The sequence below is a fragment of the Trichosurus vulpecula genome, chromosome 2 (assembly GCF_011100635.1).
Source record: "Trichosurus vulpecula isolate mTriVul1 chromosome 2, mTriVul1.pri, whole genome shotgun sequence".
Classification (NCBI taxonomy): domain Eukaryota; kingdom Metazoa; phylum Chordata; class Mammalia; order Diprotodontia; family Phalangeridae; genus Trichosurus; species Trichosurus vulpecula.
In genome coordinates this window covers 157984611-158056699 of record NC_050574.1, presented here as the reverse complement: position 1 = coordinate 158056699, position 72089 = coordinate 157984611, and the positions used below count along the sequence as shown (strand labels likewise).

The 72089-nt window shown below is 38.2% G+C and overlaps 1 protein-coding gene across 1 annotated transcript; it reads left to right on the top strand.

The window, feature by feature from the left end:
* Positions 1–39203: 39203 nt before the first annotated feature.
* On the top strand, positions 39204–67331 carry MTNR1B (melatonin receptor 1B). The gene is made up of 2 exons (XM_036742635.1): positions 39204–39432; positions 66466–67331. Exons 1-2 carry the CDS (start codon positions 39204–39206, stop codon positions 67329–67331), a joined length of 1095 nt encoding a protein of 364 aa, XP_036598530.1.
* The last annotated feature ends 4758 nt before the right edge of the window (positions 67332–72089 follow it).

Genomic DNA, 72089 nt, shown 5'->3' with positions numbered 1-72089 from the left:
CCCTAATTGTTAGAACGGAGGAGGTGTTTCATAGGAGACAGGGTGCTGGCCCTGGAATCAGGAAGAGAAAAGTTCAGTTTTTCTGCCTCTGTGAGACCCTGGAGAAGTCACTTACAGTCTTAGAGATTTGGCTAGGGCCACTGAGAAATTACATTGATGAACAACTAGGTTATCTGCATTAGTAGCAAAATTTTCATCACTAAGAAGTCTCTACACTAGCGAAATCACAGGTTTGATCACCTAAAAGCACATGTATGTATACATAAGTATATGTAGAGATACAGATGTAAATACATAGCTATTTATAGACACACACATACATGCGTAGATAGATATGAATATATGTATATAGCATATGAATATAGATGTGAATATATGTATATAGCATATGAATATAGATGTGAATATATGTATATAGATATGAATATATGTATATGTATATATAGATATGAATATATGTGTATAGCTGTCTATAGATGTAGTATTTATAGACATATATGTATATATAGATATGAATATACGTTTATATCTATCTATAGACAGCTATTTATAGACATATTTGTTTTATCTATCTATAGACACAGCTATTTATAGACATGTATGTGTATGTAGACATGAATATATGTATATATCTATAGACATAGCTATTCATAGACATATGTGTATATATAGATATGAATATGTGTATGTATCTATCTATAGACATAGCTATTTACAGACAAGTATATATAGATATGCACATGTGTATATCTATATACACACATCTACGTGAGTTAGCTTTGAATCTATACATCAGGAAGTTTTTCCTCACATCAAACTTAACAGTCCTCTCGTTGCTTCTGCTTCTGCCCTTTGGGGCCAAGCAAAACAAGTCTAATCTCTTCTCTGTGGAACGGCAAAGAAGGTAGTTACCATGTCCTTCCTGAGACTTCCCTTTTCCAGGCTGAACATCCTCAGTTCATCTGTCCAATCTTCCTATGGCTTAGTCCCAAGTGCCTTTAAGATGCTGGTTGTTCTCTGGATAGTCTCCATATTGTGAAGGCCCTTTTCAAAACGTGGTACCTAGAATTGAATTAAATACTGATATCTGTGATCTGACCAGGGCAGAATCTAGCAGAACTTTGATCTCCCTCACCCTGAAATTGGATCTCTCTCAAGTCAGCGTAAGCTTGCATTCGCTTTTCTTTTTTGGCCGTTATATGCCCACAATGAGTTTCAAGTCTCTTAAAACCTTTACCTTTCAGATAAATTGTTGCTGTCTAGCCATTTCATGCCATCTAATACTTGTCAAGTTAATTTTTTGAAACAAAGCATGACTCTTAAATCATCCCTATTAAATTTTATCTTATTAGGTTGAGCCAAATGTTCTAGTCTCTTAAGATTTTAGGGATTCCGACAGCTATCCAATATGTTAGCTATTGTGTGCCAGCTTTGTGTCACCTGCAAATCTGATAAGTATGTCATCTATGTGAAATAAGACTGAGCCAAGCACGGCTACCTGGGGCACTTGACTAGGGTCCTTCTTCCAAGATGTTATCAAGCACTTAATGATTTACTTTGGGATCTAGCTTTCCAACTCGTTCCAAATCCACCTAACTGTATGGTTGTCTAGCTCAAATCTCTCCCATCTTTTCCACAAGAGTATCATGAAAGATTCTTGTCAAATGATTTGTTAAAATCTAATTAAATTTTATGTATAGCATTCCTATACTCTACCTGTCTACTAACCCAGTTAAAAAGGTGGAAATAAAATGTGAAGTTGGGAATTGATTGTGTATATTATTCAAGTTTTAAGCTTCAGTCAAAGTGAGAACTTAAAAGACCTTAGCTCAAAAATGTCAAGGTCTCTGACTGTACCTGCAGCCATCTCCAGTCATCCTGATCTATATCTGGCCACTGGACCCAGATGGCTCCGGAGGAGAAAGTGAGACTGGTGACCTTGCATAGCCCTTCCTCACTTAAATCCCATTCACTTGCAAGTCATGGCATCATCTTCCTGATGTCATAGTCCTCTTCAAGAATGAAGGTCAAACAACAACAATAATCAAGTTACCCCACCTAAAGTAAGAGATGAAGTGTGATTGCTGGTCCTGCTTCTTTAGTCAGAGGGGAACATGTCTTAATCAACCAAGTAAAATATGTCTCAACCATGGACTTTAGACAACCAAGTGCATAGGAAACTTCAGATTTGCTGAGGAAGCTTATGATTTATGGGGCTTGTATAAAAACAGTTTGCAAACAAGAACCAGTTTGGAATGTAAGACATCTGAGCAATGAAGAGTTCCAGCTAAGCCCCAGAGAAGGATTTAATTGGCACAGGGACCCACAGCCCCAGGCCTCCTGCTTAAGTCTAAGTCCCCATCTCCCTCTCTTCCTCCCACTTTGATCAGAGGACATGGTGAACTAAGAAAATCTGAATGACTTCCCATCTTCCCACTGGTGTCCTGACTACGTTTTTGGATCAGCTGAAGGCAGGAAACCAAGAGCAGACTGGTCAAAGATTCATAGCTCTACAGGAGTCCAGCAGAAAAGTTATGCTATACCTAAGGAGGACTTCAAGATACCCCATAAAAGGGAGAAATGGACTTGAAGCAAACAGCAGTTGCAAGTCACTCCTTTGCTATATGTACTCTCTAAGCATGAGTTCAATTTCCCTTGGCCTCTATAAGTACTTGTGAGAGGGTGTGTCCACTGATTGGTGGAGGTGAGAAAACACACCTTAGGGCAGCTAGGTGGGACGGTGGATAGAGCACTGGGCCTGAAGTCAGGAAGACCTCAGACACTTAGTAGATGTGTGATCCTGGGCAAGTCACTGAATCCTATTTGCTTCAGTTTCCTCATCTGTAAAATGAGCTAGAGAAGGAAATAGCAAATCACTCCAGTATCTCCGCAAAGAAAACCCCAAATGGGGTCATCAAGTCAGACATGACTGAAACAACCGAGCAACAACAAAACACACTTTTCTAAAAGCTACTTAAGTCTGCCTAATTCATAAATAATTGACCCGTAATCATGGCAGGAAGCACACCAATGGAGGTTTGTGAACTATAATATTAAAAATAACTTAGTACTAACCCCAACCTCTCAGTACTAGCCCTAGATTTGGAGGGGAAATATAGTAACCTTGCTCTAGGGGACCAAATCATCAGTGTGAAGGGGAGTGGTGATAAGACCCTTAGAATTTATATGTGATACAAAGATTGGCCTGATATGATCATGTCTTGTTGAAGCCTTGTAGCTCTGCATGGTTACAGTTCCTTTTCTAGATGCTCATTAACCATATATTTAATTCTAGCATTTTACTGGAAGTTGAAGTCAAGCCCATTGGCCTGAAGTTCACCAAATCAATTTCATTCTCTTCACTTTTTGATCATTGGGAGTTAAACAAAACAAAACACGTAGAAACTGGTTTCATTAATGACCCCAAAGAAACAATAAGCATCACTTCATAAAACACTTGGCAATTTATATTGCAATGCCCATGACGATTATGAGAAAAAGGAACACTGTGAAAATACTCATAGCTCATGGGCCAGCATTGTTACAAAGGACGAAGTTGAATAGTTCTATGAAGAACAAGATTATATTTGCATCTAAGTAATGGGGGACTGGCCAGCCGAGGGCTCAGTCCTTTGAATATATACAATCTGTATAGCCTTGCGTCAGTACATGGGGAAGTTTAGGGAGCCTACTTCCTTAAATACCCAATGATTTGTAATGGAGGAGATCTGTCCCCAATTCCGAGCATTTGTAAATGTGCAGACTGTATCCTAATGGTTTGTTTTATAGTGATCAAAAAGCTTTTTAAGGAAAAAGAAACGGCTATTTCATAGAAGACTGCCCCCGACAACTGAATCTCCTTAGCCAACACCAATATATCTCCTTATATCCATATCTAACTGCTTTCAAGGACTCTTAAGTCCTAACTAAAATCCCACCTTCTACAGGAAGCCTTCCCTAACCCCTCTTAATTCCAGTGCTTTTCTTTTCTTTTTTAAATTTCCTGTTTATCATGTATATAGCTTACTTTGTATATATTTATTTGCATATTGTCTCCCCCATTAGATTGCAAGTTCCTTAAGGGTACAGACTCTTTTGCTTCTTTTTGTATCCCCAGCATTTAGCACAGTGCCTGACACATAGTAGGCACTAAATAATTTTTTTTTATTGAAATCAATTGACTTCTCCACTCAATGCCCTTGATTCAGTGGAGATTTATAGACTCTATTCACACCTAGTCCATACTCTTGATGATTGCTTTAATCAAAATGTCTGGGAGTTATTGCCACACATACAGATAGATAGATGGATGGATTAAGCACTTAGTAAGCATATACTATGGGTTAGAAGCTCATGGACAAACTGGGCTAAGTGATAGTATACAAATACAACCAAGCAAGACCGTCTCTGTCCTTGAGGAGCTTACATGCTAATATAGGAAGATAGCGCCTAGAGAGGGATCCTGGAAAGTAGAAGATGAAGGAAGGGAGAGATACAACCACAATGGTGTGGAGGCCCAGATCCTGGCAAGATAAGACAAAACCTCACCTAGCCCAGTAGGACCAGGGACTCCAGAGCTGGAGTCCAAAGTTTTGAAGATTAATGACAAAAAGCAGACAATGAGGAAAAGGCTGAGAAGATCCTCTAAAGCAAGTCAAGAAATAAATTAATACTTAATATTTTTAGCCTGAAAGTTGTCAAAGGGAAAAATGTTAAAAAAAATAGGGTTCAAAATGAAGAAATAAAAGAGGTTAAAGACTCACACTGATATCATTAACATTTTCTTCAAGAAAAGAATCAGAAAGATATAAGAAACCCCAAACAATATTATAAAATATGCAACAAACTATATTTTAACAAGTAGCTCCTGAGGAGGATATAAGTTCAGAATCCATTGTCTGTGTGTAGTCAGATCACTGACTAATTAGAACAAAGGTTAAAACCAGCACCAAATCAGAAGAAAGAATAATGATTTTTAAAACGTACAATTCCAATTCCAATAAAGTGTTAACCCTGAAAATTGGAATGCATAAAAATAAAGCTATTGTCTCTGATTACCTTTATTTTTTAAAGAAATACTTTGCCCTCACACAGGAAGTTTAGTTCCCCTGTAGACAATGTTGGTAAAAGCAACTGTGTATGTGTTGGGGGAGTGGATCTTCTCAAGCCACTAGGTATCTCAAAACTCAATATTAGTCAACTTCAACCCTACTTCTGCTGAAAGTACTCAACGGTTCCAACCTTGAAGTACCAGCTCTTTACCAATGGAACTTGTGCAAATAACCTTCTAGTATCTCTTCAGCCTTCCTCAAATATCCTGGATGTCATGTTTAAAGTCTAAGAGACTGGGTTAATTCCCCCCCAAAAAACAAAAAAAAAACCCTCAACTCTCTTGGCTCATACCTTCACCCAATTAAATACTTGATCTTCTCACTTCTCATTATAATCTCCAAATAATTCACCTACTTGGCTTGTAGGTTAAATGTATTTACTACAGGGAAAACAAAAGTAAAGGGTAGCAGGAGACTCCTGAAGGAAGCAAAAAACATTCCTTATCCACAAAGAAGAAAAAGGCAATACATCAATGCCCAGATCAGGAGAAGGGTGTCTTTAGGCCCTATTATCCTCTGGACAGCTAGGTTTAAGCCCTCATGTCCCCTCCTGCTAGGACCTAGGCTTGTTCACTTCCTACCTCTCGAAGACCATAGAACTAAAAGGGACCTCAGAGTTCATCTACTATAGCAACCCCCATTCTTCCATGTTACATTGAAGACACTGAAGAGGAGAGGTTAGGTGAGTTGCCCAAAGTCATTCTACTAGTAATTAGTAGAGTCAGAATTTGAATCATGACCCTTTAACTCTAGATTTAGTCTTCTTTCCACTGCACTACCCTGCCTCATCAATTGGGTAATTTCATACTTTTCTGTATTCTATGCTCTAGGACAGCGGAAGTGATATATTGTTGTAGTCTCCTAGCTAGTATTTTATTTGGGATTTTTGCATCTATGTTCATTAGTGAAATTGGCTTATAATTTTCTTTCTCTGTTTATTTCTTATATGGGAAAATATTATCTGTAACTTTTAAGAAAGTTATCATTTACTAGGGTAGTTTGAAAGAGCATATACAGATAGAAGGCTTCGGGTTGAGTTGAATATGATGAGATGATCCTAAGAAATAAAATTGGATAGAAAGAGGTAAAATGGAACATTGTCTCATACAGACAAGGCATGAATGGAAGAACTGTTACAGTGGAAGGCAGGAGGGGGGTGGAAGGCTGGTAGTACTAGAACCTTATTCTTATCAGAACTGAGTTAAAATGTATCTGAAAAGGTATAAAAGTCTTCTTAACTTACAGAAAAATAGGAGGTGAGGGATAGGATAAGGAAGAAACTCTTCGAAGGATGTGCAGATCAAGAAATAGGAGGGTAACATATGTACAAAAATGTTTATAGCAGTTCTTTTTTTGTGATGATGAAGACCTGGAAAGCAAGGGGATGCCCATCAATTGTGGAATGGCTAAACAAGTTGTGGTATATGAATGTAATGGAATACTATTGTGCTATAAGAAATGATGAGCAGGTAGATTTCAGAAGAACCTGGAAAGACTTGTATGAACTGATGCTGAGTGAGGGGAGCAGAACCAGGAGAACATTGTACACAATTACAGACATATTGTATCTGTGATGACTAACTTTGATAGACTTGCCTTCTCTCAGCAATGCAAGGTTCTAAGACAATTCCAAAAGACTCACAATGGAAAAAGCTATCCACATCCAGAGAAAGAATTAGAGTCTGAATGCAGATTGAAGCAAACTATTTGCTCTCTCTTTTATATCTATCTATCTATCTATCTATCTATCTATCTATCTATCTATCTATCTATTGTCTCTTCTTTCTTGTGGTTCATTCCATTGGTTATAATTCTTCTTTACAACTTGGCTATTGTGAAAATATGTTTAATGTGAAGGTATATGTAGAACCTACATCTGATTACTTGCCATCTTGGATGGGGAGTAGGGAGGAGAGGGAAGGGGAGAAAATCTGGAACTCAAAAACTTGTGGAACTGAATGTTGTAAACTAAAAAAAATAAATTTAAAAGGAAAAAAAGAAATAGGAGGGTAAGGGAAGGGGATTAGAGAGGGAGTCTTAGAAGGGGTACAGATTAGGGAGGCAATGGTCAGAAGTAAATTAGATGTCTGAAGAGAGATAGGGGAAAAAGAGAGGAGAGAAGAATAAACCGTGAAGAAAATTGGAATGGAGGGAAACACACAACTAATAATTATATAACTTTAAATGTGAATTAAATGAGCTCACCCATAAAATGGAAATGGATATCAGAATAGATTAAAAACAAGAATCTGACAATTTATTTACAAGAAACACATTTAAAAATGAGAGAAACACACAGAGTAAAATAAAAGGCTGGAATAGAATTTATTATGCTTCAGGTGGTACAAAAAAAAGCAGGGGTAGCAATCATAATCTCAGAAAAAGTTAAAGCTCAAATAGATTTAATTAAAAGAGATAAACATAGAAATTACATTATTATAAAAGGTACCATAGATAATGAAATAATATCAATACTAAATCTATAGGCACCAAATGCTGCAGCATCCATATTTTTAAAGGAAAAGCTAAATGAATTACAAGTGGAAACAGAGAGCAAAACTATAATAGTGGAGGACTTCAACCTTCCCCTCTCAGAACTAGATAAATATAACCACAAAATAAATAAGAAAAAATCAAGGAGATGAACAGAATCTTAGATAAGTTAGATATGATAGCTATCTAGAGAGTGGTTCATGGTAGCTTTACAAAAATTGACTATATATTAGGGCATAAAAATTTTATAGTTAAATGCAGAAAAGCAGAAATATTCAATGTGTCCTTTTCAGATCATAATGTAATAAAATTATATTCAATAAAGGACCATGGAACACAAACTAAAAATTTATTAGAGACTAAACTTAAAGAATGAGTGGGTTAAAGAACAATTCATAGAAATGATAAATAATTTTATTAAAGAAAATGATAATAATGAGACAACATGCCAAAACCTATGGGATGTAGCAAAAGGAGGAAATTTTGTATCTCTAAATTAGAGAGAAGAAAATAGAGAAAGGGCAGAATAACGAATTGGGTACTCAATTAAAAAAAACTGGATAAAGAACAAATTAAAAATCTCCAATTAAACACCAAATTGGAAATCCTTAAAATTAAAGGTGAAATTAATAAATTGAATGTAAGAACATGTTTGAAATAATAAATAAAACTAGGAGTTGGTTTTATGAAAAAAATCTATAAAATAGAGATTTTTCCTTAAAATGATAAGAACCATCTACCTAAAACCATCAGTCAACATTATTTATATTGGAGATAAGCTAGAAATTTTCCTAATAAGTTCAGGAGTGAAACAATGATACCCATTATCACCAATATTATTCGATGTTACATTAGAAATGCTAGCAATAGCAATAAGAAAAGAAAAATAAATTGAAGAAATTGGAATAGGCAATGAGACAACAAAAGCATCTCTTTTGCAAATGATATCATGACATACTTGGAAAATCCTGGAGATTCAACTAAAAAACTAGTTGAAACAATAATCTTAGCAAAGTAACAGGATATAAAACAACCCCCCATAAATCATCAACATTTCTATATGAGATGATGAAAGATACCTCATTTAAAATAATTGTAGACAGCATAAAGTGCAGCACCTGGGAAAATACCTGCCAAGAAAACCCAGGTACTACATGAACATAATTATAAAAAGTTCTTTATACAAATAAAGTTGGATTTTTAAAAATTGCAGAAATATTAATTGTTGATGGGTGGGCAGAGCCAATATAATAAAAATGACAATTTTATCTAATCTACTTGTTCAATGCCATTTCAATTAAATTACCAAAATCATTTTATTGAGCTAGAAAAATAATGACAAAATTCATTTGGAACAATGAAAGGTCAAGAATATCAAAGGAATTAATTTAAGAAATGTAAAGGAAAGAGGTTTAGTAGTATTACATCTTAAACTGTATAATAGGGTGGTAATTATTATAACTATCTGTTACTTGTTAAGAAATAGAAAGGTGGATCACTGGAACAGAGTAGACATTCAATCCACAGTAATAAATGATTGTAGTAACCTTGTGTTTGACAAATGTAAAGACTTAAGCTTGTGGAACAAGAATTCACTATTTGGTAATTGGGAAAACTGGAACGCAGTCTAGCAGAAATTAGGTATAGACCAATGTCTTACATCATTTACCAAGATAAGGTCAAAATGGATACATAACCTAGATACAAATGGAAATAGCATATGTATATGAGAAGAATGGAACATATTACATACAAGACTTATGGATAGGAGAAAAATTATGTGTAAATGAGATGGAGAGCACTGTGGATAAAATAAAATGGATAATTTTGATTACATTAAATTTAGAAGTTTTGTACAAATAATACCAGCATAGCCTCTGATTAGAGGGATAGCAGAAAGTATTTTTGGTGGGGAAATCATAGACAGTTTCTTGGATAAGGATCTCATCTCAAATATATGGAGAATGCTGTCAAATTTATAAGAATATAAGTCATTCTCCAACTGATAAATGGTCAAAGAATATGAACAGGCAGTTTTTCAATGAAGAAATCAAAGCTATATATAGTCATATGAAAAATGCTCTGAATTATTATTGATTAGAGAAATGCAAATTTAAACAACTTTGAAATATCATCTCATATCTAGCAGATTGGCTAAAATGATGGAAGGGGATGTAGAAAAATTGGGACACTTACAAAATGTTTGTAAAACTGTGAACTGATCCAGCCATTTTGGAGAGCAATTTGGAATTATGCCCAAAGAGTTATAAAACTGTGTATATACCACTTGACCTAGCTATATCACTACTAGGTCTGTTTCCCAGGCTGATCAGGGAAAAAGGAAAAGAATGTATATATTCTAAAATATTTATAGCAGCTCTTTGTGGTGGCAAGGAAATGGAAGTTAAAGAGATGCTCATCAATTGGGGAATGGCTAAACAAGTTGTGGTATGTGATTTATAGAATACTGTGGTGAGAAATGGTGAACAGGTTAATTTTTGAAGAAACGTGGAAAGACTTGCAAGAAATAATGAAGAATGAAATGAGCAGAACCAAGAGAACATTCTACATGGTAACAATACTGTTCGAAGAATAATTGTAAATGACTAAGTTATTCTGAATATTATAAATACTCGAATCAACTACAAAGGATCTATGAAGGAAGATGTTATCCACTTCCAGAGAAAGAACTGGTATGAATAGTATGATTTTACATACATACATATACATATGTCTGTATATATAGATATAGATATATCTACATATCTATAGATATAGATATATCTACAATATCTATATCTATCTATCCATGTATCTATCTATATATCTATGTCAAATGGTGGCCTTCTCTAGTGTGGGTTGGGGAGGGATGGAGGGAGACAGTTCAGAGCTTAAAATGTAACAAAAATAAATTAAATTAAAATTTAAAAATAGCCAGATAGATATGAGATTCTTAATAATACCCTCCCACCTGGCTCTCCATCACTCTGACATTGCTGCCTAAAGCTTTCAGAATTGTGGGAAGAAGTACTTACACTGCAAACTGCCATAAATTTAACTTTTGTATCAGTACTTTCCCTGGGCTCTAGGAGCTAGGATATAGTGTCTTCTCTTTGAGAGAAGCCAGCTCTTCACACTTTTAATAGATTGTAAATCAGTCTCTAGAGTAATCTGGCTGCTCTGCAGATGCATGGACTGCTCACTCCTAATTTGCACTTGGCATGGAGCACCTCAATGATTGATAGCTCTCTCCCATTGTCTGCCAGTTTACGACTCATAAGACAAATGGTGTATGGCCTTTCTGAATTATTTCCTCTGAATTTCTTAGTGACTTGAATTCAACCACTGTTTTTAAGAAGTGGGGCTAAACAAACTTGGATTATCCCAGAGGACACAGAGGGCTTTTTTTTCCCATTAGCTTGAGGGATCATGGGTATTTGGGCTTGGAGGAAAGAAGGGAAGGGAGGAATGCAGTAGTTTCAGCTATGACAGAGCTATGCTTCTGTTTGGCATTCATCCAGTTAAATGCATTTTTGTGTGCATTGAGGGAGATAAAATATACAGAAGTACTATGTAAGTTATGGTTCCTGTCACACCATCACAAAATCTCAGAGTTGAAAGGGACCCCAGTTTGTATAAAATGATGCAGAGTGTACCAAGACAAATCAAAGAAACTCACACAGTGACCCCAATAATGCAGAGGGAAGTAACACCAATAGAAATCAGACTGCTGATCTATTCAGTGACCACTTGTAATTCTATTCTAATTTTTCTGTTTCTTTTGCTCATAGTGTTCCCTTTTGTGTGTGGGAACAAATGACCTATTCCATAATCAAATTCATGTTTGTACATTGGATATCTTTTAATTTTTATTCTTTTTGAGAAATCTCTTAGACTTTTGAATCTATAACTATTTCCATAATAGCAACTTTCTTTGGGCTGCTGAGAGGGTGATGAACCAACGAATTAAACAGTGGAGTTGAATCTGAGCAAACAACAATTAGATAAAGGCAAGGGACTGATGCAGGGGATTTTAGCCTCTATGCATATAAGAATCTTGAAAATGCCAAGCACAGGGTAAGATGGCAAGTCTTTGGGGATCTTCATGCATTAGAGCTTTAAAGAATTATTTTTTTTCAATCACTGAAAATCTACCATCCCCCCCCCCGTCTGTCTCTGTCTCTCTCTCTCTCTCTCTCTCTCTCTCTCTCTCTCTCTCTCTCTCTCTGTCTGTCTCTCTCTGTCTCTCTCTCTCTCTCTCACTCCATTCCCTGCTCCACAACTGAGAAAGAAAGAAAACCAAAATCCCTGTTATAAACATGTAGAGTCAAGCAAAAACAAACTCCCTCATCCAAAAGAATGTGCCTCAATTTGCATTCTGAGTCTACTGACTCTTTTATCAAGAGATAGGTAGCATATTCTTCTGGAAACATGATTGGTCATTATGCTGATCAGAATACCTAAGGCTTCCAAAGTTGTTTGTCTTTATGATATTATTGTTATTGCACAAATTGATCTCCTTGTTCTGCTCACTTCACTCTGCATCAGTTCATACAAATCATTCCAGGTTTCTCTAAAATCATTCCCTTCATTTCTTGCAGCACAATAGTATTCTAATACATTCAAATACTGTAACTTGTTCAGTCATTCCCCAATTGATGCATACACCCTCATTTCCAATTTTTGCTCACTACAAATGAGTTGCTATAATTTTGTACATTCCTAGTTAGAGTTTGTTTTGCTTAGAAATAATCCCTCCCTTAGTGTACCCTCTTTTTAATCTCCCCCTCTTTGTTCTCCCCTTTCCTTCCTGTTTCCCTGTTAACTGAAAAATGATTTCCTATCCAAATCTCTGTGTGTTCTTTCCTCCTTTCACCAGTTTGATGAGATTAAGGTTTAAAGATTGCTCACTCTCCCCATACTTCCTCTTTGTATAAGCTTCTACGTGCACACTTCAATTATAAAAAATAGCTCTATTCTTCCTTTTCCTATTTCCCCTCTAGTGTATCCCTCTTCCACTCCTCTTTCATTCTTTTACAATCATCAAAACACAACAAAACCATTCCCACACTTTTGTCTAATTAGATTCCCTCTATGACTCCTGATGATGATGGGGCTCTGAGGAGACAAATGTATCATCCATCCATATTAGAATGTGAACTGTTTATCATAATTTAATTATTTATGATTGTTCATTTACTTTTTTATGTTTCTCTCCATTCCTGTGTATGCACTTCAAAATTTCTTTGTAGTTGTGTTCTTTTCGTGGGAAATGTTTATATTTCATTAGAGATCTATATTACCCTGGAAGTATTACACTCAGTTTTGCTGGTTAAGTTATTCTTGTTGTCTATAAATCTATGTCCTTTGCCTTTCTGGAAATTAATATTATAAGTTCTCTCTTTTTATAGTGGTGATTGCTAAACTGTAGCCCCTCAGTTCTTGAATTCTTTCTTTTCGGATGGTTGTAGCATTTTTTTTTCTTTTACCTGGAAAGTCTGGATTTTGGTTATCATGTTCCCGAGGGGTTTTATTTGTATGTTTATTTCAGGAGGTCTCTGGTGGATTCCTTCTGTTTCTACTTTGCCATCTGGTTAAGACATATGGGCAGTTTTCTCTTATGATTTCTTGAAATATTTTGTCTAGGTCCTTTTTATGGTCATGGATTTCAGGTAGTCCAAATGAGTCTTAAATTATCTGTCCTCAATCTCTTTTCTGGGTCAATTATTTTGCTAGGAGATACCTTAAATTTTCTTTTGTCACTTTTTTAGTCTTTTGACTTGTTTTAATATTTCTTTTGTCCCATAATCATTAGCTTCTATTTGGCCCGTTCTAATTTTCAGTGAGTTTGTTGTTTGGACAAGGTTTTGTACCTTTTTGTCCCAAGCTGCTAATTCTCTTTCCAATTCTTTTTCCCCATAGGTCTCATTTCTTTTCCAATTACTCTCCCCTCCACCCCCAACCCACCATGGGCTTTCATTTTGTTTATAAAACATCGTAATCTCCAATCTCTTCTAGAAAACCTAGTTGAACTTGAGACTTTGCTTGAGGATATTTTGGAATCATTCTTTTCTTGTGGGTTTACATCTTCAGTGTCCCTGTTACTGTAATAGTTTTTAGATTATAGATTTTTTTGTTAGATCATTTTTCTAGGCTACTTCCTAACTATGGAATTTATGTTAGGTGACCCTGTGCACTACTGGTAGGAATTTCTGGGCCTGTCTCGTGTCCTTTTGGGTCCTGCTGTTTCTTGGTTTATTGAGTATTGTGTTATTCCAGGATCTTAGGGACAATTCAGCCCAGGTACTGGGAAGCTTTCAATGTACTCAAAAGAATTTGATATAGGGTGAAGTCTGTGCACTATCTCCTGATCTGAACTCTACAAGTATAATATATGGTACATGCACAAAACTGACTCACAATTAATTATGCAAACTAGTGCAATGGAAACACTAATTAGGTTTACACATCTTAATGCTAAGAATAAAAAATTTTTATCAAACAAATGCAAATGTTAGTTTATATTATCTATTAGATGATACAAACACTAGCCCCACTAGGAACTAATCATCTACCTGATTTTCTAGGGTTTTACAGTAAGTATGTCTCATATTGGTACTAAATGATAAGGTTCCCTCTCTGCCTAGCTGAAGGTCATGTGTCTCCCTCCATAGTGGTTGCCTGGCAAGTCAGGAAATCTCTGTCAGTCAATCAGCACTGTATAAAAGCCAACACATGCAAGGGAACACAAAAACTAGCCTAAGTCATGACCCAAGGTTGAAGACTAGGGGTTCCTGGTGGGTTTCTTATATGCTTTGGCCATGGATGTTACCCATTTTCTGATTGGTGATGTATTAAGTTTATGATGAAGAGAAACTATCAAAGAGAGCTAATATTATTAACAGCTATTTGTCAGTTGTCCAACTGATTTGGGGGATACATGTCATTAGTAGCTATTTATCAAATTTGGGGAACAAACACATCATTGTCTTTTAAGTCCTTATCTTAATACAGAAAAAAACAACTTATGTAACAGCTATTCTATCACAAAATGGAAGCTTAAAAGCAAATGGTTTCACTTATATCAAAATGATAAACTTATTCTCGCTACAGTAAAAGTTCTTGACCTAGATTTAGATCTGAGTAACACACCTGTGGGCTTGTTCCAGTTGGAGTTGTAGAAGACTGTTGCTGAACTTAGCTGCTATCAGCTAGATGGAAAGCCCTGACGATTATCCATAATGGAATTTCTGGCTCCCCTTTGGTCTGGGATTCCTACTCTGATTATTTTGCTACAGGCTTTAGATTGGACTAGGGGCTGGAACTGAGACATGCACAGTTTCTGCTAGCTTCTGAACTTGTCTCCTGCTAGGTACACAGACTAGGCCTCATCTTAGAATGCCACCTTAATGGGCCAGTCCCTTTCTCACTCTACTCTGGATCTGTGACCTAGAACTAAGAGTAGGAGTGGGCTGTTAAATGTTTAACAATTGGCTCCCGAGGAAAAAAGTACATACACACAAAATGCTTTAAGCTTAATCTGCATTATTAACCTTTTCTCCATCACATTCTTAGGTCTAGACAATAAATAAAACAATAAACAAGGCTTGATTCATAGCATTTACTGATTTCCAAGGCGTAAACATTTATACTGAAAATTTAATGATTGGCTCTTGTTAGCCAGTACAAGCTGGCTTTAGCACATTCCTGGAAGTGAGCAACAGAGCTGCCAAGTTGGCATCTAGTTCTGCACACTGCCCAAGCTCAGGCCCATCTATGTGTGTTTTGGACCTTTTCTTCCTCTGATGCACAGCCTCTCCCTGCTGTGGAATGTTCCTCAAAGCTGTTCCAAGCAAAACTCTCTGCGCAGTGACTGCAAACCTCTCTTTCTATCTCCCTTTGCCAATCAGGGTTGGAGAAATGACTCAGTCATTTTTTTCTTGGATTCCTCAACCAGGACTTCTCCTCATGTGTTTTCTAGATCTTTGCTGAGGAGTTATGGGGTGAAATTCAGCTATATTTCTTCCTGCTTTTCCACCATCTTCCACACAATAAAAATTGGACCTATTATGAAGAAATTCATTAGGCCCCAAATAAAAGCTCCCTAAAGCTGAATAACCATCAATAAGTAGTTTAACCTCTTTGTATGAATGATGCCAATATTTATAAAGTGTGGGAGCTTGAAGGACTAATGATAAAACATACTATCTGCCTCCGGAGAAAGGACTGATATTGTTGGAATACAGACTTGAGGAAGCATGCTATTTTTTCACTTTCTTTCTTGCGTTCTTTTTCTTTTATTTAAGCCTTCCTACAAAAAATGACTAATATGGAAATGTTTTATATGAGTGCACTATATCTGATTACTTACTGTCTCTGGGAGGAGGAAAAGGAGGGATAGAATTCAGAACTCAAAACTTAGGAAAAAAACATTTAAAAATGTTTAACAGCTAACTGGGGGATAAATAAAATATATTTTAAAAATTAAAAAAATAGAGTGTGGGAGCTAATCTACAGGGTGTTCCTAAAGTCTGGACACAGGCAAAAATGCAAATTTTCAAGAAATGAAATGAATGAAATTTTCAACAATATTTTGTTTAATTTGAATATTAACAAATAACATCTTCAAGATGATTTCCATCATTTGTAATGCAAAGGTTGGTGTGCTTTGCAAGATCCACATGAACTCAATTCCATAACTCCACATTGCCATCAGTTGCCTATGTGTCCAGACTTTAGGAACACCCTGTAAATGACATTCAAATAATAGGTCTAGAGTTAGAAGGAAGCTTAGATCAGCTACTCCAAGACCCAGAGAGGTGCAGCGACTATCCCCAAATCAGCCAAGTATGATGTGGCAGAATAGAAATTTGAATCTATGTCATCTGACTCCAAATATGGAACTCTTCGTTTACATCATTCTGTCTCTCTGAAGTGCTTGGTCTTAGATCTTGTTCTAATAATATATGATTCTATATAAAATAAATGTTCAGGGTAATGTGATATGTTTCTAATTCACTCATGCTCATGGATTCATCTCATTTACTTTGAACTGCACTTTGTTTATGATAGGGAGTGGTAAAAAATGTAGTGAATAGAGTGCTGCACCCAGAGTCAGGAATATCAGATTTCAAATTCAGCCTTAAACTCCTACTAGCTATATGACCTTGGGTGAGTCACTAAACTTCTATCTGCCTATGTTTCTTCAACTGTAAAATGAGTATGATAATAGCACCTGCCTCCAAAGACCTGTTGTGAGGATCAGATGAAATAACGTTTATAAAGGACTTAACATAATGCCTGGCACATAATAGGAACTTAAAAAATGTTTGTTTCCTTTCATAAAATATAGCTGCCCCTAAAGAACTGAAAATCAATATCCCACAGGAAGATGATGGAGAAGCACATGATGGGTGTGAGCAGGCTGTAAGGAAATTTGAAGAGCAAGGCTAAAGATTTTATCAATGAAAGGTATGTGAGGAGGAGAAGATGGGCTGGCCATAGGGTGAATGTGAGGTTTACTAGGTGCACAGCCATCGTATTCCACTGATACCCTTGCAACATTGAGAAAATGTGAGGAAGGTCCCTGGAAAACTGTGAACAAGAGTTGCATGAGACAGATGAGCAGGCATGGATGGGTTCTAATCGGAGTCATTGGAAGGAGTATCCAATCTGACCATTTGGGGTGAGTATTTTCACACGTGTGTGATCTCTCTTTTGAGTGTTACACTATTCTTGTGCAATCCCAGTATTTGATGGCTTGTGTATGTGTGTTGTTGTTATTTTTACTGGAGGAGAAAGTGAGGCTGGTGACTTTGCACAGCCCTCCCTTACTTAAATCCAAGTCACTTGCATGTCATGACATCAACTCTCTGATGTCATGGTCCTCTAAGAACGAAGGACAAACGATAACAAGTGGACAATGATTTCATTAATACAGGGAGGGGAGAATCTTCCTTTGCCAATACAGATTAGTACCTTCTCTGCAGCTAGGGCAACTAGCTGAGCAGCTAGGTGATGCAGTGGTTAGAATGTTGGGCCTAGAGTCAGGAGGACCTGAGTTCAAATCTAGCCTCAGACACTTACTACCTGTGTGACCCTGGTCAAGTCACTTAACCACAAATGCCTAAAAAAAAAGAAAAAGGAAAGAAAGCTAATAGAGCTAGAAAGTACAAGTGGGTAAATCTTTTCTCAAATGTGCTCCTCAGTAACTCTGTGACTGGCAGATTGTTTTGAAAGAGACACTGTGCTAAGATCTCCCCCACCATCTCCTCCAACTGTACTGGTTCCCAAATAGAGAAGGCTGTTGATGCCAGCCTGGATCCAAATTTAAAGCTAAGCTACATTTTTATGACAAGCTCAAATCTTTCCCAGGGCTCCAATAAAGCAGATGCACAGACAGATTTTCAGGATGTCCTGCTCCAAATTCCATAGATCAAGACAGAGCCTACCAAGTGATCTGGGAGAAACACTGATGAGGAGTATGGCCATCCTGATGAAATCAGAATTTCATTGCCAGCCTGTATCTTCATGATGGTCAAAGCAGATCATGAAGTCTCACCACTTATGCCTGGAGCCGTTGGATGGTAGAGGCCTGAAAGAAGGATTCCCTAATCTTCTGGAAATAGCTTATTTATACTTTTGACGTGTTTGAAAACTGTGCAAAAAAGAGTACCATTTAACATATATATTATCTCAGGAAACAACTCAGCACAGTTCTTTCAGTATAATAAACGTTTAGTAAATGTTTTGGGAATTGAATTTAAGTCTGGGCTCTATCACTTACTATAAGGCATTGTGGATTGGAAAACAATGTTAGTAACCTAGGGTAATTCGTGTGACCACTCTAAACCTCAATTTCCTCATCTGTAAAATGGAGTTAATGTTAATGTTTGGACTTTCTAATCCATAGGTTATCTGTGAGGATATATAAGCTAATGGATAATAATCAGCCATGCGATAGTTGAGAGTCCTGAATCTGCCAATAACTGCCTGAGTGATTTCCTCATCTATAAAATGGAGAACATAATCTCATTACTTACCTTAAGGTTGTAAGGGAACTATGGATGGTGTATGAATACTATCAGTGCCTACTAAATTTTAGTGCCTCTAGCCAAAGTCATAGTTGCCCCACCTTAGTTACAACTCTACCCTGAAGCTTTGAAGATAAAAATGAAACCATTCTAGTCTTAAAGAATTTATATATTTTTTTCTGGCAGAGGGAAGTCTTATTTGAACTGTCTGTATACAGAATTGCCTGCCTTGGGAGGCAGCGAGCTTCTCACAACTAGAAGACTTCAAGTGAAGGCTGGATGACATCATCTTATGAACGCTATCAAGGGGATTCCTGTTTTGATATGAATCACATTGAGTTACCTCTGAGGTCCCATCCAACACCAAATTTCTGTAATTTTGTAAAGAAGGTAGCACTAATTTGAAGCAAATGAAGATTCATCCCACTGATTAAAGCAATTTGTCCTGCCTACTTTTCAGAAAAATTCTGACCCTGTCTTAAGCAATCCCCACTAGGGAACGCTCAGCTTATGTGCCTGGTGGAAATGTCCATCTCTACTTTCTGTAAGTTTGCTTTTAAAATACCTATAGAGGTCTCACTGGGCCAACACAGAACAAATACATCTACTTATACTCACAGGATAATCCTCTGGTGGTTAATCAGGGTATTTGCATGTGTTTGCTGAGGCCAGCACACATATACTTTGTATAAGGCACCAGCACAGCAAAAATGTCATTGGCAACAGATTTGTTGCCTGTGTTGGAAGGAATACAGAATTAGGAGTTAAGACACGTGTGCTGTCTGTCTAATGATTTGGGTCTCAAACTTTTCATCTGTTAAATGAAGAGAATCATGAAAGTCCTGTCTACTATAGAGGTCTTTTACAAAGATGGAATGAGTGTATAGATGTCAAAACACTTGGCAAAGAATAAAATACAACACAGATGTTATTATTACAGCAGCAAAAATAATAACTTGCCTTGACTGGGTAGGGGAGAAAGTGTGATTTGAAGCAGGGGAGGGGAAGGAAAAAGCAGCAGAGAAATGCAGTTAGGAGAGGTGGGTCAGGAGATGGCCGCCACCTCACCTTATTCAAATTCCATTCCATTAATTCTACAGATCTTGATTAAGCACTTACTACTACATTCTGGACTCCGTGTTAAATGCTGGGAAAACTGTATAAAGCCTTGATTAAGCACTTACTACTACATTCTGGACTCCGTGTTAAATGCTGGGAAAACTGTATAGAGCCAAAAATGAAAGTCCTAGGAAGCAAGGAGCTTACATTCTAATCAAGAAGACAACAACACGTACAAATGGAGTTACATAAGTATATACTGAATAGTTGCAAAATAAATATATGAAGTCTGGGGAATTGTGCTCTAGCAGTGGGGGAAGGGCTGTGTGTCTTAGGAATGACTTCACATAGAAGGTGGTGCTTAAGGAACAGGAATCCCAAGAGTTAGAGGTGAGAACAGAGAGCCCTGGGAACAGCTGGTGCAAAAAAATAGAGGTAGGTTTTGTAGAATGTGAGAAACTGAGAGTGGCTGGACCTTAGGATGCTCTGTATGCACATCTGCCAGTTGGCCTTAATGTTCAGATCCTTGATCCATCAGCTCTATTCTTTCAAGGGTCACATATCCTTTGTTACTAGAGAAGTGTGCTTAAAAATGTAGAGCATAGCCATGAAAGGCATCAGTCCCCTTAAAACTCTATCTTTAAAAATCTGTTAAAAATATTTCTCTGAGAAGGGCTGTGTATGTGTACAACTGAGACTGCCACCGCTTCTTTGGGAATATCCTTCAGGATTTTTAAGCATTGGACAATAAAACACTTGTCTGGTTGATCCCCACTGAAAAATCAGAAAGAATTTTAATCAAGTGAGGAACAAAGAGAGATATTTCATGAAGATTATCAGGCTTATAGACTTTCAAGGACATTTCTAGCTCAGTACATCCTTGAAAATCTATAAAAAGCTCAACTTCTAGAAATGCAGAATCTTAGAGTTGAAAAAGATCTAAAAGGCCATGTAGTCCAAACTATAGCCAATTAAGAATTCCTTCTACAATTCTGCTAACAAAGGGTCACCCAGCTTCTACTTGAAGACCTCTAGTAAGACCTCCTAAGGTAGCACATTACACTTTTACATTTCTCTTTCTCTGTCTCTCTTTTTCTCTCTCTCTTTGTCTCTTTCTCTCTCTCTCTGTCTCTTCATACATATACATATATATGCATACAAACATATATACACACATGCACATATACAAACACATATATACATATGTATCAACCTGCACATATTATCTATGAATTAAGAACATAATTCCTAATATTGAAAATACAGACAGAGCCAGCAAGTAGGATGAAATTAGACTGCATCTCCTGAGTCCCTTTGGTTTTTACTTGGCCTAAGGCCAAGTAGACTTCTAGTTTCCAAAAGAAGAAAGAGAAAGAGAGAGGAGAGAAACAAATAGAGACAGCAAGACAAAGGGGCAGATACAGAGATACAAAGAGAGAGACAGAGAGGCAGTTGTGTGACCATGGGCAGGTGAGTCATTTTTTTTTTTACTATTATCTATATCTTTTTTTCTCTTTTTAAAATTTTCTTCATACTTTATTATTTAATATTTTTAGTTTTCAGCATTGATTTCCACAAGATTTTGAGTTACAAATTTTCTCCCCATCTCCACCCTCTCCCCCACTCCAAGACGGCATATATTCCGATTGCCCCATTCCCCAGTCAGCCCTCCCTTCTGTCTCCCCACTTCCCCTCCCCTCCATCCTTTTCCCACTTACTTTCTTGTATGGCAAGATAAATTTCTATGCCCCATAGACTGTATATCCTATTTCTAAGTTGCATGCAAAAAAAACCCTTTTTTTATTATCTGCTTTTAAAACTTTGACTTCCAAATTCTCTCCCCTCTTCCCTCGCCACCCACTCTCCTTAAGAAGGCAAGCAATTCAACATAGGCCACACAGGTATCATTATGCAAAACACTCCCATAAATAGTCATGTTGTGAAAGACTAACTATATTTCCCTCCATTGTATCCTGTCCCCCTTTATTCAATTTTCTCCCTTGACCCTGTTCCTCTTCAAAAGTGTTTGCTTTTGATTACTTCTTCCCCCTATCTGCCCTCCCTTCTATCGTCCCCCCTTTTCCCCTTTTTTATCCCTTTCCCCCTACTTTCATGGGGGGCAAGATACCCAATTGAGGGTATATGTTATTCCCTTCTCAAGTCAAATTCGATGATCGATGAAAGCAAGATTCACTCATTCCCCTTCACCTGCCCCCTCTTCCCTTCCAATGAACTGCTTTTTCTTGCCACTTTTATGTGAGATAATTTAGCCATTCTATCTCTTCCTTTCTCCCTCTCTCAATATATTCTTCTATCATCCCTTAATTTTATTTCATTATTTTTTTAGATATCATCCCTTCATATTCAACTCACCCTGTGTCCTCTGTCTATATATATGTATGGTCTCATGAATTACACACATCATCTTTCCATGTAGGAATGTAAGCAAAACAGTTCCACTTTAGTAAGTCCCTTATGATTTCTCTTTCTTCTTTACCTTTTCATGATTCTCTTGATTCTTGTGTTTGAAAGTCAAATTTTCTATTCAGCTCTGGTCCTTTCACTGAGAAAGCTTGAAAGTCCTCTATTTTATTGAAAATCCATATTTTGCCTTGGAGCATTATACTCGATTTTGCTGGGTAGGTGATTCTTGGTTTTAATCCTAACTCCTTTGACCTCCTGAATATCATTCCAAACCCTTCAATCCCTTAATATGGAAGCTGCTAGATCTTGTATTATTCTGTTTGTGTTTCCACAATACTCAAATTGTTTTTTTCTCGCTACTTGCAGTATTTTCTCTTTAACCTGGGAACTCTGGAATTTGGCAACAATATTCCTAGGAGTTTTCTTTTTGGGATCTTTTTCAAGAGGCAATAGGTGTATTCTTTCAATTTCTATTTTACCTTCTGGCTCTAGAGTATCAGGGCAATTTTCCTTGATAATTTCTTGAAAGATTATGTCTAAGCTCTTTTTTTGATCATGGCTTTCAGGTAGTCTAGTAATTTTTAAATTATCTCTCCTGGATCTATTTTCCAGGTCAGTGGTTTTTCCAATGAGATATTTCACATTGTCTTCCATTTTTTCATTCCTTTGGTTCTGTTTTATAATATCTTGATTTCTCCTAAAGTCACTAGCTTCCACTTGCTCCAATCTAATTTTTAAGGTAGTATTTTCTTCAGTGGTCTTTTGCACCTCCTTTTCCATTTGGCTAATTCTGCCTTTCAAGGCAGTCTCCTCCTCATTGGCTTTTTTGGAGCTCTTTTGCCATTTGAGTTAGTCTATTTCTTAAGGTGTTATTTTCTTCAATATTTTTTTGGGTCTCCTTTGGCAAGTCATTGACCCGTTTTTCATGATTTTCTTGCATCACTCTCATTTCTCTTCCCAATTTTTCCTCTACTTCTCTAACTTGCTTTTCCAAATCCTTTTTGAGCGCTTCCATGGACTGAGACCAATTCATATTTTTCTTGGAGGCTTTTGATGTAGGCTCTTTGACTTTGTTGACTTCTGGCTGTATGTTTTGGTCTTCTTTGTCACCCAAAAAAGATTCCAAAGTCTGAGTCTGAATCTGAGTCTGCATCCTTTTTCACTGCCTGGAACATGCCTGGCCATGTTCCCAGCCAACTGCTTGACCCTTGAGGTTTTTGTCAGTGTATGACTGCTTGTAGAGTAGAGAGTACTTTGTTCCAAGCTTTAGGGGCCAAGCACTGATGTTTTCAAAGCTATTTCTACACTGCAAACTCTGCTACACTAGCACTCCTCCCTCAAGAACCATCAACCCAGACTGTGACCCAGATGCAAGCAGGCTCTGCACTTCCACTCTGATGCGCCACTTAATTCCTCCCTCCTGGTTGGCCTGGGGCCTGGAAGCAATCACAGCTCCTGCTCTGGAAGCAGCCCCAGAGCTGCACCATTTCCAGGCCCCTGAGGCTAGGGCCATGGTGCACTCTTTTCACTCCTTTCCAGTAGTCTTTCCACTAACCCGCTCTGTTGTCTTTGGTGTTTGTGGGTTGAGAAGTCTGACAACTGCCACAGCTTGCTGATTCAGAGCACTAGGGCCTGTTCCACCTGGCTCCCAGTCTGGTTGGTCCTGGGTGCATCCCACGCTGGGCTCTGCTCTGTTCCACTCCCAGCTCTGTGGAATAGACTCTTCCCAGAGACCATCCAGGCTTTCCTGGGCTGCAGCCCTGCTTCCCTCTGCTATTTCGTGGGTTCTGCAGCTCTAGAACTTGTTCAGAGTCATTCCCTACAGGTGTTTGGAGGGATCTGGGGGTGAGCTGAAACAAGTCCCTGCTTTCCAGATGCCATCCTGGCTCCACCCCTGCAAGTGAGTCATTAAGCTTGTTTTCTCATCCGTAAAACAGAGATAATAATCCTTGTAGTGTCTATCTCACAGGGTTCTTGGGAAGGATCAAATAGGATACTGTATGTAAAGTTCTTTGTAAATTTTAAAGCTCTTTGTCAATTTCAGGATTCAAAAAGAGAGTTTTTAGAATACCTGTGGCTGTTTAAATCTGGTCTACCTGGTCTAGTCCAAGTAGCATGTTACCTTCTTTCTTACTTGACTTGATAACCTGTTTCTTGGAATCCTTTGGGTTAAAGGTAATATCACAGCTTCATTCCAAGTTCTAGGCCAGATCTGAGGGTCACTTGGGGTGTTAGCCCTTTTCATTATTTGAGTCAAGAAGGTCCAACCTCTGTTTACAACAGAAAGCTGGAGTCTTCATCTAGTCTTGATACATGTTGCTCCCTTTCCCTGAGACTCATTGTTGTGACTGAACCTGGGTAGGGGAGGGTCCAGTTATCTCACTCTTGAACTCAATTCCAGATACTTAGAGGGCAACAAGATGGTAATCAGTCAATAGACATTTATTAAGTGCCTACTATGTGCCAGGTACTGTGCTTAGTGCAGATGATAGAAAGAAATGCAAAACAATCCCTGTTCTCAAGGAGCTCTGCATCTAAAGGGGGAAAATGATGTGTAACCATCTATGTACAAACAAACTATGTAATGGATACATCGAAAATAATCAAAAGAGGGAGGGTACTAGAATTATGGAGGGTCAGGGAAGATTTTTTATAGAAGGTGGGATTTGAGTTGGAATTTGAAAGAAGCCAGAGAAACCAGGAGGCAGAGATGAGGAAGGAGAGTGTTATTTGCATGGGAGGCAGCCAGTAAAAAATCTCAGAGTTGGGAATGGAGTGTCTTGTTTGAGGCATAGCAATGAGGTCAGTGCCACTGAATCACAGAGCGTGTGTGTATGTGTGTGTGTGTGTGTGTGTGTGTGTGTGTGCGTGGTTGTAAAAAGATGTTAGATGATTGGAAAGGTAAGGCTGGGGTCAATTGATAACTTCAATATTATCAAAGATAGTCAAACGGAAAGACACATTCCCCTATTCCTTGGATTGATCATGTTTCTGCCCTAACTTTGCTAAGCTGATTCTAATTCTTCTGTTACTTGATATAAGGAAGAGCCAGATCCTTCAACCAACACCTGGAGAACCAGAAAATGTCTGTGGGAGATGGTGATAGCATCACATAGGCTGATCTCACCTTGGTTGTCTTATACTACAAAAGAAAGACCAAAAAGACCCTCCAAACTGAATTATCATACACCTTGATATTCAGGGACTTCAATGCAAAAGTAGGAAAAGGTAAGGATAACAAAAAATATACAGGAAAGCATGGTTCAGGAAAAACAAGTCAGAAAGGCTAAAGACTTGTAGACTGCAGAGAAGCCTCACGCTTCTGCATCATGAATACTTTCTTTTATAAAGTACTTCATTGACAATGAATTTATCACCAAATAATATTATGAAATTGATTATATTTTAACAGATAGGAAAAGACTTGTTATTGATGTAGGAGTTATCCTTGAATCAGGTATCTGTGTATAGTTAAACCACTGAGTTATCAAGGCAAAGATCAGAATTAGTCAAGAGCAGGAAGAAAGAATAATATTGAGAAAAGGATATGATGTCCAACTGAAACAACTTGATCAGAACTATTCATGTAAGCATTAGGAATGAAAAATGAGAAATGAACAATAGAAACTGTATTTACACCTATTATAATAACTCTATATTGGCATTCAACCATTGCCAGTCTATTGTTACAAGAAGAAAAAAAGGACTAAAAAAAAAGATTTTAGTCAGTGGAGGATAAAACCAATTTAAAGAAGCCTTCTCGTCCTCCTACTATTTTCATTCTTAAATGCTCTTGAGATAATTTTGCATTCAAAGAGGAAAACAGATAGACAACAAATAGAAGAAAAATGAAAAATACCTGTAAAGGTTACTATGATAAACAATTTTCAACATTAAGGATAGTGGAAATACCATGTTTGGATCTTAACATCAGTCAGTCCTGGATGTGCCCATAAGTATAACAAGCAACAGCCCTAAGAAGGATAAAGATGGGAAAAACAGCTGGATTGGATTAAATGTATATAGAGGAGATCTATGTTGGAGAAGACATGATTATATAGATATTGAGGAATCAATACTCTTGAAAGTATCTGAAGGAAGACAAGCTATTCAAGGCATAGAAAAAATCTTGGCTCTTGTTAATACTTAACAAAGATGACCAAGATAGCATTAACAAATACTGATCAGTATGCCTACTTTCCCACTTATCCAAAATGTTCATGTTAAGTTGAGGATATTTTCAATGAAGATATTAGTAAAAGAAAAGTAGGCTTCTACAAGGAATATTCAAAGGTAACTACCATTTAACAGCTGAGTGAAGGATAAAGAAAATACAAGATCCCGCCATGCTTATTTTTTGTTGATTACAAAAAAGCACTTAATTTTGTGAAAGTGCCACTTTACAAGCTCTTCCAATAAAATATCTCCTCTTCATACATCAAAATCATTCAAGACTCTTTGGAAGGCGTAGGAAAGAAACAACTCTGTTCAGTGAAGCTCAAATCATAAATATCGGTCATGATATAAAAGAGGGAGATCTGTACTTGTATGTTTGCTAGATCTCCTGCATCACAGTTACACAATGAAAGTAAGAGAGGGATTCCCCATGGATGGTGAGATTCTTCTGATGTGAGTATAGATGGATGACATTGTAGAGGTTGACTCAAACCCCAGAACATTGCAGATCCTCCTGGAAAAAGAAATTAGTAACCCCTCAAAACAGTTTGGTCTCCCTAATCACACAGAAAAGACTAAGTGGATGAAGACAGCCAACTCTAAAATTAACTAATAAGTATTTATTGAGTGCCAACTATGTGCCAAGCACTGTGGATGGATACAAATACAATCTTTATGATTAAATGAAACAATCTATATTCAAAATGAGCTTGCATTCTAAACAGGGGAGATAGCAAGAATTATTTGTATTTGTAATTGTATGCGCAACTTATAGAGATAATCAGTATTTATATGTGGGACAGAAAGTACAGATGGGTAGTGATTTGGATCTAAAACCTAAAGAGGAGTTTGGTGGCCTGGGTGGCTGTTGAGAAACTGCATAACTTCTTTAATGACTCCATGCAAACAAAAGCCCATTTTTTAATATCAGTGTTACTGTATAGCAATGAAAAGTCTGATTGCAACTTCATGAAGAATTAAAATGAGTATCGAAAGAGAACAGTGGATAGGAATATGATTGATGTGAGAAGGCTGTGACATATAACTGATAAGGAACTTTAAAATAGGCATAAATCATGTCATTGGGAAGATATATGATAGGAAGAAAAGATGGGATGGACATATGGCAAGTTCGAAGGATGATAGGTGAGCAACCAGAGCACTCCAGTGATACCCTTAGGTTGTTAAGGAATGTCTTTAGCACATTAGGCAGACTTCCTATGGCTAACATATGGACCTGGACAGTAGTCAGACAGAATAGGCAACCAAGAGTCTACGTAATTAAAGGGAAATCTTAAGTCAATGAGATCAGAGACCTATTAAGCATTTAAATATTAGTTAGTTAACATAGCCTTCCCAATACCTCCCTTTCCAATGGGTGGCTTGTTTTTTTGGATGCCACAAATGGCCAAAACAACCCTTGCCATGGTAGAAACAGTGACTAGTGGTTATGGTATCTGTGTCACATATGAAAGAGCCATCACATTGAAGCCCATTTCTGCTATCCCCTTGAGGCTGTCAATTAATGTAGCTGTACGTATTCCACTTAGGACAACTAACTAGTACATTAGATAGAACCTGGTCCTTAAGTCAGGAAGACCTGAGTTCAAACCCAGCCTCAGACACCTACTAGCTGTGTGATCCTAATCAAGTTTCTTAAATCTGTTTGCCTCAGTTTCCTTATCTGTAAAATGAGCTGGAGAAGGAGATGGCAAATCACTCCAATATCTTTGTCAAGTAAACCCAAAATGGGGTCACAGAGTTAGACGTGACTAAACAACAATAACAAATTCCACTATTGATGATAGCTAACCTATGCACTTACTATGTGCCAAGTACTTTGTAATTATGATCTCATTTGATCCTCACAACAACCCTGGGAGGTGGGTGTTATTATTATCACTATTTTACAAATGAGGAAACTGAGTCATACAAAGGTTAAGTGTGATTTGCCCAGAGTCACAGAACTAGTAAGTCTCTGAGACCAAATGTGAATTCAAGTCTTCCTGACTCTAGATATGGAAGTCTATCCACTGAACCACCTAGCTGCCCTATTGGCAGCTTAAACTATATGTTTTCATATATACTCAGAGTGATACAGGTCTCAGAAAATATGAACCCATAATATATAAAAATCTACAACTTCTGCATAACAAATATGGACAGAGGACATTATCAAAGTGGTAATCTGACCATCTACTTTTCAGCTGCCTCGCATGAGATGGTGATGAACAATTCTTTGAAACAGAGCATAATCTTGTCCTGTTTTATTTTCATATTTTAATGAAACCAGTCTGGACTGTCATGTTTTGCCGCTGTTCAAACAAACTACGATGATAATGATGATGAAAACGGATGTGTTTGTAGTGTTTGCAAAACACTTTATATACATTATGTCATTCGTGCCTTACGACAATCCTGTGAGGCAGATATTCCAAATATTTTCCCTTTTTACAGACACAAAAGTTGAGAATTGGGCAAGTTATTTCCAGTCATAATACTAATAGAAGTCAAAGATTGCATTTGAATCCACATCTTCTTAACTTCTAATCCAGAACTTTATCCCCAGCATCAGGCTGCCATTTTTTCCCATGTAGAATTTGGGTGTTAGCTCTCAGCCTGAGGATAAGCTTTGACAAGTGTAGGAGATTGGCCTAATACTTGTGGCATGAGAAAACCTTTAGCTTCATCACAGACACCGGTTCTTGGGGAAAAGAAAGCAAGAGTCTGCTTTAGCCTAATAAATTTTGCTTGAGGAAAGCAATACAGGGTTGACAACTGGAAGAAGACAGTCAATCATTTGTGTTTTTGAATTTTCCCTGAGGGATGAATTTAACATCCACCACAAAGCATGGAAAAGGTACAAGCTAGTCAAACTATGGTCATGTTCGAGGCAGGTAAGGGAAAGTGTTTGGAGGTTCTGGCAGACTAATAGCATTCCTCTAGCTCCACTGGGCAGACAATAAATATCTGGAACCCTTCGTACAATTATCTCATATTCTATAGGTGGTTCGAGGTAGCAGAATGGTGGAAATAATCATCTTTGTGCCCCTCCCCCAGTCAAACCCAACAGTCATATTTTTATTATTTTGATCAGAAATTTTGTCTGAATTGTTTGAATTAGTGGAATATTACTAATCTATAGTCGTAACATCACATTGCTGTTAGAGGAGATGGTCTTAAAATGAGGCACCAACTCACATAGTCATAGAATTTTAAAGCTGGATGAGATCACAGTCCTGCTAGTGGAGATCAGGCAAGTTCCTTTATCCCTCTGGATCTCACTTTCCTCATCTGTAAAATGACAGGGATTGGACTATATGATCTCTGAAGTCCCTCTGAACACTCAGGTTCTACTTCCATAGTTTATAAATGTGGAAACAGAGGCCCAGACAGATGAATCGAGTTATCTAGAATCACCCGTCTGGTTAGCAGCTGAGCTCAAACAAAAACCCAGGAGTCCTGATGCCCAACCCAATTATCTTCCCATTCTACCACCTGAGCACTTGTCTACTTTCCTATAAGAAATATGATTACAAGCACTCTGAAACTTCCATTTTAAATCAAATTTTATTATTTCAACTAATAAAGATTTATTTTCTCTCCTTCCTATCTCTTTCTCTCTCTCCACCCCTGCCCCTGACCACTGGAAAAGAAAAAAAAAGAAAAATAAAACCCCTGTAACATATATCCATAGTCAAACAAAATTAATTCCCATAATGACCATGTCCAAAAATTTGTGCCTCATTCTGCATATTTAATCCTTCACTTCTCTGCAAGGAAGTGGATAGCATTTTTCATCACGGAACATTTCATCACTGGAATTTTATCAGGAAATAGATACCAAGATTATGTATCTCCTTAAATCTTCTCTCAGGAATAATATTTGAACATCAGATTGATCAGAATTTTTAAGTCTTTCAAAGTTGTTTGTCTTTACAATGTTGTTATTATATAAATTGTTCTCATTCTGCTCTCTTCGCTCTGTATCAGTGCAGGTTAACCTTCTGAGATTTCTCTGAAATGGTCTCTTTCTTCATTTACATTAATATTCTATTACCTTCTTAACTTTTCTATGCTCTGTGATCTATAATAAATCACCTATGATTCCAAGGACTCAGCAAAACAAATGGTGCTAACCGGCTGAATAAGTGTGGAATATCATTTAGCTCAAGGGGTGTTGATGTTACCTAAGGATTGAAAAATGAAGGCTCCTGACAATAGAGAAAAGTCCTCAAGGGCTATAATTTAGTGGGAGACATTGGAGGAGTTGTCAGTTTCAATACTGGTAAAGACAATTTTTTTCTGAGCAATGCATTCCCTTAGAGCCAGTTCTTCTGCTTTACAATGTGAGCTATATGGATTGGTCCTGGGTTAGATTTTTGAGCTAGTTAGAGGAGGAAGAACAGTTTTTCGCTTTAAAAGAGGAAAACCTACCTTGATTACGCCTAGGTAGTATTCTAGACTGCTGACTTGGACACGGTTCAGAAAGAGAAATAAGATTCTAATGTCTGGATCATGGAGAGTTATTAGAGAATATTGCCAGAATTTTGTAAGAAAAAGTTCTGTGTATACTTTCTCATTCTGTAGTGTCATTTTAACCACGAAATTTTTGATGAAATTAATGAACAGAGTATTACATGACATTATCTTATCCAAAAAGGAAATGAGGTTCATCTCTCATGACTTGTTCGCAATGAATCCAAGTTGGTGCTTAACAATTCACTCTTTCCTAGAATTGATAAGCCATCCTTTAATTATAAGCTCTGGAATTTTATCAGGAAATAGATACCAAGATTATGTATCCCCCTAAGTCTTCTCTTCTCCAGGCCAAATCTCTTTCCTTTAACCATTTTTCACATGGTATGCTTTCAAATTCCCTCATCATCTTAGTTACCTTCTTCTGAACACACTCTGGCTTTCTAAAATGTAGTGATCAGAGCTGAACAGAATAGTCCAGATGTGATCTTACTAGAGTCAAGTGTAACAGAACTATCATCTCTCTTGCTCTAGTCACTATATTTCCATTAAATTAAATATATATGTATAATTATTTTTTAAAGAAAGAATATATTGTCTATTGATTAGAGAAATGCAAATTAAAGCAACTCTGAGGTATCACATCACACCTCTCAGATTGGCTAACATGACAAAGTAGGAAAATGATAAATATTAGAGAAGATGTGGGAAAATTGGAACACTAATGCATTGTTGGTGGGATTGTGAAATAATCCAACTATTCTGGAGAACAATTTGGAACTATGCCCAGTGGGTCATAAAAACTGTGCATACCCTTTGATCCAGTAATACCACTTCTAGATCTGTACCACAAAGAGATAATAAAAATGGGGAAAGGACCCACATGCACAAAAATATTTACAGCAGCTCTTTCTGTGGTAGCAAAGAACTGGAAATTGAGGGGATGACCATAAATTGGTGAATGGCTGAATGAGTCGTAGTATACGAATGTAATGGAATACTACTGTTCCATAAGAAATGATGAGCAGGTGGATTTTGGAAAAACTTGGACTTACGTGAACTGATGCTGAGTGAAGTGAGCAGGATGTTGTACACAGTAACAGCAACATTGTGTGATGACCAACTTTGATAGACTTAGCTCCCCTCAACAGTGTAATGATCTAAGACAATTCCAAAAGACCAAAGATGGAAAATGCTATCCACATCCAGAGAAAGAACTATGGAGTCTTAATGTAGATTGAGGCATACGTTTTTTCTCTTTTTTTTTCTTTCTTGTGGTTATTCGCTTTGGTTCCGATTCTTCTTTACAACATGAGTGATGTGGAAATATGATTAATATGATTGTACATGTATAGCTTATATAAGATTGCATGCCATGGGGAGAAGAGAGGTGAAAGAGGGAAAATTTAGAATATTTTACAAATCTTATAAAAGTGAATGTTGAAAACTAAAAATAAATACATTTTAAAAATAAATTAAATCAAGCTTCAAAAAAGAATGTGTTGTATGATATTTTAAAATATTTTTATTTTAAACTTGACCAACATTAAGAAACATGGACATTTTCTTATACAAAAAAAAAAAACAGAAAAAGAAGATTACATATAAAATCCTGAATTTCAATTTTTAAGCTTGTTCTTTAAATATATATTAAATTCAGTATGCTCCTTCCAAAGTGGGCCCATTTGTTAGTGTTTCCCTCTGAATCTCCTCTGCTTTATTCTTTGCATTTAAAACATGTTTCATTGACCCTTTCTTTCTTTTTTCACATTGTTGTCACCTGATTCACCTCTTCCAACCCAACTCTTCCCCACTGAAGTTTTTTTTTAATCCTCCTATCTAAGAAATAAGCATAAAATGAGATAAATCTATGCATTGCCCAAGCCCCAAAATGTCTGTCTCATTCTTCATCTCTGAACCATCACCTTTATCTGGAGAGAAGTTGATCATTTCTTTCACCATAGTTCATAAGATTTTAAAAGTTATTTTTCTTTCTAGTGTTATGGGTCATTAGATAAATAAACTACTTACTCACCTTGCTTTGTATCAGGTCTTATAAATATTCCCAGACTTCTCTGAATTTGTCCCTTCTGACATTTTTATGGTGCAATAATATCCCATTAAATCCATATAGTGTAATTTGTTCAGTCAGTCTCCAAATGATAGCAAACCCTTTTAGTTTTCAGTTAATTTTGTTACAACAAAAAATACTGCTATAAATATTTTTGTTCATATGTGCCCTTTCTCTTTTCCTCTTGGAGGTATATACATAATAATGTTATTGTTTGGTCAAACATTGTAAACATAGTTTAGTTCAAAATTGCTCTCCAGAATGAACATGCCAATTTATAGCTCTTACAACAGTACAATATTGTGCCTGTCCACTCATATTCTCCCTAACAATTTTCCTTTTCCTTTTTTGTCATCTTTTCTAACCTGATGGTTAGGTGAAACTTCAGAGTTGTTCTACATTGTATTTTTTATTATTAATAATTCAGAGTATTTTTTCCATATAGCTGTTAATTACTTGCTTTTCTTCTTTTGAAAACTGCTTGCTCCTATCCGTTTGATCATTTATCAATAGAATAACGGCTCTTGTTCCTATATATTTGAAGGAGTTCCCTGTTCATATTTTTTAGATATCAGACCTTTATCAGAGAAATATTTTTGCAATAGTTTTCCTTCTAATTTCAGCTGCATTGATTTTGTCAGTGCAAATGTTTTTCAATTTAATGTAATCAAAATTTTCAGTTTTATCTTCCTTGACCCTCTCTATCTGTTGTTTGGTCAAGAACTCTTCCTCTATCCATTGTTGTAAAATACGACTGATTCCATGCTCCTCTACATCGTTCATGATATGACCTTTCATGTCTAAGTCGTATACCCATTTGGAGCTTTGGGTTTATTTTGTGTGAGATACTGGTCTGAACCTAATTTCTGGCAGACTGTTTTCTAGTTTTCCCAGAAGTTATAGTCAAATACTGAATTCTTCCTGCACCTAGGGTAACTGAACACTGTGACAATTGGCAGTAGGTGGGGATCACTGGTCCCTTCTCCACAGGAGGCCATTCCTTAGATGGTGGATGTAAGGTTTGTGTTGGAAGCAGGACCAAATGGTCTGAGAGGTGCTGCCACTCCAAGGACCCCTGTGCTTAGCTGCCTATTGGTGGTAATTGGTTATTACTAAAATAATCTCAGAATAAAATCTTAGAGTGCTATGAAGCAAATGTAGTCCCGATTTTTTTTATTACTTCCTTCTCTGGTTGCCCCCAGCCTGCTGGTTCTTTTGGGCCCAGATCAGTATAATCCAATGGCTTGCTCGCTCCTTCCTTGCTTTTTCTTCCTTAGAACCATTGTGTTGACTTTAATTTTCAAAGGGATTTTTGACATGTTGGAGTGTATTTAGAAGAGTCTGACTAGGATGATAAGGGAGCTTGAAACTATTTCACATGACAACTGGCTGAATTAATGAATTGTGTTTAACTTGTATTTGAAAAAACTTGTTGGGGTAAAAGATATTTAAGTATTTGAATGGTTTTCATGAGGAAGAGGCAGGAAAGATAGAATCAAGCATTTATTGTATACCTACAATGTGCCAAGCACTTTACGAATATTATCTTATTTAATCCTTATGACAATCTTGGAAGGTAAGTGTTAGTATTACTCCCCCATTTTACAGTTGAGGAAACTGAGGTACACAAAGGTCAAGTGACTTGCCCAGGGTCACGCAACTAATAAATATCTGAGGATAGATTTGAACTCAAGTTTTCTTGACTCTAGTCCCAGTGTTCTAACTGCTGTGCAACCTAGCTGCTTTATTCTTCGTGGTGCAGAACTAGAAGCTATGGAAGGTGCAGAGAGGCAGTTCAACACATGAAAAACATTTCCTAATGGTTAGAGCTGCTCAAAAGAAGAATGGGCTGTAGCTGGAGTACAGTTCTCTCACCGGAGGTCTTTGGGTACTGGCTCGATGATGACTTGCTAGGGATGTTATAGTTGGAAGCATGACTGTCTTGAAAATTTATAATCCCTTAGGTTTATGACTGCCCAGGGAGGGGTGCAGGGGTGTGTGCGTGCGCGCGCACGTGTGTGTGCGTGTGCGTGTGTGTGCATGTGTGTGCGTGTGTGTGTGTGTGTGTGTGTGTGTGTATTAAAGGCTGATGCTGTTTTTGCCAGAGATTTTCTTTTCTAAATTATTTATTCTTTTTATCAATATTCTTGTGAGCAGGCTTTTGGTCTGAATTTGAGTCTAGTGAAATGTGTATGACAAGAACCAGCTGGATTTCTTGACCCTCTGTCTCTCTCTCTATTCCTCCTTAGTATTTTTTCCTCCCATGTAATTTCATCTCACCATAGGTAGCAGCTAATATTTTTGTCTGTTGTGAAAGAGTCCTTTCTAGATAAGAGTGCATCAACCTAGAATGCTACAAGCAATCAGCAGTCCACTTGTTTGTGGTTATCATAGTCAAAGACTGCATGTTGCAGTGATTGAAGTGGAAACTTCCCATACTGGAATGGAATTGCAAAACTAGCCTGGATTCAAATGTTTGAATAAACAACTGGTCTATTTCTCTTTCTAGAAGCAACAATATGGGGAAAAATATGAAGTCATTCTCGCTTTGTGACAATGGGCTAGTCATCTCTTAGCTTCAATTTCCTCATTTGTAAAATCACAGAAGTTTGGATTGAAAGGGATCTAAGAGTACTTTGGTCCAACCCACACCTGAACAAAAATCAAATAAGTGCCTACCACGTGCCAGGGACTATGCCAGGTAATGGATATACAAAGACAAAAACAGAAACAGTTCTGCCTTCAAGAAACTTACATCCTCTCTAGGGAAACAACAAATACAAGTAAGTACAAAATATATTCAAAGTAAACGAGATATAATTGTATGCTGGTTGGGGAGTGGGAGGAGTGGGGATATAGCTTCTGTTAGCATTCATGAAGAAATCCTATGAGGGAGGCATCCAATCTTCCAACGCTACCTATTCCACTTTGGCATAGCTCTAACCTTCAGGGAGTTTTTCTTGACATGAAGCTTAAAATGAATTCTTTGTAATTTCCAATCATTGTTTCTAGTTCTGCTGCCCAGCAATACTAGTGGAGGCCTTCCTCCACTGAAGAGATCTTCAAATACTTGAAGATAGCTATTATGTCTCGAATTGTGTTCTCTTCTCCTCCTTCCACTGATACTGGCGTGTAAGAATTTGAGGCTCTTTACCTACTACGATTACCCTCCTCTACACACCTCATTTATCAACCTCAGGATCATAGATTTGGCACCGGAAGGAATCATAAAGGTTATTTAGTCCAATTTCCCCTTTTCCTTCCATTTTAAATATGACAAACTGAAATCCAGAAAGACTAAGTTATTTATTCAAGGTCACACAGGAGGTAAGTAGCAGGGCTGGGATTTCTTTAACCCATGTTTGATTATGAATCCATAGCTCTTTTCCACCACTTTGGTCCTATGAAGGTAAGAAATAACTTTCTCAAGCGTTTATGGGGGAAGTGCTTTGTGATCCTTAATGTGCTACAGAAATTTGAACAATTATTTTGATTACTGTTATTATCTTTATTTACCCTATCTGTAGTAAGGTTGGTAGGGCAGCTAGGTGACACAGTGAATAGAGCACTGGGCTTGGAATCAGGAAGACTCATCTTCATGAGTTCAAATGTGGCCTCAGACATTTACTAGCTGTGTGACCCTGGGCAAGTCACTTAACACCATTTGCCTTGGTTTTCTCATCTGTAAAATGAGCTGGAGAAGTAAAAGACAAACCACGCCAGAATCTCTACCAAGAAAACCCCAAATGGGTTCACAAAGAGTTGGACATGACTGAAATGATTCAATAACAATACTAAGGTTGGCGTGTAGCTCTGGGAATCCTTATCCCAGCTCCCAACCTCACCGGCAAATTGGGTCCCCAGTAATTAGTAGTTACATATTTCCCCACCCCCAACCTCCGGGGGTACATTTAAGGGAAGTGGGGTTCTTCTAATGCTAATAGCTTGAGTTTCATTACGGTCAGTTCTTCCCAATATAAATCACCAGTTATGATTAATATGTCCCCTACGTCATTGATTGCTCCATTATTAGTGCCACGTAATCCATTTGACCAACTATAATCAATTTACTTTTACAAAGGGATATTTACTGAGAAGATATAGCAAGAACATGTTCCCTCCAACTAGGATCACACTCTTCCCTCTACCACCTCTGTCCCTGAGGAGAGTGGGCTCAGACTTAATGCGGGTTTTACAGAGCGTTTACTCTATCAAATTCACTTCTGAATGTGTTATGGCCACTGGGCCAGTGGCTCCTTTGTTGAAGGACTCGGTGTCTCAGTTACCTGGTGGATTCATCCCATGGTTGACTCGTTAGGACTTTACTAGACCTTTACTTGGTGGGTTTGCCTACAAACTCTATGAGCTCCTTCAGAGTGGGGACTATTTTTGCCTTTTTTTTGTATGCCCAGCACTCTAGCCCAGTGCCTCACACTTGGTAAGTGCTTAATAAATATTTGTTAACTGACTTCTGGAAGCTTGCTCTCCTAATAATGGCTAACATTTATACAGTGCTTACTACGTCTTAAGAACTGTCCTGTGTGCTTTACAGTTATTATCTCACTTGATCCTCACAACAGCTCTGGGAGGTAGGTGCTTTTATTATCCCCATTTTATAGATAAGAAAATTAAGTGATTTGTCCAGGGTCACATGGCTAGTAAGTGTGTGAAGCCAGATATAAATTCAGGTCTTCCTGACTCTAGGCCTGGCACTCTATCCCCTGAGCCATCTTCAATATTCCTTAACCAAAGAGCAAGAAGGAATAGAGACAAGAGAGATAGAAGCTATAGCAGGGCCTTATGTTTGAGGAGCCTGAAAGGAGAGAGTAAGCCACTGGTGTTCTCCCCACCGAAAGGCTTACACTTCTCACTGCCTGTCTTACTACCAAGAAAGAGAGACATCGATTGGGCTAGTTAGTACCTTTTGAATTCATATCTAGTTCAAACTGAGCAGCTAATCATCAGGTTGTTGCCTCTTTCCACCTCATTTCTCCTTCTGCTCTACTTGGGCTCCAGATAGAGTTGCCTGCCTTCTCCTTCCTCTTCTTATTTGTCCCACCTGGACTTGGATTGACTCACCTGGGCTTGGGGCTTTCCTCTTAAAGGGAGGCACCTTTTTGATGCCCAACCTAGGATCAGGTAAGGGCTCTTTCACTCAGGACTGTTTAATAGAAGAGGCAATGACTTGCCTCTAGGACTACATTTCACAGCCTCCGCTGTCCTGGACTGAGAGCTTCTGGGTGTGACAAAATAAAATGACTAAGACTTTTTGTCAGCATTGGAGAATGAGAGCTGCTGAGACCGAGGGAAGGGGCATAGTCAGGCTTTGGTGATGAGAGTAGACGGACAACTAAGCATAGTCTGAGGATAGAAGTAGGGAGAGTAGATAATATGGTCTATGTGGTCAGGGGCCATGCCTAGGGAAACAGAGGTACCTAGAACTGTTCTAAGGGGATACAGTTGGACAAGCAAGACAGGTAAAATTGGGTTAAAATGAACATTAACATGAAGGATAGCCTTGATGGGGAAAAGACCTCACAAATAATCCTGTAGGGAAAAGAGCATTCTCTATTCCATGCCTTGGTAACTATGGGGTGTTTATAAACTAACATGTATTATAAGCCTCAATATATTTTAATTTTTAAATTTTAACTTAAATTGTTAATTTCTTTCTTTCTATTTAATTGTTCTTGCCTGGCTGGGCTCTTTTTATTTAGCTCTCCCTGAACAATGCCTGGCACATAATAATGCTCCTTTCCTTTCCTTCCTTCCTTCCCTGACCTCTCCACTTTGGTCTTCCTCTCTTCTTGCCCAGATCAGAGTGCCTCAATGTATTGATTAAATGAGATAACGGGTGAAGTGCTTTGTCCTGGAGCTCCTGGCTACTGTCACAGCAGCCACCGAAGTATGGACTCCCGAGAGCACAGTTCTGTTGCGTCTCTCACTCAGTCGTTATCCTTCTTCGCTCCTTTCCTTTCTAATCCGTAATTTTCTTTTTACAAGTCCTCCTCCTGCTACCTCCTCTCCTCATTTTCAACGATCCAGGGAAGTCCGGGTAGTGCTTAGCTAAGTAGCTGCGAGAGTACTTGGGGAGGGCGAAGCTCATTATAAACCCTCCTGAGGCCAGGAGGGGGCAAGACCGAATCGAGGCTAGTGGCTTGGGCAAGATCCAGAAAAGTCAGAGGCAACGACAGAATTAAAGCTAAAACCAGCGCCAGGGAGGTGGGGTAAGTAGAAAGAGGTCGGAGCCTGGGTACCGGGGCGTGTGCCCAGTCACTTGCTGCGGCTACTGTGCGGTCCATGCTGAGGCGGACGCAGGAGCCAGGACAGCGGCAGGTTGGGGAAGCAGAGGGTCTAATGCTGGAGAATGGCTCTCTCCACAATTGCTGTGAGTTGGCTGGATCCGGCGGCTCTTTTGACTGGGAGGAGGAGGCTAGGGACTGGACGCAGCCCTCCCAGGCCGCTCGGCCCCTTTGGGTGGCCCCGGCGCTGTCCAGCGTACTGATCATCACCACCGTTGTAGACCTCGTGGGCAACTCACTAGTGATCCTGTCGGTGTTACGGAACCGCAAACTCCGGAATACAGGTAGGTGAGGTGGGCGGAGCTGTGGGCATCTCACTCTCCCTCATTCTACGCACTCACCTGTCCCACCAATCTACATTCTAATCCCACTCATTAATCTGATTCAGAAGACTATCCCCTCACCATAGCTTTTAAATCTTTGCGACACTGCTTTTGTTTTGCCCAAGTTTGACCCAGAACCTAAAAGCTGGGCTCAGGGCTTTGCTGTGTGAAGTCTGGGAAGTCCAGCCCCTTCTATTGATTCATCTTGATACAACAACCAAGTTGAAAAGTTTTGTTCATTCACTTCCTGAGGCTGCTGCCCCCCGGACATGCTTTTGTCAAGAAATATGCTCCATAACTCACTCCAACTTAATGCAATTCTAGGGAGTGCTATCTGCTCACAAGTTTCTGAGTTTTTCACTTGTGCATTGTGTAAGCTGGGTCTCTTTTGATTGCCAGTTGACCTAGTACCAAATAAGAAAACTTTGTTGGTCACAGAGATTGAATAAATATGCCTGGAACATATAAATAGACTGTCTCTTTGGAGGTTAGAGTATTACTGGAAATATTTAAAGACAAAAGAATAATCCCCCGTCGTATTTGTGAGTTTACAATTCTGAAATTTTCTCACAGTCTAGACTTTCAGACTTTCTGTGCACAGGTTTTGGAAGGAAGAAAACAGGGTAGGGGACACACCCTGAACAACTGTCTTGATTGGTTATTAAGCTTATGCCATGGTACTTAGCAGTGTAGATTTACAGCTAGAAAGTCATCTAGTTCACCTCCATTGTGTTATAATTTGGGAAACTGAGGCCCAGAGAGGTTAGGTGCCTTGCCTAAAGCCACATGTGTAGTAAGAGGTTGATATGGGATTTGAACCTCTGACTCTGAATTTTTCCACTTGCTCCACACTGTCAATAGAGTCAAAATATCTTTTCTTTGCAGTCTTCCTCAGGGTGTAAGTCAAACATAAAAGTTATTAAAATGGAAAAAGCCCAGCAACAGCAAATGGCTTATACAGTTTAGAAATGTTGCTCAAGGGATCTATACCATAAGGGAGACTATTTTTTAAAGTAAATGCTCTTTTCTTTGACTAGTTAGATTCAGGATTTTCATATTAGAAGAACCATTGGGAGATTTGGTGTCAAGTCCTTACCTGTGTACATATCCACACAATCAGCCAAGAAGCATTTATTAAGCACTTATTAAGATCTAGGTACTATGTACCAGATCATCTTGAACATATTCTTTTTAATAGTAACTCTTAAAAAAAACCCTCTTGTGTATATAATTTAATACTACTTCAATGATTTAAAAGTTCTTTTACATTCTTGTGGCTATAATAGCTTTAAAAATAAAGTATATATTTACATTTTGTTCAAAGTACCATAATAATTCCCAAAAGACAATTATATTCAAGATTTTTGCAGGAAGATTATAGCTATTTCTCTTAAAAGTTATAAACCAGAACCAAGGCATTAAGGCTTGAAAAATACTTTATATAATAACAAGTCACAGTAATAGAGCACTTTAAAGGTAACAAAGTGATTTTCTTACAACAGCCTGGTGGGGTAGATGTTGTTATTGTGGTTGCATTGTATTGGACTCTTCATGACTCTACTTGGAGTTTTCTTGGCAAAGATATTGAAGCGGTTTCCCATTTCCTTTTATAGTTCATTTATAGATGAGGAACTGAGGCAAACAGGGTTAAGTGACTTGACCAGGGTCACACAGCTAGAAAGTGTCCAAGGCTGGATTTGAACTCATGAAGATGAGTCTTCCTGACTCCAGGCCCAGCACTCTTCCACTGTACCACCTAGCCACCCAAGCTAGATAGTGCAGGTATTATTATTCCCACATTGCAGATGAAGGGACTGAGGCTCAGAGAGATACAATGACTTCCCTTAAGGTCATATAACTTATACATTATAAAGCCTGGTTTGGAACCTAGGTTTTCTTCTTCCTCTTTTCCTCCTCCACTTAATAGTATTTTTTTCCAATCCCATGTAAAGACAGTTTTCAACACTCACTTTCATAAGATTTTGAGTTCCAAATTTCCTTCCTTCCCCCCTCTCCAAGAGAACAGGCAAGCTGATATAGGTTATTTGTGTACAATCACATTAATCATATTTCCACATTAGTCATGTTATGAAAGAAGAAATCAGAAGAAAAGGGAAAAACAAGAAAGAAAAAATACAACAAAAGAGAAGTGAAAATAGTATGCTTTGATCTGCATTCAGACTCCATAGTTCTTTCTCTGGATGTGGATAGCATTTTGGAATTATCTTGGATCATTGTATTGCTGAGAAGAGCTAAATCTATCAAAGCTGGTCATTACACAGTGTTGTTATTGTGCACAATGTTCTCCTGGTTCTGCTCACTTGACTCAGCATTGGTTCATGTAAGTCTTTCCAGAAACTGGGCTTTCTTGCTTCAAGTCCAATGTTCTGTTCATTATGCTACTGTCTCTAGTTTAAAAAACTTGTATTGGGAAAGAAAAATAAACAAACAGAAAAACATATTTAATAATCTTTATTTGGATTCTCTTCAGGCCAAGAAAGATTTAAGTCATTGTCCAAATTGAAGAGCAGCTTCCTTCCCTTTCTTTCTACACTCTCCTCATGTTTTGTTCAAGAGAAAACAGTTCTCTTGTGGTCTTTAACACATCTTTTTTTCCTCTCTCCATTAGAAGGGCATAAAGAAATGTGGTTCTGTTGCATCTGAGCTATAAGTCTGCCTGGCCAGTTGTGTGCACAGTCAGATTCCCCCATACTCCCAAAATTATGGGACTAATATGTTTTATATGATAGCACATATATAACCTATATCAAATTGCCCACCATTTTAGGAAGAGGGGAGGGAAGGGAGGGAAGGAGAAAAATTTGGAACTCAAAATCTTGTAAAGATGAACACTAAAAAATTGTCTTAACATGTAATTAGGAAAAAAAATAATCTTTTTTTTTAAAAAACCCAAAATGGTTCCCCTGGAGCAGCTGCTACAGGGTAGAAAAAATTCAAAAGGTATTAAAACAAACAGAGAAACGTTGGTCCTAGCGCTTCTGAATAGCCAACTCCTAACCCTCTCTACTCTTATTCATCTCTTCTTCTACTGTTCCCATTTATATTAAGAGAAAAGATACTTTTCTGAGCCTTTAAAAAGTGCTGATAACTATTTCCCATTATATTCTACCCCACAATCTAGCAATATTAAGAAGACAAGACTCAGAGAATATGAGAATGAGAGCATGCCCATTATTAATTAATAACTAAGGTACACTGTACCAATAAACTATTCTCTTAAAAAGATCATTATATATATTTTATATGAGTATTATGAGACTAATCTCTCAGCAAGGACGGCATTATTTGGAGTCCAGACCTTTCATCAATGTAGGGAACTCCTCTTGTGGGAATTTCTCCCACCATTGCAGATCATCAGGTCCTGAGTAAATTTATTTCAATCAGTACGCATTTATTAAATACCTTCTATGTGCCAGGAACTATTATAGACACAGGGAAACAAAGACAAACATGAAACAGTCCCTGCCCTTAAGGAGTTTACATTTTATTGAGGAAGACAACAGATATATATATACTAAGGATACATAAAATACTAACAAAAAATACAGAATATTTTTGGGGGGTAGGGTGGGAGGAGGGTGAGCTGGAAGATATGAGAAAAGGCTTCATGTAGAAGGTGGCCTGAGGTGGGTTTTAGAAGAACAAATGATCCTAAGATAGGATATAAGTGACATGTCTGAGGAACAGCAAGAAGTCTAGTTTGGCTAAACTGCAGAATGCAAGAAGAGGAGTAATATATATGACTAGAAAGGTAGATGGGGGCCAAGTGGTGAAGGGCTTTAAATCCCTTACAGTTCTAGAACTATGATCTTGTCGTGCCAAATTTCAAATAGAGGAGTTTATAATTGATCCTACAAGTAATAGGGAGACATTGTGCTTTATTGAATAGGAGAGTAACATAGGCACAGACTTTAGAATAAAATTGCTCTATTCTTCCCTATTTTAATTGTAGAGAGTTGTGATTGAGGTTAACTGAATTATCTGTCTAGGGTCACTCAGATAGTATATGTGATCCTAGATCTTCCTGGCATTGAGGCTAGACTTTCATCAACCATACTATGTTGCCTCTCTGGCTGGATTCTGTCTATCATATTATTGCCCTTAATGTTAGTTAGAATGTGGTACTAATGATTAATGACATCATGGGACACTGGAGAGAGTGCTTGCAGACAGGAGAACTGAGGTTGAATAATAGTTCTGATGCTCATCAGCTATGAGATCTCAGGCACATCTCTTTACCCTTTCTGGGCTCAGTTTCCCATCTGCAAAATGGGGAAAAGAGAACTATTACTATTCACTGTTAAAGGCTTTTTTTGAGTATTTTCTATGTATCCAATATTTTTTTGTGCACAGGGATGATGCCAACAAAGAGACGGAAGGAAGGAAATAAGCATTTATTAAGCACCTACTATGTACAAGCACTATGCTAAACATTTTACATATGTTGTCTCATTTGATCCTCATAATAACTCTGTTTGGTAGGTGCTATTATTATCCCCCATTTTATCATTGAGGAAACTGAAAGAGAAGAGGCTTACCCAGGCTGTCAAAATTAATAAATGTTTGAAGCTGATTTTGAACTCAAATCTTCTTGACTCCAGGTCCACCCCTCTATCCACCCCACCACCTAGCTGCCTAGAGACGGGAAGGCAAGACATCAGGAAAAGCAAGGAAACATAGCATGGGCAGTGCCAGTAGGTTTGGCATTGCATGCAGTGACACAGGCTTGGAGCACAACCCAGAGATAGGTAGAGTGGGAGCAGAATCAATGAACAAAGGAAGTCCCTAGAGAATAAACTTGGAATTAAACAAGAAAGGTGACGAAACTTTCCATATCCTTTGGTCTTTCATCCACTTCTGCACATGTACCTGAAGAAGTCAAAGACAGAAATAAAGTTCCAATATAAAACAAAATAGGCTGAGTAGCCTTTTCTGTGGTAGCAGAGGAATGGAAGCAAAGTGGGTACCCATCAATTGGTCAATGGTTGGAAAAACTATGGCATAAGTGTGCAATAGAATATTGTATAGTAATAATTTATGAATGCAAAAAATTCAGAGGAACATTAACTGATACAGAAGAAATAAGCAGAACTAAAAGGACAGCATAAGTGTAACAATATAAATGAAAATATTACTAAAAGGAAGTTAAGCTCTAAGTACATGAAAAACTAACCAAACAGGAAAGTGGTATATATAATATATATACACATATATATGAATACACACATATGAAACATCAATAAAAATTTTAAGTGAATGTCCAAGAGAATAGATAATGAAATATATCTTCTGCTTCATGACAGAAGGTAAGGGACTCCCAGGGGAAAATATTCTATCCATTGTCAGATGTAGTCATCATATCAGGTTTCTACTTAATAGCCTTTCTCTGCCACAAACGAGGACTCCATGTGGAAAGATATTCCCCCCCCCAAAAAAATTGTGGTATGAAGTCAACAGTCATGAATAAAATGTCTTTTTGCAATAGAAAGCTGAAGAAACTTGTTCAATTTACCCACAGCTGTTCAAAGGTAGACAAAAATATAGAGGAAACTGATGGTAAGGGACCTATCCAGAGAAAGGAATTGAGACAATGAGAAATGATGAGTAAAAGACTTCCAGAGTGATAATGAACTTAAAAAGAAGGGACTATGTCCACAGTGGGAATGTTAGAATAAGCACAGAACAAATCTGGTACCCTCCAGAGGCCCATATCAGGCTCAGAGGTTGAAACAGGGAACAAATTAGCCTTTAATAAGCGGGTAGTCCTGAAGAGCTGGAGACTAAAGATGATAAAGGACTGAGGAAATGGCTGACAGTGATAGGCAAGCCTCCAACTTTTCCCTTGCTTTTATTTCTGTCTGTTTCCCAAGTGTCTAGCACAGTGCCTGGTACGTAATAGGAACTTAATAAATTTTTGTTGAAATTGAGGAAGTTGGACTAGATAATTGTAGCAACACTTGTTGTTCAGTCATTGTTCAGTCATGTCCGACACTTCATGACCCCATTTGGGGTTTTCTTGGCAAAGATACTGGAGCGGTTTGCCATTTCCTTCTCCAGCTCATTTCACAGATGAGGAAACTGAGGCAGAGTTAAATGACTTGCCCAAGGTCACATAGCTAGTAAGTGCCTGAGGTCAGATTTGAACTCAGGATGATGAGTCCTCCTGACTCTAGGTCTGGCACTTTATTTTTTTTTCAAATTAATTAATTAATTTTTAGTTTTCACCGTTCACTTCCATAATATTTTGAGTTCCAAACTTTTTCCCCAACCCTACCCTATCCCCATGTCAAGGAATCATGTAATCTGATACATGCTCTAAATATGTATTCATATTAAACATATTTTCACATTAGTCATGTTGTAAAGAAGAATTAGAACCAATGGGAGAAACCAAAAGAAAGAACAAAAAGAGAGAGAGAGAGAGAGAGAGAGAGAGAGAGAGCAAACAGTGTCCTTTGATCTGCATTTAGACTTCATGGTTCTTTCTCTGGATGTGGATAGCATTTTGCACCATGAGTCATTTGGAATTGTCTTAGATCCTTGCATTGCTAGGCAGAGATAAGTCTATCAAAGTTAGTCATCATACAACGTTGCTGTTACTGTGTAAAATGTTCTTCTGGTTCTGCTCATTTCATTCAGCAGCAGTCCATGTAAGCCTTTCTTGGCTTTTCTGAAGTCTGCTTGCTCATCATTTCTTACGGAACAAGAGTATTCTATTACATTCATATACTTGTTCAGCCATTCCCCAGTTGATGGACATCTCTTCATTTTCCAATTCTTGGCCACCACAAAAAGAGCTGCTATAAATATTTTTGTACATGTGGGTTTTTTTTCCTGTTTTTATGATTTCTTTGGGATACAGACCTAGAAGTGGTATTGCTGGGTCAAAGGATATGCAGTTTCATAGCCCTTTGGGCATAGTTTCAGTTGCTCTCCAGAATGGTTGGATCAGTTCACAACTCTACCAACAATGCATTAGTGTTACAATTTTCCCACATCTTCTCCAGCGTTTATCATTTTCCTATTAGCCAATCTGATAGGTACAATGTGGTATCTCAGAGTGGTTTTGATTTGCATTTCTTTTTTAAAAAAATATTTATTTATTTAATTTATTTAATATATTTAGTTTTCAGCATTGATTTTCACAAGAGTTTGAATTGTGAATTTTCTCCCCATTTGATTTGCATTTCTATAATCAATAGTGATTTAAGGCATTTTTTTCATGTGAATTTAGATAGCTTTAATTTCTTCATCTGAAAACTGCCTGTTCATATCCTTTGACCATTTCTCAATTGGGGAATGACTTGGATTCTTATAAATTTGACTCAGTTCTCTATATATTTTAGAAATGAAGGGGCAACTAGGTGGTGCTGTGAGTAGAGCACCGGCCCTGGAGTCAGGAGGACCTGAGTTCAAATCTGGCCTCAGACACTTGATACATGTACTAGCTGTGTGACCTTGGGCAAGTCACTTAACCCCAACTGCCCTGCCAAAAAACAAACAAACAAAAAGAAATGAAGGCTTTATCAGAGACACTGCTTATAAAAATTGTTTCCCAGCGTTCTGCTACCCTTCTAATCTTAGTTGTGCTGGCTTTCTTTGTGCAAAAACTTTTCAATTTGATGTAATAAAAATTATCCATTTCGCATTTCATAATGTTCTCTATTTCTTGTTTGGTCATATATTCTTCTGCTCTCCATAAATCTGACAGTAAACTATTCCTTGCTCTCCCAGTTTGCTTGTACTATCAGCCTTTATATCTAAATCATGTATGCGTTTTGACTTCATCTTGGTATAGGGTGTAAGATGTTGGTCTATGCCTAGTTTCTGCCATACTATTTTCCAGTTTTCCCAGCAGTTTTTGTCAAATAGTGAGTTCTTATCCCAGAAGCTGGAGTCTTTGGGTTAATCAAATGGTAGATTACTTTAGGCATTGACTACTGTGTCTTGTGTGCCCAACCTATTCCACTCATCCACCACTCTATTTCTTAGCCACTGCCAAGTAATTTTGCTGATTGCTGCTTTATAATACAATTTAAGATCTGGTATTGTTAGGCTACCTTCCCTTGAATCTCTTTTCATTAATTCCCTTGATATTCTGGACTTTTTGTTCTTCCAGATGAATTTTGTTATTTTTTCTAGCTCTATAAAATAATTTTTGGTAGTTTGATATGGCAATGAATAAGTAAATTAATTTAGGTAGATTGTCATTTTTATTATATTAGCTCAGCCTTCCCATGAGCAACTGATGTTTTTCCAATTATTTAGATCTGACTTTATTTGTGCAAAAAGTGTTTTGCATTTGTGTTCATATAGTTCCTGGGTTCGTCTTGGCAGGTTGACTCCCAAATATTTCACAATGTCTATAGTAATTTTAAATGGAATTTCTCTTCCTCTCTCTTGCTGTTGGGCTTTGTTAGTAAAATATAGAAATGCTGATGATTTCTGCGGGTTTATTTTATATCCTGCAACTTTGCTAAAGTTGTTCATTATTTCAAGCAGTTTTTTACTTGATTCTCTAGGATCCTCTAAGTATACTATCATATCATCTTCAAAGAGATCTGATAGCTTTGTTCCTTCTTTCAAGCCTGGCACTTTATAGCCTAGCTGTGCTACTGTGCTACTACCTACTCAGTAAAAACATCTAGGACCCTAAAGGTGACAAAGTGCTTTTCTCACAACTCTATGTCTGAATTCCAGGCCCGAATCCCTAAAAAATGCCTATGAGAATTTCCTACTGGATATTATGAAGGCATCTCAAATTTAACATGTCCAAAAGATGATTCATTTTCTTTCTCCTCAAACCAACTCACTCTCTTTCCAAATTTCCTATTTCTTTTGATACCACTAGTCCTATAGCCTCCCGGGTTCATAACTATTATTATCCTTGACTACTCACTTTTACCCACGCAGTTGCCAAATACTGTTGTTTCTACTTCTACAATATCTCTGACATCCATCATTTTCTCTCCACTCACACAGTCACCACTCTAGTTCAGGTCCTCATCACTTCTTGCCTGGACTCTTGTAGGGGTTTCCTAAATGGTCTCCCCTCCTCAGATCCCTCCACATTCCAACCCACCTCCAGAATTTCCAATGTTATTTTCTTTCTTGGTTGGGGTACATATTCTTTAGTTCTTCATCAGTGGCCCACATTCCAGTAAAACTATCTTGGCAGAGGGACTAAACCAGGTTGAGAGTCTCAAACCCATTGGTAAGTTAGAGGGATGTCTACTCAAAACATGTGAAGACTTCTCTCAGTGGAATAGGTAGATGAAAACAATTTGTTCCAATGACTGGGAAAGCAGTTAAAGCAGGCACTATGGAGTGCTTAAAGTTTGGTCAGACACCAAAGACACCAAGACTATCCATTGCATCCCTGGCCATTGCTAGTTGTCCTGACTTTTGTCTTGCCACTGGATTTTGATGACTCTGGAAAAGAGAGTGAGACTGATGACTTTGTGCAACTCTGCCTATCTTATTCTAGTTCATGTGCAAGTCAAGGCATTACCCATGATGTCAGTGATCCTTTTAGAAAATGAAAGATGAATAACAATATATTATTCCCTGTAATCTAACCAACCCATCTGTCTTACAGTTTATAATAAAAAGACATTCCATCTCCTCTCTGTGTGCCTTTTTATTTTTGTCTCAATTCCTGGAATTCACTCCCTCCTCACCACAACCCCTAGTTTCCTCCAAGGCTCAGCTCAAAAACTACCTTGTATGTGAGATCTTTTCTTATCTTCCTATTTACTAGTGCCTTTCCTCTTAATGCCTTCCTATTTTGTGAATTTCTATATATGTGTAAGGTATTGCTCTTGTTTTATGATGAAAGAGGTAAAATAAAGATTTTTTGTGAAAAGTTGAGCAAAAGGGCTTGAGGAGAGACACAGATAATTCTGAGGGGACTGGGGAGAAAGTAGTCCCTCAGAAACAAACATACTTATTGATAGTAAAGATGGCTGCAATGGATTACTTCCCAATGGTTAATTTATATATCACCCATCTCATGACTTTGATTCAGAGTTTTCTGGTCATAAACACCAAGAACTATTTGGGGAATTATAGGACAATTGTATATTGCCTATTTGTGTCATATTTACCAGAAATATGGATTTTAGGTTTTTCATCCTGGGATAGACAGGGGCTATTACACATAAGGAGGCAGGGGAGACATGAGAAGTTTAGAAACCAAGAAATCAACAATGGAAAGATAGAAGACAATGGAATTAAGAAGCTAGCACATGCAGAGAAACAGAACAGAGAAGGAAGAAAGTAAAAGAAGGTTCTTCAAGGTGATTCTAGAAGAGCTCAGTTAATTAGAAATAGACTTTGAAGTTGACGCTAGGAGAATAAAAAAGCCCTACTGTTTGAGTTTTGGAAGAAAAGAGACTGACTGCTATGTGGCTTGAAGAGCCAGCTGGGCTTGTTGGCCTTGCTCTTTAGCACCACCTACAGTTTCAGAGAGGAGTAATTCCTCAGAATCTTGCCCACATTTCCCATTATTGCCCTCTATGTTCTAAAAGTCAAAAACACTTCAAAGCCCAGGGAGCAGACACAAATAGCTTTGTAGATCTCAAACTTAAGGGAAGTGGACCTGAAAGGAAAGGAGATTGCAAAAGGCAAACTGAGCTGTGGCAGAGAAGAAAGAGACTGAGGGGGACCTCAGATCCTGACAGGCATCTTGGAGCACAAACCTCTCTCCAAAGCCATCAGGTTGTATATACCTTTAAAGGACTACGAAGTCCCCCAAATCTGCTCTCTACCCAACTTTCCCTCCCCAGGCCTATCCAATAACAGATACTATAATATACTCAGTGCTAACTTCTTTTACCTAAACAATTCCTGAATCTTAGTTTTTAACCAAAGGTTAGCTAGAGGTAAATGTAAATTTAAATTAGAGTAGAGAGCCAGATCTCTGTCTAAACATTAAGAATTTTCCTAATTGGGGGCTCTCTGCTGTTGTATTATACCCTTAACTTTTTATCTGATACAAATTTCATAAAGCAACTTAAGTGGGACCACGTGGATGTGAAGATCATTATATTTCCCCTCATTCACATGTGGCCTATCTTCTACATTTTGTCATCCCACATTATCACATCAAAATTCTACTTCATGTTTCCAGAGGCCTTTCCAAGCCTTCCTAGCCTTTGGGTGGTTGTTATCTGTTGGAGTTCAAATCTATTAGCCTTAGACTTCACTCCCTAATGTTCTCTAAGCTTTCCAACTTCTCACTTCAATTGTGAATACTTTATTATCTTCCCTCCCAGCAAAAATTAACTAATTTTAAATCCTGTAATTATGTCTTTAGCTGGATAATCAGAAAAGCTTGTAATCCTCTTTAATTCTTCTTATGCAACACCCAGTAGACAAGGGTTATAAAGACTTTGATGTTTCTTGCCTTTATTCTTAGATACCTGGCTCACTATTTAGACTTAATGCTGAAATATGCCTATTCAGAAAAAGTGGGTTCTCTTTTGGATCTTTTTGCTAGTCTGAATGACTATTGTTAAAGGTGTGAAAAAAAACAGAAAAATGGAAGATAGAAAGGAAGCGATCTATAGATGATGCTTAAACTTGTCACAGCTTCAGGCTTATTCAGGCAACATGGCTGAAAGGGAAAACAATCCACAGCAAACCTAGAGGTGGGGATTGGCTAATTCAGGTCATCAGGATTTGCAAGATTTACTGGAAACCTGGATGCAAGCCAACAACTGATTCTAAACTTGAAAGAACCTGAATTTAAATCCTGGCTTTCTTACTTATGAATGCATGACTTTGGGTAAGATATTTACTGGCTTTGGACTTTGGTTTCCTCACATATAAAGGGGGAGGTTTGGATGTGATGGCCTCTGAGGTTCTAGCTCTAAACCTGTGATCCACGATGAGCCTATGAACAACAAGGGTACAATAGACTTTTTGCACAAAACTTAGTCTCAGTCTTTGGAATCTAATTCTGTTAACAGAAGTCATGGTTTCCAGAAATCATTTCTGGGCTATATGAAATTCTGCATAAAAATGTTTCACCAAGAAGTTCATGGGTATGAACTTTGTTACTAAGGAAATATTACCGGAGAAAACATTCAGTTTGCTCCTAGATAAAGTAATACCAATCAACATTTAATAATGCTTTAAAGTTCGCAAAGCACTTTACATACTTTTTCTCACATGATCTTTGAAACCATGGTATGTTGCTGTTGTTGTTCAATGGTTCAATCATATCTGACCTTTGTGACCCAAGGACCATGGTCTGTCCAAGTTCACAACCATTGTTTCTTCCACCATCTCTTTTTCCTTTTGCCGTCAATCTTTCCTAACATCAGGGTCTTTTCCAATGGGTCTTGTCTTCTCTTTATGTGACCAAAGAATTTGTTTCAGCTTCAGTATTTGACCTTTCAGTGAATAGCCTGAACTAAATTTTTTAAGTATTGACTGATTTGATCATCTTGCTGTCCAAGGAACTCAAAAGTCTTCTCCAGCATCATAATTTGAAAACATCAATACTATGGTGCTCAGCTTTCCTTATAGTCCAATTCTGACAGCTATACATTAATACTGAAAAAACCATAGCTTTAACTATATACAGACCTGCATTGGCAAGGTGATGTCTCTGCTTTTTAGTATGCTGTCCAGATTTGCACAGTTTTCCTTCCAAGGAGTAAGCCTCTTTTAATTTCATGGCTGCAATTACCATCTGCAGTGATCTTTGAGCTTAAGAATATAAAATCTGATACTGCTTCCATTTCTTCTCCTTCTATTTGCCAGGAAGTGATGGGACCAGTTGCCAAGATCTTAGGGTTTTTTATGTTAAACTTCAAGCCAGCTTTTACACTCTCCTCTTTTATTCTCATCAAAGAGGCTTCTTAATTCCTCTTCAGTTTCTGCCATCAGAATCTGCATATTGTTGGTATTTCTCACAGCAAACTTAATTCCAGCTTTTGATTCATCCAGCCTGGCATTTTGCATGATGCACTCTGCATATAAGTTAAATAAATAATGTGCCAACATATAGCCTCGTTGTACTCCTTTTCCAACCTTAAAACAATCAGTTGTTCATGTTTAATTCTAACTGTTGTCTCTTGACCAAAATAAAGGTTCCTCAGGAGACCCTCTCACATCTTTGAGGAATTGCCACATTTTGTTTTGCTTCACGCAAAGACTTTAGTGTAGTCAACGAAGCAAAAGTAGATGTCTTTCTGGAATTCCCTTGCTTTCTCCATAATCCAGCAAATATTGACAAGTTCATCTCTGGTTCCTCTGCCTCTTCAAAAACTATCCTGCTTTTTTGGTAATTTTCAGTTTACTTATTGCTGAAGCTTGTTGAATCTTAAGCATCACCTTGCTGGTGTGTAAAACGAGTGCAATTGTTCAGTAATTTGATCCATCCTATGAGGCAGGTGTTATTATTATAGATGAGTTAAATGATGTTGACAGAGGTTAAATGACTTGCTCAGTGTCACACAATTAATAAATATTTGAGGTCCAATTTGAACTGAATCCAAATCCATTGCTCTATCCACTACGCCAACTTGCCTCTATGCTCATGTCTTTGTTGTACTAATGATGAATCCATCAAGAAGCTTTTATTTTTTATCGTGTAATAAATAAAAATTTTAATTTTCCAAATTAAAATTTAGTTGAAATTAAATTTTATTCTTTCAGTTGATAAGCATTTATTCTCTCTTCCTTTTCACTACCCTCCCGAAAACAGGTAAACAAATCCCTTGAAACAAAAAGGATTGATGAATCGAAGCAATTTCCAAAATGTGTCTTATTCTGCTTATTTAGTCCACCACCTCTCTGTCAGGAGGTGGGAAATATTCTTCATCATTGGTCCTATGGAATCGTGGTTGGTGATTGGGTTGATCAGCATTCTTAAGTCTTTCAAAGTTTTTCACGCTATTAAGTGCTTACTATATGGCACAGTGAATAGAGCACTAAGCTTGGAATTGAGAAGACTCATCCTCGTGAGTTCAAATCTGGCCTCAAACATTTACTAGCTGTGTGACCCTGGGCAAGTCATTTAACCTTGCTTGCCTCAGTTTCCTCATCTATAAAATGAGCTTGAGAAGGCAATGGAAAACCATTCCAGAATCTTTGCCAAGAAAGCCTAAAATGGGGGTCACAAAGATTTGGACATGACTGAAATAACTCAACAAAAACCACAAAGGATAGGCACAATGATGATGATAATCATAAGATAAATAAAATTATAGATTTAGTGCAGGATCTGCCCTTAGTTGTTAATAGTCTAATCCCTTCATTTAAAAGAGTGGGGCCCAAAGAGATCAAGTTACTTCTCCAAGGTCACAAAAGGAATAATAGCAGTTAGATTTTGAACCTATGTTTTCCGATACCAAATTCATGTGGTAATCTTTTTATGCACATTAAATCTTATTTCATCTTCACAATGTCTGTGAAGAGGGTAGTGCCAATATTGCCACCCACCCCCATTTTGGAGATGAAGAAACTGAGGCTTTGAAAGATTAAGTGCAGCTAACTAATAAATGGCAGACTCAGAACTCCAATAAGAGTCTTCTGACTCCAAGTTTAGTACTCTTTATCACACAATCTCAAAGATTAGTAAATGAAGGAAGTGGGGAATTTAATAGGCTAGTGGACTGGAATAATAGTTCCCTGGTCTTTTATCTTATACCCTGGTCAATCAAAAAACATCTGTGTGCTTCTTGGCTTACTTGCCCAGAGAAATGTACACTGGAGGGAGGTTGAAGGTGGGAGAGTAAAATGGGAATACTTGAATGGAAGAGATTTTTTTAAAAATTGTTACATCTCATGCGTAGAAGGCTGGCTTGAATTAGTGAAAATTCTATATTATATACAATTTTGTTAATGAAGTATTTCCTGTTTGAGGTTCTCAGTCATGCTCATTTAATGGTTAGGGAAGAATGATTTATAATGATCATATCAATTATTTTATGTAAATACCTGCTCTTAAAATGCTTGAGTGAATTTTCTTTAAACATTACATCTATAATTTTGTTTATACTGGGTCCAACATATCCACGGTTGAGAGAATTCCTTTCCTTTCTCTAATGCTATCAGCTAGAGTTCCCACTGGGTGTGCTCCTACTATCGTTAACCAAGAATGACTGGTGTCCCAGTTCCATTTAATCAACTAGTATAAATTAGCTTTTACAAAAGGATATTTCCTTTGAAGATATAGGAAGAACAGAAAAGGACAAACATTTCTCCCCCAACATCTTAGTGGCTCACTCCCCCCATATTACCTCAGTTTCTTGGGAAAATTGGCTCAGACGTAGCACAACTTCAACATAGTATTGGTCTCACCAAGTTCACATCCAAATGTGACATTGCTGCCAGATGCATCCTCTTCTCAACTCATCATAGCTAGGCTGGTCCTGAAAGATGCTCTCTGGGTCATAAATTCTGCGCTGGTTACAAAATGCCACATAAACTTAATTCTTGGACCTTGGGTGACTTGCTTTCCTGACCTTACAAAATCGACAAGGTCCCAACTTCCTTTGTGTAAAATGAAAAAAAGATGAATAATAATAATAGCTAATATTTACATAGCACTTACTATGTGCCAGGCATTGTGGCAATCACTCTATAATTATCATCTCATTTGATCCTCACAATAACCCGGAGGGGGGTTTAAATACTAGAATAATCCCCATTTTATAGATGAAGAAACTAAGGCAGGCAGAGGTTAACTGACTTCTCTGGAGTCAAACAGCTAGTAAGTATCTGGGGTAAGATTTGAACTCAGGTCTTCCCAAATTCTAGTCTGGTGCTCTATCCACTACAGCACCTAGCTGCCTCTGATTCATGTAAAGAACTGAAATGCACATTTGTAGGTCCATGTATTGGCCTTGGGGAGAGGGGTGGAGAGAGAGACAGAGACAGTCAGGCAGAATGACTCAGGTCTCTCTCCTTATAGCACTGTCTCTCATTGGATGCCATCAGCAAAAGAACCAAACCAAGAGCAGAGGGCCAACCAAGAGTAGTGCCTAAAGATGACAACACCTTTTAAAGATTCTCCAGCTTGTATTCTACAACTACAGTAAACTAAAAAGGCTACTATGTTTAGCAGATGGGAACCAGTTACGGAATATCTGTACATGCTCTAAAGTCTCTCTAAGGCAGTTCCATTACACAACAGTGCTGTACTGAAAGCAGGCTCCTCAGGCTTCCTTCCCTGCACGCTGTGAAAGTTCACAAGGTCTGGCCTTATTGGTTAGTGCCTTTTTATACATGCATTTCCCATGAATACTTGCAGGGAAAGAACTTTTGTTTTGAAAAATGCCTTAATTTGAATACCAGTAACCATATTTTATGTAATATTTTATTTAAGTCTTGTATTTATTTTTATTCATTTTATTATTTTATATTATATATGTATTACTTTATGTATCTATTGAATTTGTTTTTATTTTATATCTTTTATATATTTAAGATTTGTAAATTTTTGAAACATTTTAAAACATCTCATTCAATTCACATAAGTACTCTGGGAGGTAAAAAGAACAGATATTATCATCTCCATGTTACAAAAAAAAAGGTACCAAAAGCCAAGCAAAAAAGAATAAATTCCTGCTTTAGCTTTTTAATCAGTGTAATAGAACTTTGTTCATTACTTTCTATTTCTTAGAGTGCTCTCAAACATATTATCTCATTTGTCATTTCTGTCTCTACAGTAACTCATTTGTAATTACATTTCGTATTTGTTATTGTGTGCATATGTGTTTGTGCACACGTACACAATGCAATGATTTAAACCTTATTTTGATGCTTCCTATATACTTCGCCTTTTCTCTATTCACAGTTACCACTCTTGTTCAGATTCTTATCACTTTTGTTCTGGGAAATTTTATTAGCTTTCTAACTAGTCTCCCTGCCTCCAGTACTTACTCTAATACCCTCCAGTATTCTCTCATCTTACCAGTTACTGTCATTATAGTTCTTCCCTGGCTGGGTCTTCCCCAGAAAGTCCAGATACCTCAAAGCCAGAACTTCTTTAAAAATGATAAGATATGGGAGTAGTATGTGGAGTAAACTTGACACAGAGAGAAGGAGAGAGAGAGAGGGAGGGAGGGAGGGAGGAAGGAGGTAAGAAGCACTTTTTCTTAGGCTGGTCCCTTTTCTTTGGGGAAGCTGTGAACGGGTCTTAAAGATTCAGATTAGCTTAATCTTTGTATTGTGTCTTATACTGGTCAGTTTCTAACTTTGGCAAAGTTGTGTTGACCCAGAAGACACTACTTGTCATTTTCATTTGCGAACACATTTTAGGTTTTAGGTTGTGTGTGAGTGTCCATTAATAAGCTACTGAATCTTATTTTGGTGCTACATCCACAGTAATCCTTCCCTATCTGACCCAGGTATAGGGACATCATTTCGTGGGTTATACTATAAATATGCATAAGGTGCTCCTGCAAAAGCTTATTAGTAATCTCATGTGCAACCTAATTTAAACCTGTCGTGTCTAGGGAAGAAATATATGGGGAAATGATTTCTCCTTGACTATAGACCAAGAAGGCTGGGCCTGATTTTGTCTTGGAAACAAAACAAGTTTTTTTTTTCCTTCTTCCTCCCAGAACTGTTCAAAGACCCAGGTGAATGTGTTGCTGCAATTAGTTGATTCGAGCTTGCTAGGAACAGCCGCTGTATTGGAGTGGAATAATGAGATCAGGTTCCATGAGGAAACCAATGTGTTCCTGCCTTCTTCCCCGTGCTGTTTCTAGCCCTGCAGGGTCTCATTCTTACGTATGGCAGCTTTTAGAATTTAAGCCCTCTTCCCAAGAGAAACAGCTGGTAGAGAGTTGGCAATAACTCCTACAAGTGTTGGACTTTCACAGCACATGTGCTAGCAAACATAGAAAGCCTGTTGGTTGCTCAGAAGGGAGCAACACAAGTGCCTCTCCTGAATTGATTGCCATGTGTTAAAAAGAAGAACATTTCAAATAACTTCCAAAAAAATGTTATGGAGTAGATGGGAGTGGGACATTCCAAGAAGACATCTGTGAGCAATAGAACATGAATGGAGAAGTGTCTGGTATACAGTAAGTATACAGTAATATTTGATTGATTAAGTAGCAAAAGTATTAAAATTAAGTAATTTTTTTACAGTCAGGGTTAAGTGACTTCCCCAGGGTCCCAGAGCTAGTATCTGAAACCAGATTGGAACTTAGGTCCTTCTGACTCCAGGGTCAGTACTCCTTCTACTGCACCAGCTAGCTACCCCTGATTAAGGAAGTTCTTAAAATTCTCCTAACTCACTGTGGAGAGAAGACCAAGCTGTTGATTGATCTGAACCCCCAAAATGCTCCCCTACCTCCGCAAAAGACTCCATATGTTTCTAACATATTTATAGGTAGAAGAGATCACAGAAATCATCCAGCCCAATGCTCTTATTTTCCTGATAAGGAAACTGAAGCCCAGAGAGGTTAAGTAATTGTCCAAGGTCACACAGGTAATAACTAGTAGGACTGGAATTTGAACCTAGGTCCTCTCATGTCCAGTTGGCACACTTACCATTGTTCCACACTGCTTTTCAACTTGAAAACTCCCAGGGAGTGATCACATTCTGAAAACTGCTCCTGTTAAATAATGCACTGACTATTTGGATGTTGACACCAGAGCCCTGCCCACGAAAGACCTCTAAAAATGCCCACTACATATAGATGTGATTCTTAACCACTGGCCAAAGCTATGTAAAAGAGTCAGCATTGTTATAATGCTCATATTGGCTATTTTGATCTTTCTTCCCTTCTTCTATCTGTCTATCTTAATAGAAAATGTCACCTTCTACAGGAAGACTTTCCCAACCCCTCTTCCTCCCATGCTAGGGTTTTCCCTGTATTGATTATTCCAGTTTATCCTGTATATACCTTGAATGTACATAGTTGTGTTCGCGTGTTGTCTCCATCACTGGACTGTGAGTTCCTTGGGAGCAGGTGCTGTCTTTCGCCTTTCTTTGTGCTCTCTGCCCTTAGTACAGTGCCTGATACATAGTAGACACTTAATAAATGTTTATTGACTCATTGACAGGCTAGTGTAGTAAGATTCTATCCAAGGAAGTCGACATTCTCAGGGGGAAAAACAAACATAACTAGCTGCTGCCTCTTTATCCCCTTAGAATGCTTTTTCCTAATTCTTCTCCAGTGCTCACCTCGGTAGTTCCACACTGGGAGGTTCAACCCCAGACAGAGCTATTTCTGTGAGATATTTAGCAAGATAGGCAATCTAATATGCCCCCAGGGATGTAACAGAGGAAGAGGTAGAAATAACTGAGGCAGTATTTTTACTAATTTAAAGGCTGTATAATATGATTTTAAAAAATTAGTCAACTAGCATTTATTAAGCACCTATTATGTGCTTATCCCTGGGGATACAAAGAAAGGCAAAAAAACAGTTCCAGCTCTCAAGGAACTCACGGTCTAATGGAGACAAAATGCAAACAACTATACACAAATAAAATACATGCAGGATGCTATATATATGTAGGTATATGTATATATATATATATATATACACATATATATATTTGTTTGCATGTTGTCTCTCCCCATTATTTAGATTATGAGCTCTTTGAAGGCAGGGGCTGTGTTTTAACTTTTTTTAATATCCCCAGCATAGTGCCTGGTACATAGTAGGCACTTAAGAAATATTTATTGGTTAATTAATTGATACCTTGGTAATCTCAGAAAGAAGGCACTGGGAGGACTGGGAAAGGCTTCACCTGACCACTGTAAATCTGAGCAGTTTGGTATCTGACATCTTATCTGGGGTCTCATAAACTATAAGCTTGTTGATTGATTGACTTTGTAAGTCTGAGCAAAACAGTTTTCTAGGTCCTAGTTTATAAAACCAGAGATGATTGTGTTGGACATGACTTTCAGGTTTTCTTGGGTAGATTATCCACTCTGAATTGTGCTAGGTGATCTTAATATCATATGAGGATCTTTCCTAAACTGGCTGGTCCCTTACCTTTACAGGTCAATGGGAAGGTGCCCTGCTATATGTCCTCATGATTCCCTAGCTGTGTTCCTCTTTCTGTCATCAACATTTGCTTTAAACTCACATACGCAGGCAGAGACAACTATTCAGCCTATTCTTCCAGCAAAACAAAGTATAATAGCACTTATTCACTCTGAAAGTCAGGAGAAAAGTCTTCCAGGGAGTCTCTTAGAATCCCAGAAGGGCTGAAGAGGTAGTTACTCCTTACTCTATGTAACCCTTAGGAAGGCCAGGTCCTGGTTGGCTGAGGTCAGGTGTATATATATATGTGTGTGTGTGTGTGTGTGTGTGTGTGTATATATATGTGTGTGTGTGTGTGTGCATGTGTGTGTGTGCATACATGTGTATGTGTATGGATATATGGATATACGTGTGTACATATACACATATGTATGTATGTATGCACATATACTCTTACATACATAAATATCCACTGAAACAAACCGATACACAGCTGATTCCACTTCCTCACTGTCTTTTAAGTTCCCACTATATGCCAGACCCTCTGCTATCAAAGAAAGGCAAAAGACAGTTCCTGCTCTCAGGGAGTTCATGGTCTAATGAGAGAGACAATATGCAAACAACTATATAGAGAGGATAGACTGAAGATAAACTTGGAGGAAAGGCACTAGCATTAAGGAGTATTGGGAAATAAACACAAAGATCCAAGCTTTTGGGACAAGAATTCACTGTTTGACAAAAATTGCTAGGAAAACTGGAAAGCTGTCTGGCAGAAACTAGGTATAAACCAATATCTCACACTGTAGATTAAAATAAGGTCAAAATGATATATCATTAAGGCAGAATTCATGATTTCAAAGAAAATCATGAATATGCCTGAATGGTCCAGAATCACAGAATATAAGGAATTCTCTAAGTAGAAGGCAGAGGAGTTAAAGCATTTATTCAAGCTCCAAAATAGCAGACCCACGGACCAGTGTCCCCAATTTGATATCCTGGCAAAAACCTTCCAAAACCAATATGCCCATCTCACAATAGTGACCAGGAGGTTAAAGAAAAATATTATGGCAGCAAGCCAAGTCATACTGGTGCTTCCCCCCCACCCATGCTGGGGCCCTCCAGTAAGAAGATTACCCACTGGCCTCAAGCCCTTGCTCAGCACTCTCTGGTCTGCACGAGGGTCAGTACTGCTTTCAGTAGTGCCTGCTGCAGCCACCACTGCTTCTGCTGCTATCACTGCTTCCGCTGCTGCTGCCGCCACCACTTCTCCTTCTCCTGCCTCCACTATGTCTCAATCTCCAAGCCGTGTTCTCTCCTTTTATATAGTTGCCAGATGTCATCCCGTTGACTAGAATGTCATCCGAGTGACCAGAACTCAGGCGCCTACCATTGGTTCTGGTCTTATCCACTCCCCCTGGGAGCCTGAGAGCCCCCCACCCCAAGCCTATTCAAATGGGCAGGAAAGATCTTCTCACTTACTGATTGCCTTTACAAATGGGTACATGATCTAGAAGTAAAGAGTGATATCATAAGCAAATTAGGGGAGCATGGAGTATTTTATCTGTGAGATCTATGGATAAGGGAAGAATTTATGACCAAACAAGAGCACTATGCTATGTAAAAATGATAATTTTATTAAATTAAATTTTTTTAAAATTGCATAAGCAAAACCAATCTTACCAAGATTAGAAGGAAAGCAGGAATCTGCGGGGAAAATTACAGCAAGTTTCTCTAATAAAAGTTTCATTTCTCAAATGTATAGAGAACTGAGTCAAATTTATAAGAATATGAGTCATTCCCCAATTGATAGTCAAAGGCTATGAAAAGGCAATTTTCAGAAGAAGACATCAAAGCTATCTGTAATTATATGAAAAATGCTCCAAATCACTATTGATTAGAGAAATGACAGAAAAGGGAAATGACAAATGTTGGAGGGGATGCAGGAAAATTGGGACACTCATACACTATTGGAATCGTGAACTGATTCACACATTATGGAGAGCAATTTGGAACTATGCCCAAAGGGCAACTGAACTGTGTATACCCTTTGACCCAACAATACCAGACCTTTAGCCCCAAGAGGTCAAAGAAAAAGGTAAAGGACCCATATGTAGAAAAATATTTATAGATGTTTGTTTTGTAGTGTCAAAGATTTGGAAATTGAGGGGCTGCCCATCAATTGGGGAATGGCTGAACAAGTTGCAGTATATGATTGTGATGGACAATAGATATTGTGCTACAAGAAATGTGAGCAGGGTGCTTTCAGAAAAACCTGGAAAGATTTACATGAACTGATGGCAAAGTGAAGTGAGTAGAACCATGAAAACATTGTACATAGTAACAATATGGTACAATGATCAATCGTGAATGACGTAGCTATCCTCAGTATTACAATGATCCTAGACAATTCTAAAGGACTTATAATGAAAAATGCTATCCACTTCCAGGGAAAAAAATGACGGAGCCTGAATGCAGATCAAAGCATGCTTCTTAAAAATTATAGTTTTCTTTTTTTCAAGGAGGAGTCCATGTTTTCTTTTACAACATGGCTAATATGGAAATGTTTTGCATGACTGCACAGGCATAACATATCAAATTGCTTGCCTTCTCAAGGAGCAGGGAGATAAGGTGGGGTAGGAGAGAATTTGGAACTCAAAATTTTTAAAAATGAATGTTAAAAATTGTTTTTACTTGTAATTGAGAAAAAGTAAAAGAACTATTGAGAAAGGCTTTTTGTAGAAGGTGAGATTTTAGCTAGGACCTGAAAGAAGTTAGGAAGATGAGGAAAGAGAGCATTCTGGACATAAAAGGTAGCCAGTGAAAATGCCCAGAGTGTCTTGTGAAAGAAACAACAAAGAGGCCAGTATCTTGATGATTTTTTTTTGGTGGAGAGGGGGAGGAAGAAGGCGTCAAGATCTGTGAGTTTTTCAGTGTGGACTTCATCATACTCATTGTATGAAAACTCCCTTCGCTGATACAGATGAGCAACCTATCTGTAACTTACAGTCTTAGAGGGCTGCCTGGAGGCAATGAGTGGTGAAGAGTTTTATAGTTATAAAGGAGTATGTACAAGAGACAGGATTTGAACCCAGACCTTTTTGATTCCAAGGGAAACCCTCTATCCATGATGCCACATTGCCTTTTGTCTTCATGATTTTTTTTACCACCTTCTGATTTCATCACTAATAGGGAATTCTTCTCTTTAGCAAAGTAAGTCTGTACCTTTTGTACAACTTACAGTGGTAGACAGTTGCCCAGGGCACTGAGAGGCTAAGTGAATTGGCCAAGGTCACACATTTAGTGTGAGTCATAGGCAAGATTCAAACCCAGGTAATCCTGGCTCCAAGACTAATTCCGTATCCACTATGTATCTCATGGATACCACGCTCCACAGCCATCCTTGACTTAGTTAAAAGGAATAAGTAGCTTCTCTACTATAAGAGCATTCCATGCATAAAAGTTCAGGTGCAGAGAGGGTTGCCAAATGAACATTATTAAATGGTAAGGAACTACCTATTAATACTTATTAGTTTATATTCCCCACAAAGAAACTCCCAACTAATGTCTGATTTCTCCCTTCTGTGGCTCTTCTCCCATTTTCTGACTTCCTTGTGCCTCTCAGACACATGGTGGCAGTAAAGATCTATAGTCAACATTAATAAAGCTGATGACTTTACCCAAAGAAAGTCTGATCTATTCCATTGGCCTTTGGAATGTTGTTGCTATAAAGCTGCTATCTTACATGACTCTTCATGTTGCCTGCAAACGAAGTTCCCACCAAAGATCAGACGGGGCTTTGCTTTTAACTTGTTGAAGAGATCAAGAGAGAGCCTTTGACCTTATAGTGTCTATGCAGAAAGTATGAGTCTGACAGCTGAATTTAATGGGTGAAGAGTGGAATTGGAAAACAGTCCCACTCTAGGTCATTATTGCTTTGGGAAAAAAATATTTTAGAAGACCAGCGTGGTTCAAGGGCTAACTCATATAGGTTTGTTATTGACCCCATAGGCAATCCAGGGTGTTCCTAAATTTTGGACACATAGGTAAAAATGCATATTTTCAGGAAATGAAATGAATGAAATTTTCAACATTTTATTTAATTGGAATATTAACAAATAGCATCTTCAATATGATTTCCATCATTTGTGATGCAAAGGTTGATGCGCTTTGCAAGATTCATGTGAACTCAATGTGATAACTTCTCATTGCCATCAATTTTGGCACATTCACTCTTTATGCGTTCAATCAAGTGTGTTACATCTGTGATTTTCATTGAGTACACCTTCTCCTTTAGCACACCCCAGAAAAAATAAGTCAAGGGGGCTAAGGTCTGTTAATAATCCATTTCTTGAAAATATACATTTTACCTATGTGTCCAGACTTTAGGGACACCCTGTAGAATGAATTTATTGCTTGGTCTTATGCTAGAGTAGACCTGACATTTAGGTCAGCCCAAGAGGCACTCATGGTATCTTTATCTTGCTCTTCCTTCCTGATGTCTCTGTTACTTTTGATGCTGCTGACCACCCTCTTCTTTTGGAAACTCTCTTCCCTCTGGATTTTCACGATGCTATTTTCTCTTGGTCCATCTCCTACTTCAATCTCCCGGACCTCTCCTCAGTCTCCATTGCTGGCTCATCATTAATATCATGCTTTCTAATTAGGGGAGTCCCCCAAGGCTCCATTCGGGGGTTTCTTCTCTTCTGTTTCTACAGTGTCTCTCTTGATAAGAGCTCCCATGGGTTTAATTATCTTTGTTCAGATGATTCGAGATCTCTATATCTAGCCCCAGTCTCTCCTGAGATCTAGTCCCACATCATCAATTACCTATTGTCTTTTTCAAATTGAATGTCCCAGAGACATTTCAAACTCAACATATCCCTAGCAAAACTCATTATTTTCTCTCTTTCCTTCTAAATTTCCCTATTTATATTGAAGGTAGCACCATTCTTGTAATCTCTCAGTTTCATCACCTCAGTACCACATGATTGCTAATACCCTGTATCACTAATACCAAGAAGGCATGTATGACCAATGGAACATGAATGGAGAAGGAAATACCTGGCACACAGTAAGTATACAGTAAATATTTTGCTGATCAAATAGCAAAAGTACTAAGAATAAAGAAATTCTTAAAATTCTTGGATTTTATTTTAAGGGGGAGGGCAATCAATTGAGACATATTCCTTCTCTTCCCACCCCCAATTGCTGAAGTGCTTGACACTTCAGAATAATTCAGAGGTAACATGATCCAATGATGTCAGTAAAGACTGCTTGTGTCAATGGGGATTGTCCAGTGGGCAAAGAGGGAAGCTACCCACTTAGTGGACTTTAAAAGAACTTGACTCCTCTTCTTGGCCTACTTTCTTCCCTCCTCCCTCCAGAGTAGGACACGTTAATCTCTGGAACTTCTAGTGAGGGGTACAGTAAGAGCACCTTTCTCCTTCCCCCCTTTATGTTGGCTTTGAACGCTTGTGCTGGCTAGGCAACCTAGAGCCTGCATCTTGGGCCTCTGCATGCCCCTTCGGCTTTGTGTTTTCTTTCCCAAGTATAGCAGCCTGAATATCTACCTCAAGGAAATGTCTTCTGACCCACAAGGTCAGAGGTTGTACCTCTTCCCTTTCCCTTAGTACTTTTCTCCAAGAAACTGCAGAGAACACCTCCTGTTGTACAGGTGACACCCACTGAGGGACTCAGTAACTCCTGAACTCTTGAGGTATCCTGAAAAGTCTATCTTTAGGAATGGATGAAAGGCACAGTGAAGAGGAGAAAAGGGGAGGGGTCAGTTGATTACCACCATTCCACTAGGAAAGGCACGTATTATGAATGAGACAGTATTCTAGCCATTCATTCTTTTGTTTTAAAGAACTTGAAATCTGTGGGAAGAAACACCTCAGGCCAAAGCAGGAGAAGGTAAGGGGGACCCTAAAGCTTCCTGAAGGACTGAAGGGGACTATGACCCGGGCATTTTTGTCACTAGAGGAAATTGTTTTGCCAGTGATTGGTATCATAATCAACACCTTATTCTCATAAATCCTACGGTCTAATTATCTGCCAGATTCTTCATTTCTACTTCTACACATCTTAAACCTTCCCCTTCTGTCTAATTATGTAGCTGCCATTATATTTCAGGCCCTCATCACATCAGATTTGGACTATTTCAATAGCCACCTAATTGGTATGCCCTAAGTCTCTCCCCATTCCAAACCATACTCTACGTACACCAAAGCGGTTTTCCTAAAGTATAGGTCTAGCTTTTGGTAGGAGTCTCTACCTCTCTGATCCTTAATTTCCTCATATATAAAATGATGGAGTTGAATCACATGATTTCTAATGCCCCATCCAGTTTTAATACCCTGTAGTTCCTCTTTCCCTTTTTGCTGTTCCCCCTCCCCCTGCACCATCTTCTTCTCCTTCCCCTACTTCTTGCCAATCCCAGCCCCACTGTCACCATTTGTGATCAAACAACATGATGTATGGCTCCTCTGAATCGGGATGCCCGGTATGACACATACTGTCTGTGGGACCCTAGGCAAGCTCCTTAACCTCTTAGCACTCAAGCAGTTCTCCAAGATCATTAGCTATAGGAAAGATTCCAACCTGTATTGGCAGAGTTTTCTTCATCTGGGAGTTTCCTATACCAATGACATCACAAAGGCAGTCCCTATCCCTACCCTTAATAGTAAATAGAAGCGGAGAGTAGTTTGTGCAATTCAGGCAAAATTAAATTCTTTTATGGGAATTTCTTAGACCCAAAGTGGAGAGAACAGCAAAGAACGTAAGTGTCTTGCAGATTCAACATAGGACTCCAAGACATATTTTTTGAATGAATGAGTAAATGTTTGGTTATAGAACATAACTTTATGTGTCTGATGTGTTGAGGAAGGGGGGAGCGGGGTTAATCATTGATTTGTCAGTTAAGTACCCACATTGATCAGATGTCTACCACATGCATTTATTATAGATGCAGTCTCAAATGACCGTCACCTCTCTTCTCTCTTGCCTTAGGTAATATGTTCTTGGTGAATCTGGCTTTGGCAGATCTGGTGGTTGCCTTGTACCCCTACCCCCTGATCCTGATGGCCATTCTCCACAATGGCTGGGCCCTGGATGAGATACACTGTAAAGCCAGTGGATTTGTGATGGGGCTCAGTGTCATTGGCTCTGTCTTCAACATCACTGCAATTGCCATTAATCGGTACTGCTGCATCTGCCACAGCCTTGGCTACAAAAAGATCTACAGGGCCTGGAACACTGTCCTCTACATCTGTCTCATCTGGGTCTTCACAGTGATTGCCCTGGTACCCAACTTTTTTGTGGGCTCCTTAAAATATGACCCCCGCATCTATTCCTGCACCTTTAACCAGACAGCCAGTGCCCACTACACCATTGCAGTGGTGGTGATCCATTTCCTTGTTCCTATCACCATTGTCATTTATTGCTACCTGAGGATCTGGGTGCTGGTTATTCAGTCCAGGAGAAGAGTGAAGTTGACAATGAAACCCAGGCTGAAACCAAGTGAGGTCAGGAATTTCCTCACTATGTTTGTGGTCTTTGTGATCTTTGCCATTTGCTGGGCTCCACTGAACCTTATTGGTCTTGCTGTGGCCATTAACCCTTTGGACATGGCTCCCCGGGTCCCTGATGGGCTGTTTGCCACCAGCTATTTCCTGGCATATTTCAACAGCTGCCTGAATGCCATTATTTATGGTCTTCTAAACCAGAATTTTCGGAAGGAATACAAAAAAATTATTTTGTTTCTATGGATACCAAGGCTCTTCTTTCAGGGCAATTCCAAAGATGGGACTGACAGTCAGAGGAAGAAGCCTGCTGCTTTAAACCAGAACTACCCAATAGAGACCAAGACCTTGTAACCTTTCTACAGAGCACCCAGAAGGAATCAGTGCATCTGGGATGAGTTCTCTGGCAGAGCAAGGAAAGGACTGGTGGAGTATTTGGAGCAGGTGGGCTCCAGGATCCTTATCTTATTTTATTTTTTAAAGCAGTATTTCACTTATGGAACCTCGTTTTTCATACGATCACTTTTGGACAAGATTCTCAGTGGACTTGTACAGGGGCACCATGCTTAACTAAGCTCATGGGCTCACTATCCCTTTGCACAGTGACACTGGTCTCTTTCATTTTCTGCATTGTGGCCCTGGGCATTTGGTGCATCTGAGGAAAGACTAAGGAGCCACATAAGGCACCAAAGGTCTGATTTCTGGTCTGCCAACACCTCCACATGGGGACTTCTGATTGTACTGACATTTTTACTTCTTGGTGCTGTGTTCTCACTGCTCCATCCAGGGACAGAAAGAAAACCTTCCTTCCTAGAATGGCATCAAGTCCCACGTGGAGGAAGGTCAGTCATCCAACCAAGGAGGTCTCCCTGAGAAAGGAGTCTCAGCAAAGTTACTAAACATCTCATATCTCCCCTCCATCTTCATTATTTAGGTGAAAATAGGTAACTAGGGAAGTCTTTAGGGGGAAGGAAAGGGGCCATGCAAAGATAACCAAGGGGCAGGGAATGGGAAAGGAGAAATAATGTCCCACCTTTTGCTTTACTTGTGGGGAGGGCAGTTCTTGATATGAATGAAAGAATCTCAAGTCTTTTTATTTTTTATTTATTTATTTATTTTTTAAATTTTATTTAGGTGACAAGAAAGTCACCTCCTCCCCCACTCTCTCCATAAATCATTGATTGTTTAGCTGTTGATAATCCCTGGAGGATTCCCAAAGGTTGGGCTGATCCACCTGATTTAGTGGATCCTGAATCTGTGCCATCCTCCCGTGGGTGTGGAAATAAACGCAGGAGGCATGCTGCATTTACATAGGCTATTCTAGTTATATCATGATCATCTCCCTGATGTCAGTAAAGGAGGAAGAGGAAGAAAGAATTGAGGTGGTGGGGGTGTACTAGAGCTAGCTCTGGAGAGCTGATTGTTAAATTTCCATTGTGAGCACACTCACACATTGGAAATCATACAAGCTACAAATCAGGGCTTGATTTATTGTTGGTTTGGGTTTGTTTTTTTATTGTCTATACTTAAGAAAGTGATGGAAAAAATGTTAATAATGCCTATTAAACTTAAAAGTGTGTCATGGACAAAAATTCCCCCCTCCCCCAGCCAATCATTAAATATTTACATTTCAGCACCCCTGGGTGGAGGGATTGGGACCATGTGTCAAATGCACATATTTGAAACTTTCACAGTCCACAGGGGAACTATTTTTAGACTCTATCAACCCATCCCTGGCTATAATACCTTGCTGTTCTATAAAGCCATAACTTTCATACCCATCTCTGACCTGGCTACAAATGCTGGGCTCTTTGCTCAAAGAATTTCACGCCACAGAATTGTGGACTAACACACACACACACACACACACACACACACACACACACACACACACACACCCCAAAAGAAAAAAGGAACTATGAAGATTGAGGGGAGGGACTATTTCGATTTTTTCGATTTTCAGTGTCTAACACAGTGCCTGGCACATAGTAGATGATAAATAAATGTTTCTTGATTGAGAGAGGCAGAAAAATGGGTGGGAGTATGGATAGGGGAACTCAAAAGAGAGTGAAGTAAACAGCCCTGAAGTGCAACCTGGGACAAAGCCTTACCTAGAGTGAGACAACTGGGGCTTTGTCCCAGTGCATGGAATTTAGTACAGCACTTGCAGTCCTTCAGTAATGTAGAAGTACTAAAGCTTAGCAACTCCCTAGCAAAGATGATTAGTTATAATAGGAAGCTACCAAAGTATGGGTTGGGCTGAATTCCTCTCTTGCTATCCTCCTCCCCACACACCTTTCACAGCAGGGTCCCCAGCCATTAGCATAATGGATATTCAAGGGTCTCCGTTTTCTGAATCTGTTTCCTACCTTTAGAAGGGAAAGGCCATTGTGAGGGCAGTGAGATTTTGTGTGTGTGTGTGTGTGTGTGTGTGTGTGTGTGTGAGAGAGAGAGAGAGAGAGAGAGAGAGAGAGAGAGAGAGAGGAGACAGACAGACTTTCTGGACAATTTGTCCCTTGTACATAATCTCTTCTGTTTACCTGTCGCTCAGGTGTTGCCTAATATTTCTTACAATTCACTAACCCATACCTCTCCACTTTTTCCCATAGGTTCCTGTTGTTGGGCCTGGAGGCTGGGGAAAGGGATGAGAACAGAGCAAGATGGGACATCTTGATATATATACTCACACACATATGTATTTGTACATGTATATCTGTTTATATGTGTGTATACATATATACTCACACACATATGTATTTGTACATGTATATCTGTTTATATGTGTGTATACATATATACTCACACACATATGTATTTGTACGTGTATATCTGTTTATATGTGTGTATACATATATACTCGCACACATATGTATTTGTACATGTATATCTGTTTACATGTGTGTATACATATATACTCGCACACATATGTATTTGTACATATATATCTGTTTACATGTGTGTATACATATACACACACAGGAATCGTTTCAAGCTACAGAACTTGGCTCTCAATAAAGAAAATTTTGCCTGAAAGTCTTTTACCTGGGATTGTTTCCCCAATGGTGCAAGAACTTATTTTTATTTACATTTTTCCTGTTCCGTGTCTCACATGTATGCTGATGGCTTTCCTTGCCCGTAGTACTTCAGTCACTCTCCTATGTCATTCTTCAAGGTCATCATAATAACAACTACCCCATACATTTGTACACTACTTCATATTCCTTTTTTGTAAATAGTATTTTATTTTTCTCCAATTACATGTAAAGATAATTTTCAGCATTCATTTTTATAAAATTTTAAGTTCCAAATATCCCCCCGCCTCCCTTTCCTCCCTTGTCCCCAAGATGGTAAGCAAAATAGGTTATACATATACAGTCATGGAAACATTTCCACAATAGTCAGGTTGTGAAAGAAGAAACAGAACACAAGGGAAAAGCCACAAAAAAAAAAAATAACAAAAAAGCAAGAATAATAAGCTTCAATCTACATTCAGACTCCATAGTTCTTTCTTTGGACATGGATAGCATTTTCCATCATGAGTCTTTTGGAATTGTCTTGGATCATGGTATTGCTGAGAAGAGCTAAGTCATTCACAGTTGATCACACAGTGTTACTGTTACTATATACAATGTTCTCCTGGTTCTGCTCATTTCACTTAGCATTAATTCTTATAAGTCTTTCCAGGTTTTTCTGAAATCCACCTGCTCATCATTTCTTATGACACAATGGTATGCCATTACATTCATATACCACAACTTGTTCAGCCATTCCTCAACTAACTGATGGGCATTCCCTCAATTTCCTATTCTTTGCCACCACAAAAAGAGCTGCTATAAATATTTTTGTATGTGTAGGTCTTTTTGGCTTTTTTATGATCTCTTTGGGGTACAGACCTAGTAGTGGTATTGCTGGATCAAAGGGCATGTACAGTTTGATTGGCCTTTGGACATAGTTCCAAATTGCTCTCCAGAATGGTTGGATCAGTTCACAACTCCACCAACAGTGCATTAGTGTCCCAATTTTCCCACATCCTCTTCAACATTTATCATTTTCCTTTTCTGTCATATTAGCCAATCTGATAGGTATGAGGTGGCACCTCAGAATTGTTTTAATTTGCATTTCTCTAATCAAAAGTGATTTAGAGCATTTTTCATATGCCTACAGATTGCTTTAATTTCTTCATCTGAAAACTGCCTGTTCATATCCTTTGACCATTTCTTGATTGGGGAATGGCTTACATTCTTACAAATTTAACTCAGTTCTCTATGTATTTGAAAAATGAGGCCTTTAGCAGAAACACTTGCTGTAAAAATTGTTTCCCATCTTTCTGCTTTCCTTCTAATCAGAGTTGTGTTGGTTTTGTTTGTGCAAAAGCTTTATAATTTAATGTAATCAAAATTATCCATTTTGCATTTCATAATGTTCTCTATCTCTTGTTTGGTCATAAATTCTTCCCTTCTCCATAGATCTGACAATAAACTATTCCTTGCTCTCCTAATTTGCTTATGGTATCACCTTTTATGTCTAAATCATGTACCCATTTTGATCTTATCTTGGTATGTGGTACAAGATGTTGGTCTATAATAGTGGTGACAATAGGCATCCTTGTTTCACCCTGATCTTATTGGGAAGGCTTCTAGTTTATCCCCATTTCAGCCAGATACTACTTATCATTTTAAGGAAAAATCCATTTATTCTTATGCTCTTTAGTGTTTTCAATAGGAATGGATGTTGTATTTTGTCAAAAGTTTTTCTGTGACTATTGAGATAATTATATGATTTCTGTTAGTTTTGCTATTTATATGGTCAATTATGCTAATAGTTTTCCTAATATTGAACTAGCCCTGCATTCCTCACCAGCTCATATTCTTAGGAAGCACATTCCCATATATGAACTCATCCAATCCTGGAAACAACTCTGAGAGGGACAGTTACAGAGTGAATTAATGAAGATCTATTCAAATTCTGATACCTTGAGGCAAAGATTCTTAACCTTTTGTGTGTCATGAACCCCTTTGGCAATCTGGTGAACTGGATTCCATCTCAGAACAATATTTTTAAATGCTTAAAATAAAATACTTAAGATTACAAAGGGAGTCAATTATTTTCAAA

Excerpts from the sequence above, each read along its gene's own strand:
- MTNR1B (XM_036742635.1), top strand. The coding sequence starts at position 39,204 with ATGCTGGAGAATGGCTCTCTCCACAATTGCTGTGAGTTGGCTGGATCC. Across the intron at positions 39,433-66,465 it reads CCGCAAACTCCGGAATACAG|GTAATATGTTCTTGGTGAAT; the intron begins GTAGGTGAGGTG and ends CTCTTGCCTTAG.